Source organism: Nyctibius grandis, chromosome W, assembly GCF_013368605.1.
Source record: "Nyctibius grandis isolate bNycGra1 chromosome W, bNycGra1.pri, whole genome shotgun sequence".
Classification (NCBI taxonomy): domain Eukaryota; kingdom Metazoa; phylum Chordata; class Aves; order Nyctibiiformes; family Nyctibiidae; genus Nyctibius; species Nyctibius grandis.
Window position 1 is genome coordinate 23,571,776 of NC_090694.1, and position 72,089 is coordinate 23,643,864.

At 44.8% G+C, this 72,089-nt stretch overlaps 1 protein-coding gene across 9 annotated transcripts; it reads right to left on the reverse strand.

The window, feature by feature from the left end:
- Positions 1-4,467: 4,467 nt before the first annotated feature.
- On the reverse strand, positions 4,468-51,061 carry LOC137675699 (NAD-dependent malic enzyme, mitochondrial-like). Of its 9 annotated transcripts, none has more exons than XM_068421883.1 (16): positions 50,960-51,061; positions 41,297-41,423; positions 31,290-31,423; positions 26,237-26,386; positions 24,257-24,332; positions 22,823-22,984; positions 22,199-22,302; positions 21,751-21,860; positions 21,544-21,641; positions 20,380-20,493; positions 20,173-20,287; positions 18,856-18,998; positions 12,581-12,683; positions 9,050-9,120; positions 8,206-8,304; positions 4,468-6,984 (listed from the first exon to the last, which is right to left on the reverse strand). In XM_068421883.1, the coding sequence occupies exons 2-16, from the start codon at positions 41,402-41,404 to the stop codon at positions 6,835-6,837; spliced, it is 1,737 nt and encodes a 578-aa protein (XP_068277984.1). In that variant the 5' UTR covers positions 41,405-41,423; positions 50,960-51,061; the 3' UTR covers positions 4,468-6,834. The 9 variants fall into 9 exon arrangements, 5 of the variants coding, with proteins under 5 accessions (XP_068277984.1, XP_068277985.1, XP_068277989.1 ...); XM_068421884.1 differs by having other exon boundaries at positions 50,945-51,061; XM_068421885.1 differs by lacking the exon at positions 4,468-6,984 and adding an exon at positions 7,524-7,695.
- Positions 51,062-72,089: the final 21,028 nt, after the last annotated feature.

Below are 72,089 nucleotides of genomic sequence, written 5' to 3' on the forward strand. Positions count from 1 at the left end.
GTTTAAGATAGAAATAAATGTAAATTGACATTTTATTTCTTGACAAACTGGCCATCTTACTATGTTTGTGTAATCCTAAAAGTATTTTTATTTCCATTTTCATTAGAAAGGAACTACTTAAAGGATGGATAGGTCAAAGTCAAAGGTACTTGGAGAGTTCAGTTCAATCCAGTGCCCATTTTGTGTCGGGGGAATATAAGCGCACACCACAGGGTTCCTGCGCCTCAAGCACAATGTCTGATGTGAGACGGCTTTTTACATCAGCTGTAGCCATGGTCCACCATGCCACCAGGTACCGGATTCTTCACATACCGTCTAGCTGTTAACAGCACATGTTCCTCCGGAGGAGGCACGAGTAAGTTGCATCCTCACCAAGTGCTGCAATTCGGGAAGCGATGGCAGAAAGCAGAGGTCTAAAGCATGCTGATTTTTCCTCGCAGTTCACCCAGAACATCTGCAGGCTTTCCGATACCACAGTAATGTGTATTTCGGGAGTAGGTAGGTAGGTCAAGGTAGATCCGTACAGAATTAGATGTCCCTTCACCAGCGACAACTGAGTTACATGGCTCAAATTCAGCTGTCAAGTGGGTTCAATTAGAGCTTTGCTCTAGATTTTCTCCTTGCTCCAGTATTCAATGTAACACCAGTCCCTGCCTATTATGTATGGCTGTTATGAAACAGGATAGCAGTACGCATCATCTTAAAAAGAGTCCAAAAACGACAGTGGTTTTCTTAAAGTCAGGAATAGCACTTATAGCTGAGACAGAACAGGAGCCCAAACTGTACTGTTCTTACAGTCCCATCCGAGAGTCTTGTAGATACCTTTATCTGATGACAGAGGTGCTCAAATCTGCACCTCTGAAGTCAAGAAGACCCAGAGCAAATGAAAGAAGACAACTTTGATTTACTCAGGCCCGGAGCCAGCTGAACTAAAATTCAGTTGTAGCTGTCCAATAGTGATTCCCACTCCCCTACTAGAGTAGTCACTAAACAGGGCCGCTAATGAGAAACTAGAAGGTGTATCATTTATCTTTACAGTTACTAGAGGATTGTGACAAAGGGTTACTTTACCCCCTCCTGCAAAACAGTACAAAGTACAAACAGTACAAAGACACACACCTACCACAGGAAACCTATTAAACACCAATCTGCATGTGAAGTGTCGCTTCATTTTAGGCTTGAAAACAAACACAACATCATGAAACATCACCGCTCACAAACATAACCAAGAACTTATGTGAGAAGTCACATGTTAGCTTTAAAATCTATCAGGCGCAACATCTTCATAGAATCATAGAATGTTAGGGGTTGGAAGGAACCTCTGAGATCATCAAGTCCAACCCCTCTGCCAGAGCAGGACCAATCTAGGGCAGGTTACACAGGAACACATCCAGACGGGTCTTGAAAGTCTCCAGAGAAGGAGACTCCACAACCTCTCTGGGGAGCCTGTTCCAGTGCTCTGTAACCCTTACAGTAAAGAAGTTCTTCCTCATGTTGAGGTTGAATTTCCTGTGCTCGAGCTTGCATCCGTTGCCCCTTGTCCTATCGCAGGGCACAAATGAAAAGAGATTGCCCCTTTCCTCTTGACACCCAGCCCTCATATATTTATACACATTAATGAGATCCCCTCTCAGTCTTCTCTTCTCCAGACTAAAAAGCCCCAGGTCTCTCAACCTGTCCTCATAAGGCAGGTGTTCCAGTCCCTTAATCATCCTCATAGCCCTCTGTTGGACTCTCTCCAGTAGATCTCTGTCCCTCTTGAACTGGGGAGCCCAGAACTGAATGCAATACTCCAGGTGAGGTCTCACCAGGGTAGAGTAGAGGGGGAGGAGGACCTCCCTCGATCTGCTGGACACACTCTTCTTAATGCACCCCAGGATACCCTTGGCCTTGTTGGCCACAAGGGCACATTGCTGTCCCATGGATAACTTGTTGTCCACCAGGACTCCAAGGCCTTTCTCCACGGAGCTGCTCTCTAGCAGATCGCCTCCTCACCTGTACTGGTGCATTTTATTACTCCTTCCCAGGTGCAGGACTCTGCACTTATTCTTGTTGAACCTCATTAGGTTCCTCTTTGCCCAGCTCTCCAGTCTGTCCAAATCACGCTGAACAGCCGCACAGCCTTCAGGTGTATCAGCCAAACCTCCCAGCTTCGTATCATCAGCAAACTTGCTGAGAAGACACTCTGTCCCTTCATCAAGGTCGTTGATGAAGATGTTGAACAGGACTGGACCCAGCACTGATCCTTGGGGGACTCCACTAGTTACAGGTCTCCAGCTGGACTTGGCACCATTGATTACCACTCTTTGGACTCTATTGTGTAGCCAGTTCTTAATCCATCTCACTGTCTGTTCTTCTGCCTCACACTTCCTGAGCTTGCTCACGAGGATGTCATGGGAAACTGTGTCAAAAGCCTTGCTAAGGTCAAGGTAGACTACATCCACTGGTCTCCCTGCATCTACCCATTCAGTCACGACATCAGAGAATGCTATCAGGTTAGTCAAGCATGATTTCCCCTTGGTAAATCCATGCTGACTACTCCTGATAACCTTCTTCTCTTCCATGTGCTTAGAGATGACCTCCAGAATGAGCCGCTCCATCATTTTTCCAGGGATGGAGGTGAGGCTGACTGGTCTGTAGCTTGCTGGATCTTCCTTCTTGCCTTTTTTGAAGACTGGAGTGACATTGGCTTTCCTCCAGTCCTCAGGCACCTCTCCTGTTTGCCACGATCTTGTGAAAATGATGGAGAGCGGTAGAGCAACACCCTGAGCCAGTTCTCTCAACACTCTTGGGTGCATCTCATCAGAGCCCATGGACTTGTGTGTATTCAATTTCCGTAACTGATCACTAACCCAGTCTTCACTGACTAGTGGAGAGTCTTCCTCTCCTACATCCAAGGTCTGGAGATCACAAGGGCTAGTCTTAGGATTAAAGACCGAAGCAAAGAAGGTATGCAGCAGCTCTGCCTTCTCTGCATCCTCTGTTATCAGGGCTGCCACTCATTCAGCAGAGGGCCCACACTTTCCCTGTTCTTCCTTTTGCTACTGATAGATTTGAAGATGATCAGTCTTAATATCTTTCCTCTACATGTCAATTCTTGGCACGCGGTCACGCTCTTCGGGAACATACAAACCTTTGTAACATCTTTGAACGAGAACACACATTTAATAAAAAAAGCCTGCACTCCCTTAGCTACCTTTCTTCTCCTCCCCTAGATATTTCTATATATTGCTGCCAAGAGGCTCAGTCCTGCTCTTCTTGGTTTTAGGGAAGCAAGTCTCGGACCAGTCCTGGAAAAGACTGAGCTACTGACCTCAGTGGGAGTTTCTGATCCTCTCCAAAGTGTTCTGTACATCCAGAATAGTATCCTCACAGAAGAGACATGAAAGACAAGACTTCTACACCATTCAGAGGGCAAAAGTCACCAGGGCTGTGTAAAGAGCTAGAACACTAGTCATCCTTTAGGTCATATATTTTCTGTAAAGAACAGTGTAATCTTAACTTATGCTATGTAGCATACAAAATGCATCCTGGTGACAACTTTTTCCCTTTGCGTACGAGAATGGCGTTACGATAAAGATCAGTAAATGTTTTTGAATGAGCCAGCAAATAGAAAAAATCCGGTTAAGTAGAATACAAAAAAGGATACTGTGGTTCCTTACTAAAGCGGCAAGATTAGCAGTTATAATTAATTCAAAGATTAATTAGATCTGAATAATACACAAAACTGAGGATGAATCTGTATATTTTATAAAAAAAAAAGAATAACTGAAAAAGCTGAAAGGGAGAGTGAAATGCACTTAAAACTTTGTGAGCTGACATGTTACCTGTTGCTGATGGAAAACAATGGCTATACATTAAAATTCCGCCATGTCTATATTGCAAACTATAGATGATCCACAGAACCTGATTAAACAATGTCCATAGGTGCGTATGCATAGAAGTAGTCTAACTGGTACCGCTTAGCTGCCGTAACTGGGACAGGTTAGAGAGACACAGGCCTTCTCTACCCTAGAGCTCCGACACACCTGCAGCCCCATCATGGCAGGGCTGTATTGTAACTGGAGACTCCAAGTCCATTCAAGACTGGTTTTTCCTCACCTGTGTAGTGGTATTTCCAGAAAAATTAGGCAGGAACATTTGTATTTGGGAAAAACCCACCACTGGCCAGTTCTGAACAAATCCTCTTGGCATCTGCTTAAAGACAGCAGGGAACCCATGCCAGGAAGGGAAAGGACTGCACTTCACAAAACAGGCATCTTTCCTCGGCTCGACAGCAGCCACTGTGAATTCCCTGTGCGGGAGCTCCCTTTGGGAACCCAAACCACTCTTGCCCAAAGCAAGGCTCCTGCTACGCACAGGTAACGCTATTTTCCCCAGCGCCAGGTTTTCCTGAGTACTATCAATGCCCGCTGATTATGAACCATGACTGCACTTCTTGCCTGAAAAACAAATAATCAGGCTGAATAGATGAATGAAGATCTTTATTTTGTATGACAGAGTTATATTTACGGATCAATTGCCCTGCCTCCATGATCATTCTCAGCTGGGACACAAGATCAGTGCATGGGATATTTTAGTTAATCATCTGCCTAATTAGTATATTGGCAGAAGTGAGGAAGTGTGTTCCAAATATACTTGAATCCGACAATGCAGAACTCCACTGAGAACACTGCAACAGGCTTCAGCTAGAGCTGAATTTTCAGAAAGTAAAAATAATTTGTACACTAAATAAATAATTTCTCAGTAAGACCACAAATTTAAATACAATAAAAACCAGGCATAGCAAAAATAGATGAAAAAAGCATTCTTTGTAAAAACATCATAGGTGTGTGTTGGTCTTTTTTGTACATATACTTACATATACAAGTTGCAAACCAATGTACATCGCCCAACTTGGCAATGTAGCATTTCGAGCCCCGCCAGACAGCACTCTACCACAGTTTGAATATGCAGACTTTTCCCCACATCACTACTTTCTGTGTTTATATAGTCAGTCTTCTTTCCTCACTTAGGTAAAGCCTTCCCAAAGTTTACTCTTCTTTTTATCTAATACATGGACATAATTTTAAAATCAGATACTAGGTAGCAAGTGACAGAGACTATGTCTAAGGAGGTACAGAGGCTATTTTCCCTGTTCTGTTTTGGGCCAATTCTGCAGAGACGGCATTTTCCAGTATAAATGAGGATATGAGAGAGGTGCTTGCCATGGATAAATCCTGAGCAAGCTTTACTTCATCTCTTTGGATCCCTGCTTCAAGTTTGCCAGTATAGCCCTTTTACATCTATATATTTATCTATTTTTGTCCTTTTTCTGCCTTGATGCAGCAAAACTATGGAACAACACGTTATCTTTATTTGTTCCTGACATACCATTGTTCTTGTTACAGAGATCAGATTCAGAGACGTCAGACTGTAACTATCACTGTGTGTCCTTGCCTGCTATCACAAAGTAATGGAGGGCACTCAAACCCGATATGAACAAAAAGGAAAGGAATGCACATTGTGGTATCTGTATCAAATGTGCAGTACTGTTCATTGCAAGGAAAAATTCAACTCTCAATGTTTGTTTTCGCACAAAACCCCTGATAAATTAAATCTGTAAACGGAGTGAGGAAGATGAAGTGATCAACTTAAAGCTTCTAAGCATTAAATCTTTCGAGTCCCATATTCACTGTGTACAAACTGAACTGAGTATACTGGACTGAGACCACAAGAAATTCAGTCAAACTCCTGTAAATGTGTGCATCATTAGCTGCCTGTAACACTTTGTGTTTCAGCTTCAGCAGCTGCCCGGGGCGGGGTTTGTTCAAAGTGGCAAGTGAGTCCACTTAGGAGTTTTTGAGTCAGTGATGTCATGAAAACATCACACACAAGTCTTTTTGTGAGAACAAGGGGATGCAAGGGAGAAAACAATTCAGCTTCAAAGAAACAGAACGTTGAAAAAAATTAACAAATGAAACAAAAATCCTTTGGTACATCACCTTGGAGTCCACTGCAGAAAATCTTGTAAAAATCTCTCAAAGATTTCCGTAGATTACTGCAGATCCTGCCTTTATGTGATAGAATTTATTATGCAACAGCATAGTTTTGTTTTTAAAAGCTATTAAGTGATTAATATTATTATCAGGCTTTCCATGAACAATTTTAACTAGTTCACATTTTGCCTGATAACAGATTTCACACGATGAAAACACTGGATACAACCATTGCTGCAGATTCCACAGGTGCACACCATGCTGCTCCTCAAAGCACATTCAAAGAAACAGAGCAGCCGATGTCACAAGGAAGTCTGGACATGGGCATCTTTAAACATCAGACAGAACAGAAAGCCCATTAGACTGTTAAATTTGTCTTAAGCTGTCTTTTTTTTTTTTGACAAATGCTCTTTGGTGATGTCACAGATAATGCAGTGTGACAACACTAGGACAATCAGAAGACTGATTATTAAAAGCAGAAATTAATCATTCTGGAAATCAGCAGTGATGAGAGGGCTATAGTTTTTCATCAAACGCACGTAGCTAAAACATCATTAATGGAATTCTTTAGTGTGGTGCTGGCTCTAAGCTAGAAATACAATATCATTATTTAAATTAATTTTGGAGAGCTCTCTCATTCCTGTGACAGATGCCATCATCCATACAGTTTATCAGGTACTTGGGAGAGTGGGGAGAAATCTACATCAAGTGAAAAACAGGGTAGAAGGGGAAAAAAAAGACAACAAAATGAGAGAAAATAAATTACAGGACTCAAAGATCATGATTTAAATTTGTCTGAAAAAGGGATCCCTGCAGAGTAGAAGATACTGCCTGAGGAGTGCGATCTTCTGATGCATCAGTGAACCTTCGATTCAGGCCAGTCATACACATCTGGCATGAAGGATTCGTATTCGTAGGTCCAAACCTTTGATCGAATGTAACGGTTCTTGTCTGCAGGTTCAGGGTAATGGAAAGCCATGTTGTTTGCGTACAAAAATTCCATAACCTGAAAAGTTAAATCACCATGCAGTTTGTGCCTTTTACTACATTCACGTAACAGCCACGCTTCCACTGCAATATGTTTAGGACTCACAAACTGGACAAAGACAAACACCAAAATCTTTTCACAATTCCTGAATGCCTTACCAGGGAACTGAAAACTTCATTTCAGAAATCAAAGGAGCAGAATTTTGGCCCATCATCACTGCCAAACTGAAGTGTCCAACAAACTCAAAATTTTTATAAGTGGCTCTTATTAAAGGCACAAAGAACTGGGTATTTTGTGCCCAAGCATCTAGTGTTCAAGGGTCATACTGTGCAATTCAACAGGATTCGACTTATTCAAGGGATTCGACTTATCAGAGCAACCTGTCGGAGCTTCTCTCGAGCCCCACGTTGGGCGCCAATAAATCTGTCACGGTTTAAAGCTGGGCTGGCGATTAAACCTGCGGCAGATGCCCTCTGTTATCCCCCCCCCTCCCCCCAGAGGGAAAGGGAAAGGGAAAAGGGAGAGAGACTTCTGGGTTGGAAAATTAAAACAGTTTTAATAAACTATAATAATGAAAAAAAAGTATAATAATAATAATAAAAATAATCAAATATATACAAATATATATACAAAACCAAGATTGAGCTCCCCTGAAGTCAGCCACGTCACCACCGGCACTGCAGGGCAGGCTCCGGGAAGGCCCAGCCTGGGCCTAGCGATGGTCGAGAGCTGGATTCAGGAACGCACGGATCGGGATCGGGGGCAGCAGGAAAACAGACGGAGTCCTCCCTGGACACCGGCCATAGCAGAAAAGCGGCGAGACCCTCGTGATCCCCCCACTTTATACCGAGAATGACGTGTATGGGATGGAATACCCTCGTTGGTCAATTTTGGGTCACCTGCCCTGTCTGCTCCCCACTGCAGCTGCGACCCCCCCCTTCGGCTCTTCACTCGTAAGCAATGAGGAATTCAGCAGTGACCTTGGTTTCTCTCAAGAATAAGTACAGCAAGAGCCTTTCTGCACAACATCCCTACCAGTGCCTCAGTGATAACTACAAACTTCGAGCATTATCAGTCCTGGAAGCAGACACTGTCTGCAAAAACATGCAGTTAGTTAGAGGAGACTTAGCTGAAAGTAAAAATCACTGAAAGGAAAATCGGTCTGGTTTAGGCCAAACCAGGACATTAATGTACACATAAAACATTTTAGTAGAGTCCACTTTTATGCTTCATACTTACCTTGACAGCAATATAAATAGAAACTTCCCTGATATTAGACAGTGGAGGATAAAGTCTTCCTTGTGCAAGTTCTTCATCGGTCAACTGTTCTGCCAATGCCTGAGTTCGAAAACCAAACAAGTTCTATTATTTACTGCATCCCAAATAGGATCAACAACACACTAAAACACCCAAGAGAAACAAGTTGCAGGGTTCTTACAACTAGAGTGCTCCCAAAGCACTCGAATAAGACAGTCAAAATCTCAAAATCCTCAAAGATCAACTCTGCAATCTGTGCCCACTGCCCACATCAGCAAATTCTGCTTGTAAGCATTTAGCAAACTAAGATCTTTTTTTTTTTTTTTTTTGGAGGCTGAACTACCCATAACCATGGAAGTTCTAAGAGTGCAACATGCCTGCAGGACTGCCCATGTGTATGGCCATTGATTCAGTGGTTACTCCGATGTGGTAGGTGCTCCTGCTCCAGAGTGGAAAGGCAGGAGAGGATGGGAGCCCCAGGGCCATGTGCATCCCTGACCACACCACCAGCCGTGGAACCCACAGCGGGGCGGGAGGAGGAGGCAGGCCTGCTGCCAGACCTACAGGGCTGGGAGGCAATTTGCACATGGACAGATTTCCTATTTGGGTGTTTGGTTTCTAGATTAAAAAATTAACTTTGCAATGGAAACTGGTATTTTTCACAATTTTGTTTGATCAAAATCAATTTTTTTTTTCCATTGGGGAGGGATAAAACCAACAGAAAACAAACAGGAAACCATAGAGTTTCAGCAAGATTTGAGAAATTGCCCATCGTGTCACCCACCATCGTGTCAGAAGCCACAGCCTACTCTGCTTCCACACTTACCTTAGCAGCCTCCAGGAAAACCTTATCACTAATATGTCGAACACTGCTGAGGATTACAGCAAGAGCCACGCCTACAATAAAATTATTGCCAATTAGGGCCACATCATTTTAAAATACGCAGCCTGCTGATGAGAAGCTGCAAGTCATCTAGAATGCTATTTTTAAATATTCCCATCACTTTCTACACAAATTTGCGCAACTATTACCATGTGTGCTAGTCATATACCACAATAGGGGGCTTTTGACAAGGGGTTGGAGCTTAGCAGCTTGAGGAGGAGAGGGAGAGAAAGGGGAAGGCAGAGTATCACAGAATCACAGAATGTTAGGGATTGGAAGGGACCTCGAAAGATCATCTAGTCCAATCCCCCTGCCGGAGCAGGATTGCCTAGACCATATCACACAGGAACGCGTCCAGGCGGGTTTTGAATGTCTCCAGAGAAGGAGACTCCACAACCTCTCTGGGCAGCCTGTTCCAGTGTTCCGTCACCCTCACCGTAAAGACGTTTTTCCTCATATTTAAGTGGAACCTCCTGTGTTCCAGCTTGCACCTGTTGCCCCTTGTCCTGTCAAGGGATGTCACTGAGAAGAGCCTGGCTCCATCCTCATGACACTTGCCCTTTACATATTTATAAACATTAATGAGGTCACCCCTCAGTCTCCTCTTCTCTAAGCTAAAGAGACCCAGCTCCCTCAGCCTCTCCTCATAAGGGAGATGTTCCACTCCCTTAATCATCTTCGTGGCTCTGCGCTGGACTCTCTCTAGCAGTTCCCTGTCCTTCTTGAACTGAGGGGCCCAGAACTGGACACAATACTCCAGATGCGGCCTCACCAGGGCAGAGTAGAGGGGGAGGAGAACCTCTCTTGACCTGCTAACCACACCCCTTCTAATACACCCCAGGATGCCATTGGCCTTCTTGGCCACAAGGGCACACTGCTGGCTCATGGTCATCCTGCTGTCCACTAGGACCCCCAAGTCCCTTTCCCCTACGCTGGTCTCCAACAGGTCTGCCCCCAACTTGTACTGGTACATGGGGTTGTTCTTGCCCAGATGCAGGACTCTACACTTGCCCTTGTTATATTTCATTAAATTTCTCCCCGCCCAACTCTCCAGCCTGTCTAGGTCTCTCTGAATGGCTGCGCAGCCTTCCAGTGTGTCAGCCACTCCTCCCGGTTTTGTGTCATCAGCAAACTTGCTGACAGTGCACTCTATTCCCTCATCCAAGTCATTAATGAATATATTGAATAGTGCTGGTCCCAGTACCGACCCTTGAGGGACTCTGCTAGACACAGGCCTCCAACTGGACTCTGTCCCATTGACCACCACTCTCAGGCTTCTTTCCTTCAGCCAGTTCACAATCCACCTCACTACCCGATCATCCAGACCACACTTCCTCAGTTTAGCTGCGAGGATGCTGTGGGAGACCGTGTCAAACGCTTTACTGAAATCGAGATAGACCACATCCACAGCTTTACCATCATCTATCCACTGGGTTATGTCCTCATAAAAGGCTATCAAGTTGGTTAAGCATGACTTCCCCTTGGTGAAGCCATGTTGACTGCCCCTAATGATCCCCCTATCCTTGATGTGCCTAGAGACAGCACCAAGGACAAGTTGTTCCATCACCTTTCCAGGGATGGAGGTGAGGCTGACCGGTCTATAGTTACCCGGGTCCTCCTTCTTGCCCATTTTGAAGACTGGAGTGACATTTGCTTTCCTCCAGTCCTCAGGCACCTCTCCCGTTGCCCATGACTTAGCAAAGATGATGGAGAGTGGCCTAGCAATGACTTCCACCAGCTCCCTCAGCACCCGCAGGTGCATCCCATCAGGACCCATGGATTTATGGATGTCCAGATTGCTTAATTGGTCCCTGACCCAGCCCTCATCAACCAAGGCAGATTCCTCCTCTATCCTGACTTCTTCTGGGGCCTCAAGGGTCCGGGGCTCCTCAGGACAGCCTCCAGCAGTATAGACAGAGGCAAAGAAGGCATTCAGTAACTCCGCCTTCTTTTTATCCTCTGTCTCCAGGGCCCCCACCTCATTCATCAGTGGGCCTACATTGCCTCTAGTGTTGGTTTTACCTGCGATGTATTCGAAGAAGCCCTTTCTGTTGTCCTTGACCTCTCTTGCAAGGTTTAATTCCAAGGAGGCCTTAGCTTTCCTCATTGCCTCCCTACATCCTCTGACAACAGACTTATATTCCTCCCAAGTGGCCAGCCCCTCCTTCCATGATCTGTACACCCTCTTCTTCCACTTGAGTTTGCCCAGCAGTTCCCTGTTTAACCATGCAGGTCTCCTCGTACCCTTCCTTGACTTCCTACCTGCTGGGATGCTCTGATCTTGAGCTCGGAAGAAGCAGTCCTTGAATGCTAACCAACTATCTTGGGCCCCCTTACCTTCTAGTACCCTGTCCCATGGGATTTCCCCTAGCAATTGCTTGAAAAGGCCAAAGTTGGCCCTCTTGAAGTCCAGGGTTGTGATTCTGCTAGATATTCTGTTCCTGCCACATGAGATCCTGAACTCTACCATCTCATGGTCACTACAACCAAGGCTGCCCTCAACCTTCACCTCTTCAACCAGACCCTCCTTGTTAGTAAGGATAAGATCCAGCAGCGCTCCTCTCCTAGTTGGCTCATCCACCATTTGCATCAGAAAGTTATCATCAACGCACTGGAGGAACCTCCTGGACTGAGGATGGCTGGCTGAGTAGGCCTCCCAGCAAATATCAGGGTAGTTGAAATCCCCCATGACAACCAGGCCCTGTAATTGAGAGACTGCTCTCAGCTGCCTGTAGAAGGCCTCATCACCCTCCTCATCCTGATCTGGTGGCCTGTAATAGACACCCACAACAGTATCACCCCTGCCAGCCTGCCCCTTAATTCGCACCCACAAACTCTCAACTCGCTCCTGATCCGCCCCTGGACAGAACTCAATACATTCTAGCTGCTCACTCACATAAAGAGCAACTCCACCACCTCTCCTTAGTGGCCTGTCTTTCCTGAACAGGACATAGCCATCCATGACTACATTCCAGTCATGCGAGGTGTCCCACCAAGTCTCTGTAATTGCCACTAGATCATAACCCCCCGACCGAACACAGATTTCTAACTCCTCTAGTAATATCCCTAGTGCTTCTTTTGTACCCTCACTTGCGCAGACATAACTTCAAGAGGAGTGTATTTACACTTATTTTCTCTCCCCCCCCCCCCAACAAGCAGAAGAACCCCCAATGCAGCAGCTTTCAAAACCTTTAGTAACACCTTTTTGTTTCCTTAGAAATATCCAGGTGGGCGAGCTCCCTGTGTGCATGTGGCATATGTAGCTGCACATGCCTAACATCCATCCTTAACTGATTTTCTTTTGTTCATTCTTCTGATTGAGTTCTCACCTTTAAATACTGGTAACACCTCTTCACACTGCTTCACTAACTGTGCCTAGCTAAGCAAGGGAACCCCAGAAGAGGTGCTAATAGCCTAGTCTTAGTACCTAGCTAATAGTCTTAAAGATTAAAAGAAGACAATTTTATTTATTACCTGGAAATATATAAGCATTGTTTCCTTGACCTGGTTTGAAGGTTCTTCCATTTTTTAGAGTCACCAGCTCAAAGGGACTGCCACTGGCAAACAAGCAACAGCCCTGTTAAACAGAAGAATAATCACAGTCAGGCAGGTTCTAAAGAGCCAAGTATGGAGAAATACAGTCATTATGAAATACAGGGACACCAGAGTCCTACAGCTCCCAGTCAGCTCTAGGACTGAGTCAGCAAGGTACTTGAGCACACAGCCAAACGCAAAAAGGCAAACGGCCCTACTAAATGCAACTGGATTCAAGCACGTACTTAAATCCTTTGCTGACTCAATTCCTACAATCCCAGAATGACAACCAAACCCACCCTTTCCAGTAGGGCCTGGAAGAGATACAAGAATCAGTAAGCATCTGCATGTTTCTGCAGCAAGCATTTGGAAAACAAAAGAGGCAAGCGTACACATTGAATTGTGCAGCTTTCTAAGGAAAGGGAGCAATCTATTTGTTTCATCATTCATTGTTCTTTAAGAAAGCAAAGACTTAGAGGAACTACTCACACACAAAATGAAGTACTTGTGTGTTAACCATTATTATAACCATAACCATATATCAGGAACCATGGCCACAAGCCAGGACCCACCACCGTAGGGACTGTACAAAGACAGCTAAGTAATGGCCACTTCCAAAAGAAGACTGAAATGGAAGTACAGTAAAAAACTTACTGATGGGTGGGAGGGTGAAGGGACAGACTGCTGTATCATACTTTTATTGCTGAGAGCTCTGAGAGAAGTGAATAATGCAGTTTGCTTCTCCTTCCTTTGAAAAGGATTTTAATCAGCACAAAGTATTAAAACAAATCCAGAATTTGGAGTGTGAAATATACCCTCCAGATAAATGACCCTTTCCTCAAACAGTAAAACCCTTGTAAGCAAAAAATCTTTACTTTCTTTTGAGTAAAAGGTTTAATAACATTATTTTAAAATATTTAAGGCTTCCCAGCCACTACATTTGAGAACAAATTACCAAAGAAGCTAAAGACTCAGGAACTATGTCTGAATGTTAGGGTGTACCCATGACAAGAGCCGTTTTGTGCAGGGAGCAAAACATACGGCTGCATTTGAGGACAGGACCAAAAGACAATGAAAATTAAAACACAACAAAAGCCCACACAATACACAGTGGCAGAGGGCACTAAAGCATTGTCAGGCTTTTACAGGTGCCATCTAGCAGAAAAAGAATAAGGAATAAAAGTTTAGTGATGATATCTTCGTTTCCTTACTGACTTCCTAGTTGTCCTGGTTTGGCCTAAACCAGGCCAATTTTCCTTTCAGTGATTTTTACTTTCAGCTGAGTCTCTTCTAAGTAACTGCACTTTCTGAAACTTCCGAGCTCAAGATCAGAGCATCCCAGCAGGTAGGAAGTCAAGGAAGGGTACGAGGAGACCTGCATGGTTAAACAGGGAACTGCTGGGCAAACTCAAGTGGAAGAAGAGGGTGTACAGATCATGGAAGGAGGGGCTGGCCACTTGGGAGGAATATAAGTCTGTTGTCAGAGGATGTAGGGAGGCAACTAGGAAAGCTAAGGCCTCCTTGGAATTAAACCTTGCAAGAGAGGTCAAGGACAACAGAAAGGGCTTCTTCAAATACATTGCAGGTAAAGCCAACACTAGAGGCAATGTAGGCCCACTGATGAATGAGGTGGGGGCCCTGGAGACAGAGGATAAAAAGAAGGCAGAGTTACTGAATGCCACCTTTGCCTCTGTCTATACTGCTGGAAGCTGTCCTGAGGAGCCCTGGACCCCTGAGGCCCCAGAAGAAGTCAGGATAGAGGAGGAATCTGTCTTGGTAGATGAGGGCTGGGTCAGGGACCAATTAAGCAATCTGGACATCCATAAATCCATGGGCCCTGAGGGGATGCACCCGCGGGTGCTGAGGGAGCTGGCGGAGATCATTGCTAGGCCACTCTCCATCATCTTTGCTAAGTCGTGGGCAACGGGAGAGGTGCCTGAGGACTGGAGGAAAGCAAATGTCACTCCAGTCTTCAAAAAGGGCAAGAAGGAGGACCCGGGTAACTATAGACCGGTCAGCCTCACCTCCATCCCTGGAAAGGTGATGGAACAACTTGTCCTTGGTGCTGTCTCTAGGCACATCAAGGATAGGGGGATCATTAGGGGCAGTCAACATGGCTTCACCAAGGGGAAGTCATGCTTAACCAACTTGATAGCCTTTTATGAGGACATAACCCAGTGGATAGATGATGGTAAAGCTGTGGATGTGGTCTATCTCGATTTCAGTAAAGCGTTTGACACAGTCTCCCACAGCATCCTCACAGCTAAACTGAGGAAGTGTGGTCTGGATGATCGGGTAGTGAGGTGGATTGTGAACTGGCTGAAGGAAAGAAGCCAGAGAGTGGTGGTCAATGGGACAGAGTCCAGTTGGAGGCCTGTGTCTAGCAGAGTCCCTCAAGGGTCGGTACTGGGACCAGCACTATTCAATATATTCATTAATGACTTGGATGAGGGAATAGAGTGCACTGTCAGCAAGTTTGCTGATGACACAAAACCGGGAGGAGTGGCTGACACACTGGAAGGCTGCGCAGCCATTCAGAGAGACCTAGACAGGCTGGAGAGTTGGGCGGGGAGAAATTTAATGAAATATAACAAGGGCAAGTGTAGAGTCCTGCATCTGGGCAAGAACAACCCCATGTACCAGTACAAGTTGGGGGCAGACCTGTTGGAGACCAGCGTAGGGGAAAGGGACCTGGGGGTCCTAGTGGACAGCAGGATGACCATGAGCCAGCAGTGTGCCCTTGTGGCCAAGAAGGCCAATGGCATCCTGGGGTGTATTAGAAGGGGTGTGGTTAGCAGGTCAAGAGCGGTTCTCCTCCCCCTCTACTCTGCCCTGGTGAGGCCGCATCTGGAATATTGTGTCCAGTTCTGGGCCCCTCAGTTCAAGAAGGACAGGGAACTGCTAGAGAGAGTCCAGCGCAGAGCCACGAAGATGATTAAGGGAGTGGAACATCTCCCTTATGAGGAGAGGCTGAGGGAGCTGGGTCTCTTTAGCTTAGAGAAGAGGAGACTGAGGGGTGACCTCATTAATGTTTATAAATATGTAAAGGGCAAGTGTCATGAGGATGGAGCCAGGCTCTTCTCAGTGACATCCCTTGACAGGACAAGGGGCAACAGGTGCAAGCTGGAACACAGGAGGTTCCACATAAATATGAGGAAAAACGTCTTTACGGCGAGGGTAACTGAACACTGGAACAGGCTGCCCAGAGAGGTTGTGGAGTCTCCTTCTCTGGAGACATTCAAAACCCGCCTGGACGCGTTCCTGTGTGACATGATCTAGGTAATTCTGCTCCGGGAGGGGGATTGGACTAGATGATCTTTCGAGGTCCCTTCCAATCCCTAACATTCTGTGATTCTGTGAAACTAACTGCATGTTTTGCAGACAGTGTCTGCTTCCAGAACTGATAACGCTCGAAGTTTATAGTTATCACTGAGGCACCGGTAGGGATGTTATGCAGAAAGGCTCTTGCTGTACTTAGTCTTGGAGAAACCAAGGTTACTGCTAAATTCCTCACTGCTTACGAGTGAAGAGCCGAAGGGGGGTCACACCTGCAGGGAGGAGCAGACAGGGCAGGTGACCCAAAATTGACCAACGAAGGTATTCCATCCCATACACATCATTCTCAGTATAAAGCGGGGGGGATCACGAGGGTCTTGTCCTGCTTGAGCCTTTGGCCCTTTCTTCTCCCTTCGCGCCCTTCTGCTATGGCCGGTGTCCAAAGAGGACTCTATCCGTTTTCCTGCTGCCCCCGATCCCAGTCCGTGCATCCCTGAATCCAGCTCTCGACCATCACTGGGCCCAGCCTGGGCCTTCCCAGAGCCTGCCCTGCAGTGTCGGTGGGGATGTGGCCGACATTGGGGGAGCTCGATCTTGGTTTTGTGTATATATTTGATTATTCCAATATTATTATTATACTTTTTTTCATCATTATAGTTTATTAAAACTGTTTTAACTTTCCAACCCGTAAGTCTCTCTCCCTTTTCCCTTTCCCTTCTGGAGCGGGGGGGGAGGGTTAACAGAGAGCATCTGCCACAGGTTTAATAGGCGGCCCAGCTTTAAACCATGATACTAGTTTAGCCTAAGATTTCACACCAGCCAGGATTAGGCTGTTCCCAAAGCCAGGAGACACATGGGGCTGACAGCTCTGATCCCTAATGGCCTGACAAACTTTGTTTGTTGTTTTTAACTAAGTAAGTAAAGTCATAGAGGATTTTCTAGGTAATGACTGTATCTTGAAGGGAAAAATATACATTTTGAAGGGCAAGCTATGGGTAAAATGAGTACATTTCACAGAACTAAAGAGCATTATGAAACCAAACATTAGATATGGAGAAAAGAGCAAGAAACATTACAAAATTTATTAATAAGGACTGAAACAAAACTATACCTGTTCATTTACCAATCAGTAATATTTAATTGTCCAAATAACCAGTGTATATAAATAATAACTTATGAAAAATCATGAATAAAAGGACATATGGATCCAAGACAGGAAAAAAACAAAGATCCTCTCTCCATTTGGCACAAACTTTTTAAATAGCACTATGCTCACACAGCTACTTCAGTGAAGACGTTACCACATCTGAATCTAACCAGCACTGTTTTGCTTCTGCATCTGATAGTGACAACTACCCTGAGGTCCAACTCCTTGGGTCTCAACACACAGCCACGGGGAACAAGTGAGCCTCTTCCCTTAAAACATCTATCGCTCTGTTGATATTCTATACAAAGTGCAAGCAAAAATTAGGCTGATTCTCCCTCTAATAGTGCTGCTGGCCTCCTGCAGCCATCAGAGATGCCAGTAGTTTTTAGATTTACTTATGCCAGCTAAAGGCTTGGCTGTATAACTAACTCGTGTTTACTTTCTATCCAAGATATTTGAATTTAATTTTATCTACTGAAACACTGCCCAACTCACTATTTTGGCTAATGCAATATATCAGAGAGATATTAAACCATCTCCATTTAAAAGCATTCTCATTTACTAAAAGCTAAGTTTTAGATTTTGTCCAGAGGCTGTTATTCCTGTCTAGGGCTCACTCTGGATCTGCATATCTCTGTAGCAAGAGCTCCCTCCAAGCTGACGGGTCCAATAACACAGAAAAGAATTTGGGTGCCAACTGAAGATGTTGGAGTTCTACCCTTCCTGGTGTGAAGCTAACACCGCTGAGGCTGTAGCGCTGGAAACTGAGCCACACTAACAGTGGAAGGAAGGAGTTCATAGTTTTGCATCAAGAAACAAGGAAAAATCTCCACCCACTCATTTTCATGTATGGGTCACTTGATTTGGGATTGTAGCAAAAAAAAATAAAGAAAAGAAAGAAGACTTTTCACCGGTCTGCCTGATGCTCCCTTGTCCCCACCTCCTTCCCCTCAGGCTCTCTTCAAAGATTATTAGTTTTATATAAAAGTTGTGCAGAAAGATAAAAGACTTGCTTCATTAAAGGTAAAACCAAGGTCTGAGTGTGCTGGTGATAGTGTTATAAAAAAAAAAAAAAACACCACACACCACACAAAAACTCAACCTCCAACCCCCTCCAAGCACCCCACAGTGTAATGGCTTTGAGGTAACGGTGCAGAGCAAGGTGTGTTTATTCTCAGTTCACTCATTTCAACATTTGGTGGTGCCAGTGTACGAGGCAGAGATGTTGCAAGAGGGGAACACGAGGACAGAAGGCCACCATCGACTCCTGCACTGGAAGCACAGGTCTTCATGGGTCACTGTTAATGATATGAGTTCTGACCTGCAGACACTAGGATATGACTGAGTGCAAAGCAGAATTCCTGGATTGATGCAAGGACATTACCTGCTTTAAGGACTTTACTCACAACATGGCAGCCATTACATTTTAAAGGTTGCACCTAGTATCTATTATAATGTTAACATAAGACACTTCTTTAAAAAGAAAAATAATTTAAAAAGTGTGGTTGGGAACAGTTAATTGATCAAAGCTATGAAACAGTACCTAGCGGTCATTCTGTTAAAAAGTAATAACAAGATTTAGGCTATTTTAAGCTTTGCAAAATGTCATTATTTAAAAATCAAGACTTCTTTTCAAATCACCTCCATTTACTTTTGCCAGAAGACAAGAAAGATCTATATTATTATGTCAGTAAGTCCAATAATAAAATAATGTGAGTTCTTGCATTCTCACACTCAGTAAACAGTTCTATCATGAAGTGCCAACAGGTCAACATTTCTAAACATTACATACCTCTGTTAATGTATATGCTTCCTCTGCTGTGCATTCAGCTTTCACTGTAGGGTTACTTAGTGCAAATATTATGGGTCGCTCATTGATAGAGGCCATTGCTTTGATCACCTCCTGAGAGAAGAGCCGCCCAGCTCCTGCAACTCCTGAAGTAAATGGAAACACATAAAAATAGAATCAATATTTGACTGCCTCAGGGTAGATGACAGTGACTGTAGGTTAAGTTCATGTGACCCCTGAAGTCTCCCACTCAGAGCAAAGCATCGCAGGTTTTTCTAGCAGCAGGAGATGGAAACCAGGCACTGCTCTGTTAGTGGCTGCTTAAAATCCTCATTTTCACAGGAACATCTAATTAATGTGTTCCAAAAGCCTATTTTACATGATCTTTTTGTATTGATCTCTGTAAAGAACACTTATCACTGCCCTGGATAAGCAAGTGGGAACTCCAGGTTCTCCACAGATGATTCATCCTAGCTGGGTGTTAACTGTGCAATGCACATTCCCTTGATACTGGTACTTCTGACCACACTCACACAGGTACAAATACATAAAAACGGTGCACATTTATACACTGGCTACAAACTTCAGGGTAGCTACTCAGCCAAAAACCTTTTATTTTCCAAATAAATCACGTGCAAAGGAAATTGCAGAGTTGTACCAGGAAATACCTGTCATCCTATCTGACCTCTGCAGACAGCCACAGTTATAAATCAATACCTACATATGTCAGTGACCTAACAGGTATTGGTGATCTGCAGTATGGAACAGCTTCTTCAAGCCATGCTGCTGGCAGATTCTGACCAAAGAAGCTGACTGGGGGAAGAAAGTTCAGGGGAAAAAAAAAAAAAAAAAAAATTTACTCAAGTTAGGGAATTCCTGTAAAGCAAAAAAATCTGAAGTTTGTGACTGTTCTCTCCCTTGCTGCTGGTATAGGGAATGCATCTGGGAAAAAGGTTATATTTTTGTCTTCCTGACTCTTAGTGCCCTTCATTACAGTTTCAGTTCATTGTAGCCATGCAGTCCCTGAGAACATGCTCAGGGTTTTCAAAGAAAGGTCCAACACTAGCCAGAGAAGGACTAGAGAAAGCAGTTAACAAGGACACAAGATGCAGAAGGAGCACCACAGCTTCAATGGAGGATGCACTGAGAGAGAACCTGCACCTCAGTATATTTTCAAGCAGAAAATTGACCTCACATTTTCATCTTATTTACACCAGCAGAAATGCAGATCACTGTCACCAACCTCCTTGAAGCCATGTTAGCAAATTAAATGCAGCAAATAACCGAATGATGGAAACACGGAAACAGAAATAACCTTACCAATGATAGCTGAAGGCCGAAGTACATTCACTCCCTCTACAAATGTCTTTGGTATCTGCTCTGGAGCCTGATGCGTAAATGGTTCTTGATTGGAATCTACCTTTTGTTCTCGGCCCTATAGAGAGAAAGTTGATTCTTTTTGTGAGGAGGACATGGAAAGCACTGGCCATCTGTACTGTGGTATTTCAAGGCATGGTGTACCCCTACCTGAACCAGTAAACCATATTTGTCAAACATCCATATTCTCCTGTAGGCTTCCTCAGCAGAAACACCACTTTCCATCATAGCCATAACAATGAGGTTTGCAATTCCCAGGGCGGCCTTGTGGATAAAAGGATTTTGATTTTTAACAAGTCACAAAAGAGGTTTGTCATCACAAACACCACCCTGTTCAAGATCACCACAAAAATCATTTAGTAAGTCAGCTCTGAAACACAAGCAATGTTTGCCTAGGTGGGGGCAGACTCCTGGCACCAACAGTGTCACAACTTCAAGCAAAACAGAGAGGCAGCTCTTCTGGGTACTGTGCCCCCATAGTTGTACCAGTTCAGCAGCCACAATAAAGCAGCCCAATCAGACAGTAAGAACAAGTTAGTGCCACAGCCCTCCTGCCAAGAAACCACAGCCTAGTGTTTAGTGCCCAACTGCTTTATGAACCTTTCTGCTCCTGCTGCCTGTGATAAAGGCCTTGCAGACAGAGGGCAGAAAGCAGATGCTGACAGTGCTTCCCTCCACGTCCCTTCTCTTGGCTCGCTGCACATGCTGCTAAGTCTGGTGGAAGAAATAAGGTAGAGGGAAGCGTAGAGCAGATCTCATCACTCAGGCAACAACACAACACTAGCCAATTACTGCAATCTGGACTTTCCCCAGCTGGAGAAATTTTCAGTTAATTAAGTTATTTTGTCAGCACCATAGAAGCAATTTTGCTGATACACCAAGAAGCATGGTGCTGGTCCTGACACTGTGGCCCCAGTAACTAACTAGTGTCTGCTGCAAACAGCCACTGATTTAACTTGCTAAGAAAACCACCGCATACTTTTCTTCAATGCTATAAAAATTAACATATGTTCTTCCTCCCTTTCTTACTAAGTCATAATTTTACAGTAAATTCCCCTTCAACTACACACAAGTCCCTGATGCTTTTTTTAAGTCCATGTAAGAAAATGAAAAACTTGAGTCCTTGCCAATGTTAAACACCTTTCAAATAATCATCTTTAAGCAGGTAGTCCCTTCTGTTAATGTATTTCAGCTGGCTTTATATAAAAACGTTCTGCAACAGAATTCAGAGAACGTGAATCTCCACAAGTCCTGCAGAACCAGAAAATATACAGTTAAGTCTCTTGTTGCTCTAGAGCCCTGAAGAGAACTCACCTCTCCTGCTCCAAGGAAAAGCACTTTCTGCTCTGCAAGTGGTTTACCAGTGACTTTCTGTGCTGCCAGCAGTCCTGCCAAGGCCACTGAAGCTGTCCCTGTAAAAGCAGAACAAATCTAAGAAGAGCTGAACAGATCTACATGGCAGATTATGGTTTTAGGCAAGTTTTTTGCATGTACGTTAAGGAACATAAACAAAGGATATACCTTGAATATCGTCATTGAAGGTACAATATTTCTCTCTGTATTTTCTTAAAAAGCGAAAAGCATTGTGGTTTCCAAAGTCTTCAAATTGGATAAGTGTGTTCTGGCCGTACCTACAGAACATGGCAAATATTCCTATCACTACACACACAAAGAAATAAAATCATTTTAAAGCAAATCCTGCAAATAATTATCTTTGGAAAGAGGATGTCCCCAGGCCTTTCACTGTTTAAAACAGTCCCATCTCTGTTCTGTGCATATTTAACAGATAACTACAAGCAGCATGTTCCAGGTCACAGAGAAAATCACTACGGAGCCAGAAATACAGCCACGTCTCTTGACTTCTAGTCCTATCCTTCTTCCTTAAATGACTGTTTCAAGGACAGGGTGTTACAGAGTTTTTTGCCAACAGTTTTGGCCATACTTCTGTGCAGCATATTCAGTGTCATACCTGTCTGTAATGGCTTCCATAAATTCATCAATTAGGTCATCATAGACCTGTGAGCGATCCCTTTTTTGATACAGGCCCATATAAAATGGATCTTTTAAGAGTGTCTGAAAAAGAATAAATCAAAGATAGCAGCAGGATGAATCACTTCCTCAATATACACTTCCCAGAGTTCACAGTTAACACATTTCACACCAAAGATACTGCATTTATATAGCCACTGTAACTGCCTCCAGTCTATATCAATGTTCAGCTGGCACTTGAGGTCAGTGATGACTGCTTTTAAAATGGAACAAATCAATACTGTGAACAATAAACTGCTTTAATAAATCTGATTCACATTTCCAGCTTCTTCAAGTCAGGTCAACCTGACTGTCTATTTTACAGTGTTCCAGCATTCAAATTGCTTCCAAATGCACCATTTCACTGACAAATTAACTGGCATTTTCCAATCACTGACATGTAACTGTATAGTGAATTCCAAATCATTTGCCCTTACATAAAATACTTGGTTTTATCTTACATAAAAGTGCTCTAATAAAAATCTTCTCTTATAGTACTAAACACTCTTAAATAAATACTTTTCATAAGGATAACTTATGGCAGGCAAAGTTCAGTCATACTCACTGTATTATCAGTTCCAACATCGATGCACACAGGCAAGCATTTATCTGGATGTATTCCTGCACAGGCTGTATACAAACACAGTTTTCCTACTGGAATTCCCATCCCATACACACCTAGGTCTCCAAGACCCAATATTCTTTCTCCATCAGTGACAACAACAGCCTGAAAACAAAAGCAGGTTAAGTTATATATGATCACTGAAATTTATAAAGTTTAGAGCAATACTAGTTGTGTTTTTTTCCAGGCAAAAATTCAGGTATGCTTGCACAAAGAATGGATTACAAGGAATATTTTACTTGAAGCAATAATGCTTAATGTTAGGATTTGCTATGCTCCTTTTTCTTTCCTGAAATCCACTTGCCAAAGCCTTGAAAGCTAAGCAGGAAGGATTCCAGCTGCTGTGAGGAACAGCACCTTGCAACTCGGGTTTATGATTTCCACTTGTAAATTCAGACATCAAAAAGTTCACGTAAGTATCATTCACCTCATCTCCCCTTGTGGTTCTTGACCCAACTGGGTCATACAGGTTTTAATGGCAAAATTTGGGCCTTCCAACTACCACTTCTGCGTCCTAATCTGAGATCAAGATCACCTCTCCTACTGCTATGTAACACAGTAAGACCCAGAGGTGCATCCCCCAACAACTCCCCAAAAGCTGGAATAATGAAGTAAAACAAGAAGTTTGGCAAGTCTAATTCTCATCATCACTGTCTACTTGTGACGGACAGAGTTTGTATGCCTTAAACAACTTGTTTGACAACTCTGGCTGGAGGAGGGTATGTGTACTACAGGATGTTACCACCCTCTCCTATCTCGCATGCAAATGACCTAAAGTATTTAGACCTTCTCACTTGGGATGCTGGTGCATGCTCCAGCCCGCCACCTGAGGACCGATCCTGCAAGCGATTTACCTGAGGAGCAACTCTGCAAGCAACTTACCAACTCTACAGACAACTTACATCGCTGGATCCAAGGGTGGTGATCTCTCTTTTCCTCTCTCTCATAGCCTCTATCCTCTTTCTCTTTTCCCTTTTCCTTTTCTCAATGCCTTTAGAAACCCAAGACACGACCATGCCACTTTCCCTGGATTAATAACTTGTTCTTAATTTCATACCAGTTATTTGGTGTCGTTTCACCTTAATTTACTCCAAGGGATTTATGAACTAGTTGCGACCAGGTCGTAACACTACTCAAACCATAAATCTCTTATTTAGGATAAAACACTGCTCATATATATATATATATATATATATATATATATATATATATATATATATAGTCTTCTTTAGCTATATTTTGCCATCATTGTCAAATATCTGCCAAGGATGCATTATTTAGCATTTCCACCAAATTTCCATCAAATACCAACAAATCTTAAGAAGCTCAACTGAGATTAAATAACAACTAGAAAAAAAAATTATACAGTGGTAGTACCTTAACGTCATTCTCTGGCCAGTTGTTCACAATTGACCTTATATGGCCTCTGTCTGAGATAGAAATAAATAATCCTCTGAAAGAAAACAACAAAGCAGGAATATTTTACATGTGGCAATTAGAAATTTCACCTTGCTTTGTAAAACCAAGTGTCAAACAGTAAAATTGTCTTAAAATTGAAAGCGTTGCAATCACTGACATAAATCGCTCAAAGGACCATTTCTAATACACAAGTCTATTCAGCTACTTTGACACTCTAAAGTAAGAACACAGAGAAAATACTTTTCATGATGCTACCTAGATTTTACACTACTACAGGTATTCACCTTTAATACTCCTCCAGGGCAAAACACCTCTGGTGTTACTGTCAGACACTCCCCTGTAAGGATATGAGAAGGGAACACGATCCTAAGCCTGGCTTTACCTTTGTGAATCTCTGTTCACGACATTACACAAGGTGAGAGGAGGGAAAAGAAAGGAAAGAGAGGCACTGAGCATACTGTCTTCTCCAAGACCAGAAAGAGAACACTGCTTCCCACTGATGAGTGCTCCTCTGTGGGAGCATAGGAGGGGAGGGAAAGGAGCAGAGGTGAAGAGAAGGGTCTGTATTTCTTCTGCTTGAGCAAGCCCTCTGTTGTTAGGAAGAAAGGGGGCACGAAAGGCTTGGCAGAGGTGGTAACAGATAAATACTAACACTTGAAAAAGTGCTGGTTCTTGGAAAGAAAGGAGCACATCCTGACTTCCAGTCCATGCTGCTGTTTCTTGTACAGACAACTTCTAGAGGGGACAGTGTTCAAACTGGTCTATAACACATACAGAGACGTGGAATAGGAAAGGAAGTATGTGAGAACTAAGAGTACATCTCTCACATCTCCTGCCCTAGATCAGAAGCAAAACCATCAATTTGTTACTGTCTTTATCACAGCAGCTGCACTGTGCAGCCAAGTCCTCACGGCAGCAAAGGATCAGCCCTTCCTCCCCACAGCACTAAAGTCCTCAAGCGAGAGGGCTCTAGAAAAACACTTTGAATTGCAGTGAGAGTATCATGGAAATGAGCTGAAATGACTGCCAGTCTGAACTGGTTTGCTCAACGCAGAGCTAATGACCTGAACGGTTGTTTTGAAGTCACTGCTGAACCCAAACCAGATCCCAGCCAAACATATTTACTGTGTCAGAATAACTGAAAGCTGATACCTAGTAGCACAGCTTTAATACGGGGACTATCCACACCCAACGGAGTCTGCTGAGCTACCATGAGTGAAGCTTCTCCCTTCCTGCTTTGCCAACACCTCTCCTCACATACCACTCGCTGGCCTCTGCTCCTGCACCCAAGATGTCACGCTGTGCTGCTCTGCAAAGCATCGTGAGAACCTCTCCAGCAGGACCTTTGCCACCAGCAGGAACATGTTGGTCACAGCTTTGGTTCTGCCAGAGCTGTGGTTAGCCTGAGCTTCCTCCAGCAAATCTGCTGTATGGGCATGTGTGCACTCGTGTTTCTGCTTCTGTGCAGGCTGCGTGCAGGGTTGCACAAGGGAATATATCTAATGAATCTACCTGAAGTTACCCCTCTCTTGAACAGACAGTGAGACTGGATGACCTCCAGAAATCCCTTTCAATCTACACCTTCCTCTGAATGCTCTATCCTGATAGAGATCCTCAGACTCACAGATGTGATTTTGAGAGTTGAAAAAAGCCACAGCACCCTCCTCAGAATTAAAGAGCTGTATGGCATCTAGGAAGAGCTGGAAATGGGGCTGAAGCCCTGCACTTGTGGTATTTTTGTGACACATTACCACTTCTGTTTTCCAATATAAACTGGGTCTTGAGATACTATTTAATGAACTTCTACTGCCCTGAATTGGCGCAAGTCTTGTGTAGCTGAATCCAAATGAAAATAAAATAAAACATTTCCAAACATCAGGCAAGTATACAGAGAAAATGATAATAAATGTAGAAGCAATATATATCTATTGTTCTTACTTTGGTCTCCTGAAGATGTGTCCATACTGGGAGCAGGCAAGGCCTACTGTTGGTGTGTATACAATTGGCATTAACCGCTCAATATTGTCTTGTAATACCCTATAGAATAATTTTTCATTTCTCTCTTGGATTCCCATTATGTAGATATACCTGAAATTAAGCAAAAGAAAAAAACCACACTTATTGTTTCACATTTATGCTTGTTGAAAACAATGTGAAAAATGTCAAAGCAAAAACCAAACTTGCTTCATATTATTTCTTCATGAAATCCCTGCTTCCATTCAAGTCGGGCTTTGAGCACTAAACAAAACTTGGAAAAGGGAGAGCAGTAGTACTAAAAAGCTGAAATAAAAATACTGGAGATGACATACCACGCATGCTAACAAGTTAATGCACAAACATGCAGTGCGATAAAAGATAACCCATGGATTTATCACAGGATGCAGTTGGGAGTCTCAGTACCCTTAGAAAAAAAAGTTATCACTGAAAGAATTTTTCATCCAAAAAAAGTAATGTCCTGACAGTAAGGTCTTGTTAATCCTAACATTAACATAGCTGTAAAACAAATTAACTCCTAATTGTGACGGACAGAGTTTGTATGCCTTAAACAACTTGTTTGACAACTCTGGCTGGAGGAGGGTATGTGTACTACAGAGGCCTGCAAGTCTGGCAAGAGATAAGGGTCTTGGGAACAGAACAATACCCCTGCTGTGCCTTAATTGTTGTGATTTACAACTCTGTCTGGAGGAAGAGATAAGTCCTGTGGAGGCAGGATGGTATCTTTTCCTTGGGGCCAGCCTACATGTGCAACAACTTTGCAAGGCCTCAACCACGCTTGTGCAGAAGCGGGGTCATACAGCGGATACCACAACTAGGGGATCACGACCACCAGACACCCCTTGGGGGACCACCGACTCATTTCGAGAACAATCTAAGACTACAAAGCACAGGCGTCTCAATTAGCATGAGAAGCGAGGAGAGAAGGGAGATGTTACCACCCTCTCCTATCTCGCATGCAAATGACCTAAAGTATTTAGACCTTCTCACTTGGGATGCTGGTGCGCGCTCCCGCCCGCCACCTGAGGACCTATCCTGCAAGCGGTTTACCGAAGGAGCAACTCTGCAAGCAACTTACATCTCTGGATCCCAGGGTGGTGATATCTCTCTTTTCCTCTCTCATAGTCTCTATCCTCTTTCTCTTTTCCCTTTTCCTTTTCTCTCTTTTCTCAATGCCTTTAGAAACCCAAGACACTTACAACCATGCAACTTTCCCTGTAATAAATTGTTCTTATTTTCATACCAGGTATTTGGTGTCGTTTCACCTTAATTTACTCCAAGGGATTTATGAACTAGTTGCGACCAGGTCGTAACATTAAATTGGCGTAGTCGGCAGGATCCCTTGCTAAGAGTAAAGTAACTGGTGGTGCCCAGACTCAAGTAAGAGCGAGTTCTCTTCAATAGGGAGTCTGCTGGGGAGGAAGATATCATCCCTCTGAGGGATAATGATGAATTTAAGGACCCCCCTGGGGGAGTCCGATGTCTAGGATACAAAAAATGGGATCCCCCTGGGGGAATCTCAAGTGGAATGTAGTCTTCTAGAGAAACTGGAGAGCTATAATGCTCGTCCTTCCCCTCCCGGTATGACCTGGGCACATAATAATTGGCATGATCCCCAAAATGTAGTGGACTGGATTATGGTCTTGATGAAGGAACAAAAATTCAAGCTTGAAAAAGGGAAAGTGCTGGTCTGTGGTGTTTTGGGTGCTGCTCTGATGGCTGCCCAAAAGCAAAGGCAAACAAATCAGCAAAAAGAGCATGAAACAGTTAAATCCTTACAAGACCTGATCAAAGGCATACAAGAACAGCTAGACAGTGAAAGAGAGCAATTAGCTGCCGAAAGGGCAGTTAACCACCAGCTTCACACCACCTTAGCAGAATCCTTTGAACGAGAAAAAAGATTGGGAATCATCCTCCCGGAGGGAGCCAGAATTTACACAACTGACTCAAACTGATGCCCTAAGGGAAATACTATTTCGCCCCTTGATTAAAACTGTTACAATGAATGACGGGCAGGGGGGAGCACAAGTCACCGCTCGTATGATCCCCCACTCCCTTACAGATTTGGCACAGAGCGTATCTCTAAGGGAATTCCTAGAGAAATAATGGCATTTTCCCAGATAAGAAGCTAATCGGGGCCACCGATACCATGGCAAAGAGCACAAGATCAATATTCGGTGGATTGTTCCTTCTTTTTAACAACTGGCTCTGTATTGGGCCGAGTCCTGTTCTCTTTTCTCTTTCAGGAACTACCCAGAGGAAAAGGACCGGACGACAGAATGCTAAATGAATGCTGATACTAGACCTATTAATCATTTGTGCAATCATTTCTTTATGATCTTTATAACATGCATTTATCGTTATCGAACAAGGTGTTTTGGGAAGGGAACTTATGTATCTTGTTAATCTAATTAATCAGTTATGTTGATTGTGGAGAAAACAATTTTAATGCTTAAGACAAGGTTTTGTCAGAATGTGGGGGGGGGGGGGCAAGATCAAGGACCATAATTCAAGGCATGTGTACTTGCTGAGGATACCCCTCCAAAGGGCTGGAGAAACCAGGACCCTACCTGCAATATATCTCCTATACCTCAAATAACCATTTTAAATTTTACAGAACCTTAAGAGGCATCAATTTGTTTTGAAAAACATAACCTAGCAGATGCATGTCCTAAGCAATTGGACCAGATATGCTTTTGGAGATTTGAATCAGCAAGTGCAAGTCTTTAAAATGACCCTTCACAATAGATTAGCACTAAACATGTTATTGTTGAGGGAGTATGTGGAATGTTAAACCTCACCGAAGGAGAATGTTGTGTTACGATCCACAACACCTCTACCTCTATAGACAAAACTCGTGCAAAGATGAAGACGACTGCGGACCAAACGGCTGAATTATTCCAATCAATGCAACCAAAGGAATGGTTTGATGGACTGGCTCCTGGATCTTGGATCGCATCCATATTAAAATCTCTGGGACTCACAGGGTGGGGAAAATGGTTGACACAAATTGGAATCACTTTGTTGATTGAGATTGTATTGATGATGCTAGGCATAGCTATTGTGCCATGTATGATCACTCCATTACTGTCTTCTATCTCTTCTCTTTTCTCTCCCTCTATTCGCTATGTAAAGATCACCACTATCGACGAGGACCTGGAGCTACCAACCAACCCAGGTGACTTAGGGGACATACAAACAAGCCTTTAAGTCACGGGGTGGTGTAACGGACAGAGTTTGTATGCCTTAAACAACTTGTTTGACAACTCTGGCTGGAGAAGGGTATGTGTACTACAGAGGCCTGCAAGTCTGGCAAGAGATAAGGGTCTTGGGAACAGAACAATACCCCTGCTGTGCCTTAATTGTTGTGATTTACAACTCTGTCTGGAGGAAGAGATAAGTCCTGCGGAGGCAGGATGGTATCTTTTCCTTGGGGCCAGCCTACATGTGCAACAACTTTGCAAGGCCTCAACCACGCTTGTGCAGAAGCGGGGTCATACAGCGGATACCACAACTAGGGGATCACGACCACCAGACACCCCTTGGGGGACCACCGACTCATTTCGAGAACAATCTAAGACTACAAAGCGCAGGCGTCCCAATTAGCATGAGAAGCGAGCAGAGGGGGGGATGTTACCACCCTCTCCTATCTCGCATGCAAATGACCTAAAGTATTTAGACCTTCTCACTTGGGATGCTGGTGCGTGCTCCAGCCCGCCACCTGAGGACCGATCCTGCAAGCGATTTACCTGAGGAGCAACTCTGCAAGCAACTTACCAACTCTACAGACGACTTACATCGCTGGATCCAAGGGTGGTGATCTCTCTTTTCCTCTCTCTCATAGTCTCTATCCTCTTTCTCTTTTCCCTTTTCCTTTTCTCTCTTTTTTCAATGCCTTTAGAAACCCAAGACACTTACAACCATGCAACTTTCCCTGTATTAATAAGTTGTTCTTAATTTCATACCAGTTATTTGGTGTCGTTTCACCTTAATTTACTCCAAGGGATTTATGAACTAGTTGCGACCAGGTCGTAACACTAATAAAGAGTTCATTTTGAAGGAGTTACCTAGGTGTGTAAATTAAACCTGCATTTTTGCTAATTTACCTACCAATCTACCGTGTATCAATTCATATTCAGTCTTGCTGACCCGACAACATAAAGATAATGAATTAGCAATTATCTTTGCCAATACAGACATGACTGTTGCAGATCAGCAAGTGACATGAGGTGGATTTAAAAGTCATCTTTTTGGTTTTCATGAGAACAAAAGTGTTTTGATGTGGTCCAGTAAGCCTCAAACCATTCCAGTGCTCCTCTCGCCTTTAGGAGGCTGCATATTTTTACATGCAGATATACACAGGCTTATATGAAAACAGTAAGAGGATGCTAAAAACATGCCATTCTAAAAAAAAAAAAAAAAACACTACAAATCAAAATCCTTCACATTTTTTTCACCAAAGCAGTGGGTTAAACAAAGATTGATATAAAAATTACACATTATGAGACTCAAAATTCTAACCCTGTAATTCCTGTCTAGCAATAACTAATGTATATAATAAAGTTTTTCATACCTAATTATCAAACCCTCAATTTACCTTCATTCTCACATATTCTTCTAGCATGCACTAGCTGCCCCCTCCTCCCCCCCAAATAGTTCTGTGCTCTAACAACCTGCCACCCAAATCTTACACATTACAGAAATATATATTACATATTACAGCAAGGTTTGCAGCTTTGTAACTGGCTAATTTGTGTACATTCTTTTTTGTGACCTTATGACTATGGAATGGAAGAAAAAAAGCTCCCCAACCTCATTTAGCCACATAACAAACGCACGGTTGATGAAAGTAGTTTTCTGTGCAAAAGTGAAAATAACCTCCAACAACTGAAAAACCCAGTGGAGGCATAGAAACCTTGTTTGGTTATCCCCATGCAAAATTTTACAGCAATTTCCATTTACTTGCATGTCAAAACAAGGCCAGAGGAGTGCGTACTTTTCCAAGGGGTCAGTCATTTTTGCCAAATTCTTATGGAAGCGTAAGGCTTGAATGTCTTGCGTCTCTATTTTAGGAGGTAGAAGTCCTTGCAACCCAAGCATTTGTCGTTCATGTAATGTAAAGGCCATACCCTGAAAGCAAGAGAGGTGAGAAATAATTAGCAGGTCCTCTAGCATTTCTATTTATAATGTATTTCTGTTTGCCATTTCTGACTACCCACTGCATCCTTTTCTCACAACAGGTGCCACAGCAGGCAGGGTTTGGATATATTTGCCTCTGCTGGGGTTCTCCTCGCCCTTTGTGGGTATCCCTTTTGACCACAGCTTTTCCACATCTGAGTCCTCATGCCCTTTGCCAGATTTTCCTCTGTGAAAGTGGAGAACAACAACGAGATCCCATTGCAGACAGGCTAAGGTTTAAAAGTAAAATAACAGTTGTTTCTTGAATTGTTTCATAGGAACATAAGGTTGACCAGGAAGATGTTGGTCACCCAGTCTGGTCCCTACAAGCACAGTCCACAGCAGTTTATCTGAATTGCTCCGGTTGCTGCTTTTTTCTACACACTTTCAGTAATCCAGCCAGATCCCAAAGTTACTGAATTGCCCTAATGCTTCTACTGAGATCACAATTCAACCCAAATCCTTCAATTTTTCTTAGGGCTAGAACTAATCTATTCATCTTCAACTATAGTTGTCTCCTACCAAAAAGCCTCATTTGTAACAAATTAAGTTCCAGAAGAGTTAAACCACAAAATTATCCCACCATTTCCATTCTTCTCTGTTTCAAGGTGGATGAAGAGTTTAATTTATTATTTAAATACTAATTTGAATGGTTTAACAATAACATTCAATAAAACTGGCTTTTCACTTAGTAGACAAAAGAGGCTGCTGTGAGCTACCAGCTAGAGGAGACTGACAGGCATCTTCATGAGGCAGTTAACTCCTAGGCGTAACTTTGCAAAACACTAACTAATCCGAGTCTGGATTCACAGCCAACCTGTCTGAAAGCGCTGACCCCATTTCCAACAACAACTGACCCCACTTTAAGTTTGTCATTTCCAAAAGAGCAACAATAAACTTTCCTTATTTCAGTTTATCCAACTGGGTCAGTTCAGTGAAGGATTAAATCAATAGTTGTGAACACAGGAGCTGAAAACCCAGGAAAGCCTTTGCTGTGCGTCAATCTGTGAGCAAAAGCAGAATTGGAAAGGGAAAGGTCTGCTAGTTGTAATGTTTTGAAAGAGATGGAAACAAGAAATATCAGTTCTGCTCACAAACAACACTGCCTTTGTTGATGAAAGCAGCTAGATTAAAAAAACAAGAGCACATTTTCTCCAAACTTCCCCACGCTGGAAGCAACTTCTTACTGCCAAGTTAAAAAAAAAAAAAAGGTTTAAAGAGCTTTCTAAAGTTTCTTTTATGCCTTGTAATTACATTCCAAATTCCTTCTGCAATCGGAAAAATCACAAGAAAAGAAATTAATATTTTCCCACTTCGGAATAAAACCCCATAAATTAAGATTATATATTTTCACCTCTGCTTATGTTTGAATAAACTTTCACAGGTTTTTGTAGAAAGCATGCCCATTAACAAAAAACCTCTTGTTTAGAGGCTATACTTAGTGTAATTCAGCATACTTGAATGGTTTATAACAAATAAAACCAGTCCTTAGGAAAAAACATAATTAAAATGATGAGTAGTTTTTATATAATTTTTCTCTTTGCTTATTTAAATCACATTTAATATCAGTTGGTTTGACTACACTGATTTAAGCAGTCCACCTGCTTTTCCATCCTACTTCTATACTATGTTCTAAAGTAATAAAATATTCAGAGTTAAAAAGCAAGCTACTCTACTTCCAGAAAAAAAAAAGAATAAAAACCTTCCCTGTTTTGCAAAAACCACTTGAAAACACTTTTTTGCAAAAAACTTTTAAGTATTTAACCCTAAAATAGATCGATGCTTCGTATTTCTGACAACCTTCCATGTAGTATATTTGATATTAAATACTGAACTCAATTTATATCCTTTCTCTACTCTCTGCGAGTCATTCGCAAACCATTTTTTTCCTTCCTCGTGTAACTGTTATTCTCAAGCATTCTTCCAATATTGTCTGTAAATAAATTTCAGATGACAGCTTATTCCTGAACTTTTTACCCTTGCTGCTGGTCTTTTGCTGGGTGGAACAGTCACTTGAGCCACATGAGAATTTTCTTCTGAAAACTGATTTGAATAATCCAAAATTTCCACTGAGAACACAACCAAGTAAACAGCACCGACATGAGAAAAAATAACCACGAGGAACACACACTGAATGCTATTTTTTCTTATATTGCCAAGATTCTATTTCAGTTTCACTTCTATATACTTCACAAAAAATATTGAAAGATTCTCTGGGAATGTAAATGCATTTTCCAAAGTTGCATGGAAGCGAACCATGCAAACACACATCTCAGCTAGCTTCTCCTTTTCCTTAACTACCCCCTAAATTTGTGACCATCAGCAGTTTATGCCTTTTTAAAACAACAATTTCTCAACACAAACTGTACTTGCAGTGGAAGTGATTTAGGATACAAAGCCCAGTACAGCTGGTAAACTTCTGTAATATTTTGACTGTTACTTTCTCAACCTGCCCAGTTGCTCCCACAATGTTAACATTATGTTTGCTTATTGACAATAAGGTCTGATTCAATACTGAAAAAGGTGGCCCCTGTATCTACTAGAAATTCTACAGTTTTCTCTCCTTTCCCTAGATGCATTTTTACCCAGGGTTCTGCTAGGGAAGATTCCCCTGGTTCCAGTCAGTCAGCTCCTATACCAGAAACCATTACCGATTTCAGTTTCGGACAATCCTTTTTCCAATGCCCCATCTGCTTACAATACACACACTGATCTTTCAGAAGGGGTTGATTTCCCCTCGGTGGGACACTTGCACCTCATCTCACAGCGTTAGTGTTATTTCCCGGTAAGTTCTGAGAGGGTCTCTGGCCCCCTGCGGTGCGCAGAGCAGCCGCTGCAGCACCGGCAGCTGCTCCGCCCGTCACTCCCCCTCCGAGTCTCCCTATTCCGATATGCCTGCCATGCAGTCTCCAGCAACCTCTCTAAATCTCTCGCATCCATTCCTTGCACTTTCTGTAGCTTTCTCCTAATCTGCCGATTGTCCCAAAAACAGGGATCCACTGTTCCCGCAGAATTCCAGCCAGAATCAGAGCCTGCCCCTGGGCTCTGGCCACTTTCACAAACACTGCATTCCCAGCAGCATCTCCTTCTCTATCCCCTCCTCTAATCTTTCCTTCTGTGCACCAACCTTTAAACACTTTTGTACAATGCTACAAGCCAAGCAACATCCTTTTAACCTCCTTTTTTTTTTCTCCCCTATCACCAGGACCATAGGGTCCTGGGGTGCTAAATTAATTCCACATTCCTTTTGCCACTCTGGGTGATTCCACAGAGTAAAGAACATATCTGCATAACCTGCTTCATCCCATTTTCTTTCACTTCTTAAAAATAAGATAAGTTGTAACAAAGTATTGTAATCTAAAGTTCTGTTAACAGGCCATTTTTCTCTGTCATATAACTTGTATAAAGGCCACCACTGATTGCAATATTTTACCAAAATCTTACAGCTCACACTTCCTCCAGGTGGTCCCCCAATCTTTCCAGTGAGTCAGAATGCAGCCCAAAGGGCTCTTTTTCAAAACTCCACCCTGTTGGTTTCCCATTCAAAAATTTATAACACACAAAGACAGGGACTGGGGCCCGAACACTTACACACACAGAGACAACGATTAACAATTACTACAGCCACAGTATTTCAGGTTCCCACATTTATCAATCACTTTGTCCTTCTCTGGCTGTTTCCCTCGCAGGATAACAGAACCGCGGATCCGGACTCCGCACTCGCTTCGTACGTATTTGTACGTCTCACTCACACAATCATACAAATTCAGATACAAAGTCAAGATACAATAAACAAATTTTCCTCCGAACATTCACTCGCCCCCCCGCCAAAACCTCGGGGAGACAAACAAAGGTACAGAGATTATAAAGTTAACAACAGCAGCTGCTACTCCCCAGATGACAAATGTCAACATAGGTTATTCAAAGATTTTCAAATACACGTATACCAAACATATACGTATTACTACGCATATGTAAACCAAATGCCACCCGGCAGGGTTCTTACGAACCGCGACTTATGAGTAGCTCCAAATGACCGGTCCCAAAAACAGAAACAAAAACAAAACAAACACAGAAAGAATGCCTTTTCTTACCAGTGGTCCTTGTCTGTCCCTGCATGGATCCGCCGAATCGGAGAGTCCCTCCAGAGAAGTCTCCGGGGCCGGCCAAGGGAGTCTCCGACCCAGGGGTCCTGCAGCCGGACAGAGAGTGTCCCGCCTGGGTCGCCAAAACTGATACAAAAATCTTAGATCTCCAAACCCCCTTGCTTTCTAACTTTCCTCACCGAAGTGGGAAGCTCGGTGCAGCTGGGTAAGGAGTCCAAAAGAAAACTCAGTAACACCAGAGGGTGTTATTAAGCAGGCATTCTTTATTGCAGCGCTGGGCAGCACTGGGGATTATCCGCCATGAGTGCTCCACTGGTTATGGTATATAGTCTCTGAAAATTTACCAAAAGTTATACATAGTCATAGGATTTCCGAGAACTCATTTACATAGCCAAGAGATATGCAAATGTCCATTCGCGTGCGCAGTCGTTTTCCCTGGTGGTCTTCGGGGGGGGGGGGGGGGGGGGGGGGGGGGGTGTCTTCAGATGAAGGCCGGTAGTCTTCCTCACTGTGTTTGCTGACTGACCCCTGCTTCTGCGCGCACTCAGTCTAGGGATCAGGTAGGCCACGTCCTTTGAGGTTGCAAATTCCCTTATCTCTGTCTTCCTGTGCATCCGCTCATCCCAAGGCCCAGCCATCTGAAGCGAGACTATCCTGGAGCCTCCTTATCTTACAGCCATTACCACTCTTCAAATTGTAAAAGCTTCCCTTTGTTTTGTATATCTATGTTAATCGAGTGTCTAAGGTATTTTCAACATCCCTTGCTCTGGGGACCCCAACTGTTTCACTACCTAATTTCTAAATTTCCACTATTAGCATGACACTGGGACATGGCTTCTCCTTAATTTCCCTGTACAGTGAAACCAGTTACCTTAAACTATCTGGGTCTTTCATAATATCAAACGAGCCCTGAGGTTAGTACTAAGCAGAACAGCTACCCATCTTTATTCAGTTTATTCACATTTTTACCAATCTATAAGCAACCTGGATTTTCGGTGTATCTGGAGTTACAATAGCATTAAACACAGTGAATTTTTCAGTGGTACTAAGTACTTCCAGCTCTTTATTTACGTGACAATTAGATTTTACCACATTAAAAGACACTTTAATTTCTGCCCAGGACTAACTCAGGAATCTGAATGCCATCAGCCTCCCTACAGAAATTCAATCCTTGTCCCAACTAGAACAGAACAAGTTCAGTCCAGAGCATCACTATAAAAAACCCAGAGCCCTTCCAACACTTGCTGTATTCCCATTCATTATCTTTGTCCATGACCATCAGCTGCCCCTTGTTTTGCATTTAGGATTGCAGCTTCTTCCCTGTACAGCACCTTGCAGGACAGAGATTTCCCTTAAACTCGTGTGCCTAGGAGCTGCAGGATTACAAATTTCCTGGCCTCTTCTCTCATTTTATAAAACCCAGCGCAGTCTGACAGAATCAGCCATCAATTCCCAGGGAATCAGGAGGCATTCAGCAATTTGCAGCACTGGGACTGATGTTCTCAGAGGCACTTAAAATCCCAGCACCTACTTAAGGGCCAATTTCCCTCTGGTTTTCACTGGGATTAAATACCTAAATACTGTAATGATTTGAGCTTAAGTCACAGGGATCACTTTTTGGTTTCCTTTGACCCACAGTGCTAGGTGTCCTTTATCTGAGTGGTATCCACTGACTTTCGCTTAGATTAGTTTCCTTAATCCTCTTTCCAGCTCAGCAAAAAACAGGTGTCCTTTCTAAGATAGTACAGACAAAGCAGGAAGCGCATCTAGGAAAAAACCCAGCACACTTCAAAGACCACAAATGAATTAATACACATGGACAAATTTATTGCAACAAAATCAACGTACTGCATCGGGGAAAAAAAAAAAGGCAAGTAAAATAAAGTGTTGACAATTTTTTAGTTAAGACAAGCTCGCATTGAATCACCACGTACTGTGCCTTTAATCCACAAACTATCTGGCACCAGGACCTCACTTTAGCCCTAACAACTGGGCTCTACTACACAAAGCGAGCAGTGCTATAAATACCAGCATATAAAAATTCTCGTTGCCCACTTTGCATGAAGGTGAACAGGAGATCTGAATCCTGCAAGCGTGATTTTTATAGCGCCACTGAGTAAGTAATACTGAGGGGTTTCTAAGCAGAGAAGTACTAGCGGTGATAATTTTTTCCCCACCTGCAAAGTCTTGCAGGCATATATATAGAAGGGGATACTTTTACCCAACACCATAAATACGCTCAAGCATTCTGAAAACTTGTACAGTTTATAACAAATAACCCATTCAAAGCCCCTGATAAAGATGTAAATGCAGAATATATCCAAACATGTTTGGAAAATGAGAGTTAGCCTACTTCACAGGGAAGATTTAATCAAATGGTTTTCATGTAACTTCTAATCATTGTTATACCATACTCAGCAGTATATTGTAGGCTTTGAAGTAGCATCATAAACATTTTTAAAATGAAGTAGATTTTACATTGGATTGTGAGATGCTGCTTCTCTTAACTCTGCTTCCTTTTGCTAAATCACAAAGTTCACTATTGCACAACATGTCTCCACTGCAAATTAATGAAGTTCACTCGTATGAATCAAAGGTGTATTTGCTATCTCAACCATAGATTCAAAGTTTCTGTGTTTATGAGAACAGTATAGAATATGGAAATTTCCTTTGATTTTTTTTCCTCCTTCATTTTTTAAACTTAATTTCCTATCTTTATTCTTCTAGAAACAGCATAGTATATATACTGGAGGGTATGGCTGACCCAGCACAGCGATCTACCCCCTGATGAACTGTGAAATGACCTAGACTTTCCCCAGGTTATTAAGCCTTTAAAGACCTTAGTCTCTCTGCAGGCAAAGATGCCACCAGTTCTTGTACCACCTCTGTACATCTGGAACCAGATGTAAATCCCTTTGGCTGCTGAATCAGACATCAGACTTAGCTAACCCCCAGTAGCTCTCATTTGTTAATGATGTGGCTTCAACTAATAGCACTCCCCTGCAGAATATAGGAAAAAGTCAGAAACAGAAAGCCTTTACACACTAGCAAGAAAGTCATCCAGCCTCTCTAGGGTTTGTTTCCAAGCACCGATGGTTATGGTAAAGCTGTACATTGCAAATCGTAAGCATGATGACTGAAACAGTTCATCTACACCATAGAGCATCACTGAACACCTCAGAGACATTTCATTAAACTGCTATTTTTCCAACTGAGCAGATGCCATTGCTTTTGTTCTCCTTTAATGGCATTAATCCTACAATAAAGAAACTGAAAAAATTAAAAAACAAGACAGCTTCCTTCCTTTCTCCACCCACCATCCCAGCAGCTCATGAGTCCTGAGCAGAACAGCTGATCTAAGTTAAATGAGGTGCAATGCTACCCACCACCTTTGGCACTTACAGCACCTTTTCAGGCAGATAAAAGCTGGTTACAGATTAAACAGTTCCATCTTTCCACATTTAATTGCCTTTAAAAGCATGAAAATCTCAAAGAAGCTGATAAAAGCTGCAGAAGCACAGCCATGCAACCTCCATCCAACAATCTCTCCATCTCCAAACCAGTTGGGCAGGACACAAAACCTGTGGTGGGATTTTACGGCTAGGCATGTGCGTGCGCAAGGAAAATAGCAGTTTCTATTAGTTTCCTGCCTTCTAGGATCTTCAATCAGAAACTGCTGGTAGTATTTCAAGCACTGCATTTCTTAACAACATGACAATTACCATTTGCAGTACATCTCCACATCCTGTTTATTTTGGTTTCCCCACGAAGGCAGACGGGCATTGCATATTCTACACCCTGGCTGCTCAACCCAACTGACACAGTCTAAAAATTATTAAAATAAATCAAATGTGTCAAAAAAACAGCATGGTGAGAAAGGGCAGTGGAAAGGGAAAAGGAGCATCTGCTTTTAGATCTTCAAGTTCATACAATCTTTCTTCACATTCTCTTGTCCTATCCTATTTATTTTGTCCAACTAACTTTAACTTCAGGTTGGTGTGTTTTTTTTTTTGTTTGGTTGGGTTTTATTCCGAATTGGAAACACACTGTTTGGGTATTTGCCAGAAGTCAGTGAGGTCACGTACACCTTTGTTAAGAAAAATGATTCTTTAAACAAAGGTAATCTATCAAGAGTTTCTGGAAGTATTCAGTAGGGCATAGATGAAAATAAATTGGGCTGAAAAAGCTGGGAACAAATGCAGATGAAACTGTGATTAATGGTCTAGCTAAATACAAACTATGAGAAGGTGACCACCCATGTGGAAGGTAGACACTGGGACAGTTCCTCAGGAATTAGTCTGGGATTAAACTGCCACTTGTGACACCATCAGCAAATTATTTTTTAAAATTTACCATGTACTCCCATACACATATGCCCAGGCATATACATACAAATATGTCTGCATACATGTGTGTGTTTAATGCAATGTCCTAAAGATATTTTAGCTGAAGCTAAAAATTTAAGAGGCATTTTCAGTACAGGAGAACAGTATTAAAGAATGAAATAACCAAACAATATTGAGGAACAGAGTAATAGAGAAAGGGGTAATGGAATCAACTGTACAAAATACAGTCACGCACTTAGAGAGTAACAAGAAGAATTGATGCCACAAGGTAGAAAAATCATCAACTAAAATACAGAAAGCATCACAAATTATTCAGAATCACAAATCTGCTGCAAGCACACAGAAAGCAAACATACAAGTAATCTTACAGGTCACGTATTTCCAGTGAAGATAAAGACATATTGATGCCACTCTATGTGGCAGAATGGACATCACCAAGGTCAGGGATCATCTACTCATGCATCCTCTGTTCTGTGCTGGAAGAAGAAATCCGGGCCCTGGAGTGAGAATCTGAAGCATTACCACAATATAAATAACAATTTAATGGCCAGCACTAAACAAATGAGATTGTCCTAACAGTGTTCTAAGCACCCAACAAGCTTAAAATGCTGCCTTGGCACAGCAGGGATCTCCAGCAGAATAAAAGGTCCTGAAGCCAATTAACTGTAATTTGAATCCCTGTCACAGAGCAGAAATCAAACATCAGGGAAGATCGTAAATATACATGGATGCCAGCAATGCAGTTACAGTATGTTCTGCAATTGTTTGGCTGCAACAGCAAGGGCATTACCGATATAGCTCATGACCTTTTCTGAGACACCCTGACAATAAGCACTTGAAAGCTGGCCTTCAAACATAAAAACCCAAACCAGTTGATGAAGGTGTAAGTATGCACCTGCAAAAGACAGGTAAGGATGGGAAAGGAAAGAAAAAAAACAAATGGTAAGAGAAAAACCTACTAATACTTACTACCACTAGCAAGATTGAATTCAGAATTAACTTTTGCAAACTATGAAATAAGACTGTTTATCTGCTAAAGCTTTACGTCAATTCAACCAGCCCAAAAACTAAGCCAGTTATCAGCAAGGATCAGCAACTCTTCATTTGGCACAAGGAAGCAGCAGTATCGATTGTGTAAACCACAGCAAACCAGGGGAAGCGCAGGCCGACAGAAGTGGAAGGTGTTATTGGAAGTCCTTGTACTGTAGGTGTCTATGTAATAAACTTGAAATGATCACTGACTCCTCCATCTTCTGTACCCTTTTTTTGGCTGTGGCCCAGTCCACCTCCTGGAGGCGGTTTAACCCTGGAACAAGGTCCAGTGGACAATTACAGGATGCAGATAAGATATTTGATAATAACACACTACCAACCTTGTTTGTTCGTGGGTTTAACATCAGTGGCTTGCCTTTTTCTTTTGTATGTGCGCTGCGACATGCCATTGCACAGGGAGTGGCAGCTACTCTGAGTCGGGAGAACATTTTTTTTAATATACTGCACCTGGGAAAAGGAAAAGAAAATCATTCAGGCAGTGGAACTAACGTTCATATTTGTAGGCCATCTGTTGCAAAAAGAAATAGGTACATGCTAGATAAGGCTCTTTGCTCTAACACTGATAATAACCCAAAATTGCCTTGAGGCAGTCAGGAGGAAGAAAAAGAAGGAAGGCTTTAGAATGACAAAAGCACATGAGAGAGTGGAGAGAACATACTAATGTGAGCTAGCATTACACCGTGGGCTGCAGTCAGCCAGCATTCACTAGGTATTGTCTTATAGCTGCACCATAAACCCAGAGCGGAATCGCCATGAGCAAATATTAACCTTTGTGGTGACCCACGCAACTGGCACTGGTGCAAATACCAAGGAGGACAGAATGACTTGGGCTAGTGCAGCAAGAAAATTTAAGCTGAGTTTCTCCAATAGCTTTCTGACAATGAAATCTTGTGGCCTGGACAACAGAAAGGAAAGAAAGAATGTCTATTAGCATATTAAAACTAGATTAGAAGAAAATGTAGAGTTAAAATGGTCAAAAATTCACTGAACTCTGGATTGTATGCTTAGATTTTTAAAATTCCAAACCTTAAAAAAAAAAAGGTTATTTTCAGAGAGAATATATCATTTTCAATAAAGGATATGTTTCCCTAACAAAAATTTGTTAGCACCGCTCAAAAGCTTAGTTCTTAGTCTTGCCAGGTGATAACCGTTCTCAAACCCATTTTATTCAACTATTAATTGCAAGCTCTTTGGAGCAGAAATTAGCATTTATTACATGCTTGTATAATGCAGTACCACCAGGAAACGCGTACTGGACTCATCTCTAAACATTATTTCACCAACACAGAGAGACAATCACAGCAAGACCGCACACAGGACCATGGTGTGTGTGAAGACACGTTACGATGGCAGGTCAGAAAGGACACACGTACATAGCTCAGATGCAATATAGTGCAGAATCCTGACATTGGGAGAGGAAAAAAATAGATCCCTTTAGCAATAGGCGTATACAGTTGTAGTAAAGGGAAAACCAGGGGAGGCGCGCTCGCGGGTGCTGGGGAACGGTCCAGAGTAAGCTACGTAATCTCAATGTGAGTATGGAAGCTTCTCATTTATTAACAAAGAAAGCAGTGGTTATATAGACTATGCATATGTTAATCACGCGCCCCGATCGCACTTGTGATTGGTCCATAGGTTTACATATTCAGAGCCGTGACCGCCCCCCCCGGTTTTCCCCTTACTACAACTGGTAGCAGAGGATGGTTGTAGCCCTGGGAGAGTTCCCCCTTTTTGTTTTGCCACTGACAAATGACACCACAAACCATATTTTCACTGTTAATTACAAGCAGAGACACAGGTAGTTCACGAATGCGTCGCGACGACCATGCAGTTTGTAATTTGGCGATGATTGACCGCAACGCGCTTTGTTGAGTCTCAGACAGCTGTATGGTGTCAGCAGGGTGTGATCGTCGCAGCAGTTCGGTGAGGGGGGCAATCTCGGTGTTTGAGATACCGACACAGTTACGGACCCACTGAATATCTTCGAGAAGTGTTTGTACATACTTCAGGTTCTTCAAATCTGTATGTAGCTCCACCTTTTGATACAGTCAGTAGAGGAAGGCAGAGAACCAGGGTCAGCATGGCAGGGAACCCCTCTCCATTGCAGCTGGCATGGGTGAGGGACACCTGCGGCCGGTGCTCCAGCATCCCCTGGCCCAATTATATGTTCACATCCAAGACACACACAAGGCTAGTAAAGCAGGTATGAGACATTTATAAAGAATGAAATGATGCATGGTTTGGATTTTTAATTTCTTCCAGACAGTAGCCAAAAATCAGATTAAAGAACAAAACTTCATTATCTTCAATATAGCCTGAATACTTTAGAAGACCTTTCTATAATCAAATTTACACATAATCAACTTTTAAGATGGCAGACTGATCTTACAAGTTACAATCTGAGAATTTTCTTCAAAATCCTTCCAAGCATTAACAGAATATGCAAATATTTAATATTTTTCATCATCGGTTATATCCAAGTTTCTCTTCTACCCATTATAAAGCATAGAGGAAAGCAGCACTGACATTCAGCATGATCCCTTTCTCTCATCCTTCCTTTGTTTGTTTAGGCCTTGCAATTGAAAAAAGTTCCACTCAAAATCCGTGTGTTTAGTTGTTTCGTGGTAAAGAACATAAATTTACTGTGTGAAGACAGTACAAATGAAAGCCTTGTCAGCACTACAAGCAAATGTTGCTTTTAACATGATAATTCCTCGCTAAACCAGCTAGCAGTGAACTAAACACAGCTGCTCTGCCAGAACTCAGGGCAGCTGAAAATCAGGATCAGATAAGCAAAATTAAATTTGTGCTACAAAACAACCAGCCTTTAGGAATGGCAAATTCAGTCTGAACTGTTTTTAATTCTGACTGCTCGTTTGCCATTGTTACACAATTATGAGTCCATCTCCTCATGCACGGGAGGCTAAAAATGATGTGTGATCACAGTGTCTGAGCAAACCTCAGCCTGCATCCCATCAGGCTGCTGTTAGGGTGGCTTCAATCTGTCATAAGCAAATACTTTAAACAAGGAATTAAAAAGCAGGCCAAACACCACACCTTATCTTACTCTAATTAAATTTAAATTAGTTTGTTGCAATTAATGAGCATTTAAGAACCAAACAAGATCCTGGCCTGGATTTCTCCTAACTTGATCAATTAACTCTCTAATCAATGAGAGAGAAAGAGACTTTTCAAGGGTGTGATTCAAATCGTACAAATCTTACTTTCTTTTCTCCTCTGTGAGAGGGGAGACTTGCTCCTCTCCTCTGAGGTGCCGCACCAGCGCCTAAAAATGATTCTCTTGGTGAAGGTATCTCAGATGCATAAAGCAAGTGGGAGAATCAGGCTTCATTCTCCACTCAGTCCCCCTGTTGAGATCCAAGAGATACGATCCCAGTTAATTTACATCCAGCACAAAACCTGACTGGTTACTCAGTCCTGAGCTTTCCTTCCCTGGCTTTTCTGTTTCCTATTTCTGTTTCATCTCCCATCTTGCACATCTCCTCTAACTCCTTTTGTCGCAGACTTTTAAACATGTTTTAGCAAGAATCTGTCTCCAAAATTCACCTTAATGTGCCTTACCCTGAAACCACAAAGCAAGCATCATTCCCTGGTCCACGCTGCTCTGCAGGAGTGCCCAGAGCTCTGTGCTTTGCTGGCATGGCCGTGGCCCTCTGTGACTCACTGTCACAGTTTAAAGCTGGGCTGGCTATTAAACCTGTGGCAGACGCTCTCTGTTACCCCCCCCCCCCCGAAGGGAAAGGGAAAAGGGAGAGAGACTTACAGGTTGGAAAGTTAAAACAGCTTTAATAAACTATAATAATGAAAAAGAGTATAATAATAATATTGGAATAATCAAATATATACAAATATATATACAAAACCAAGATCGAGCTCCCCCAATGTCGGCCACGTCCCCACCGACAGCACTGCAGGGCAGGCTCTGGGAATATCTTTCAATATCTTTATAGATGATCTAGACGTAGGAATTGAGTGCACCCTCAGCAAATTTGCAGATGACACCAAGCTGGGTGGGAGTGTCGATCTGCTGGAGGGTAGGAAGGCCCTACAGAGGGATTTGGACAGGTTAGATAGATGGGCCGAGACCAACGGCATGAGGTTCAACAAGAACAAGTGCTGGGTCTTACACTTTGGCCACAACAACCCCATGCAGCACTACAGGCTGCGGGAAGAGTGGTTAGAAAGCGGCCTGGTGGAAAGAGACCTGGGGGTGCTGATCGACAGCCGGCTAAACATGAGCCAGCAGTGTGCCCAGGTGGCCAAGAAGGCCAATGGCATCCTGGCCTCTATTAGGAATAGAGTAGCCAGCCGGTCTAGGGAAGTGATTGTCCCTCTCTACTCGGCACTGGTGAGGCTGCACCTTGAGTACTGTGTCCAGTTCTGGGCCCCGCACTTCAAGAAAGATGTTGAGGTGTTGGAGCGAGTCCAGAGGAGGGCGACCAAGCTGGTGAAGGGTCTGGAGGGTCTGACCTACGAGGAACGGCTGAGGGAGATGGGGTTGTTTAGCCTGGAGAAGAGGAGGCTCAGGGGTGACCTTATTGCAGTCTACAACTACCTGAAGGGAGGTTGTAGTGAAGTGGGAGTCGGCCTCTTCTCCCAGGCAACTAGCAATAGGACAAGAGGGCACAGCCTCAAGCTTCGCCAGGGGAGGTTCAGGTTGTACATCAGTAAGAATTTCTTCTCAGAAAGGGTTATTAGACATTGGAATGGGCTGCCCAGGGAGGTGGTGGAGTCACCATCTCTGGATGTGTTTAAGAAAAGACTGGACATGGCACTTAGTGCCATGGTCTAGTTGACAGGGTGGTGTAAGGGCAATGGTTGGACTCGATGATCCCTGAGGTCTCTTCCAACCTGGTTGATTCTGTGATTCTGTGGAAGGCCCAGGCTGGGCCCAGCGACGGATGGGAACTGGATTCAGGGATGCATGGATTGGGATCGGGGGCAGCAGGAAAACAGACAGGGTCCTCTTTGGACACCGGCCATAGCAGAAGGGCGAGAAGGGAGAAGAAAGGGCCGAAGGCTCAAGCAGCAGAAGCCATCCAAGACCCTTGTGATCCCCCCGCTTTATACTGAGAATGACGTGTATGGGATGGAATACCTTCGTTGGTCAATTTTGGGTCACCTGCCCTGTCCGCTCCCCCCTGCAGCTGCGACCCCCCTTCAGCTCTTCACTCATAAGCAGTGAGGAATTCAGCAGTGACCTTGGTTTCTCTAAGACTAAGTACAGCAAGAGCCTTTCTGCATAACATCCCTACCGGTGCTCTCAGTGATAACTACAAACTTCGAGCGTTATCAGTCCTGGAAGCAGACGCTGTCTGCAAAACATGCAGTTAGTTTCAGAAAGTGCAGTTACTTAGAGGAGACTTAGCTGAAAGTAAAAATCACTGAAAGGAAAATTGGCCTGGTTTAGGCCAAACCAGGACACCCCCCTTCGGCTCTTCACTCGTAAGCAGTGAGGAATTTAGCAGTGACCTTGGTTTCTCTAAGAACAAGTACAGCAAGAGCTTTTCTTCATAACATCCCTACCGGTACCTCAGTGATAACTACAAACTTTGAGCGTTATCAGTCCTGGAAGCAGACACTGTCTGCAAAACATGCAGTTAGTTTCAGAAAGTGCAGTTACTTAGAGGAGACTTAGCTGAAAGTAAAAATCACTGAAAGGAAAATTGGCCTGGTTTAGGCCAAACCAGGACTCACCTACCCTCTCCTCCCAGCTCTGCTCAGCCACCAACCTGGCAAGAACAAGCCACCCATCTGCCCAGGTCTTTCTGCTTTAGAAGTCCTAATTCCTCCTCAAGAATACACATACAGGACAATCCAGGTCAGGCTTGAGATGGTGGTACTTTAACCATAAGAAAAGGGATAGATGATTTTGGCAGTAAGGGCTGATAGAGAAGGGAGAAGGATGTCAACTGAGGGAAAGATTGGGGGATTGCAATGATGTGAGAACAGATACAGAGAGGACTAAGGTTGTGCAACGTCCTGTGAGGAAGAATTATGAAGAAAGGAGAGGAATTGAAAGAGGAATAACATTCCTGCTAAAACATGTGTCAGCATAACCAGAACAAGGATTTCTTTTCTTCTTTCAGCACTTGACAATGATACAGACTAAACAAGACTGTGGTGCACCACTAGATTTAAGCCAATACAACCAGTAATTTTTGCCTTATTACCACATACATGTTGGGTCAGAACTGAAGAGAATTAAATTCTTCAGCATAGCAGATGACAGCTCTCTGCTGTGCCTTATCAGGAGGCATCTGGCCAGGTCAAAGTAATTACCAATACTGCACGAGTGCACTTATCTAGGAGCAAATGTTGTGCTGCTGCAATTATGGATTTGTTAAATTGCAAAAGCTACTTTTAAGGGAAAGGTTCATCGTACTTTTAAAAGGTACAATTACATTGCTCAGAGAGTCAGGAAGCTCAGTGTCAATTAAAGCGAGGTCTGCTTCAATTACTGCACAGGCTGCCTGACTTGTGGATTAGACCTTAACACTAAGGAGTATCTCTCAGTGGACAGCAACTCACACTTGATGGCTTTGAAGTTGGAAGGATGGCTAAACATGAATATATTTCAAGCATCCCTGAAATCCTGTGTAAATGAACAGTTCCAGTCTTTCATGTGCAGAAATTATCAAGACTTGCGTGTTAACAGGAGCTTGTTCTTGATAACACAAGCTAGAATTACTAATTCAGTTTCCAATCTTTCTGGCCTGAAATGGTTTTGTTTTTTTAAGTACCACTGCTCTACAGTGCAAATATTTTCTCTTATGCACCCACAGCAATCTATCCAGGGAGTCTGCACCATCCCGAGGTCTGGTGTAGATGCACCACTGCACTCTAGTCTTCTTTTTAAATAAACAGACAAGCCTTGCCTCCCCAAGCATGACACAAACCAGGCACACGCTAGCTGGCTTCACCACTTCAGTACTGATAAAGCAGTCTAAAATCATTACATTAGGCAAGTACCAGCTATAAATGTGTCTCTCAATGAGACTTTTACTTAAAGCAAGCTGTCCCTGCGGGTGTCCCTGCAAGCTGTCAAAGCGGGTGCTTTGCAGATCAAGGGGGAAGGAGGGCACTTCCATTTTTCATTGGGAGCACCCCAGTGCATCCATCTGCAGAGGAAGGAGCAGAGAGACGAGGCTGGGTGATGCAGTTCTGCACAGCAGCTCAGCACCTCTGACTCCCTGAGCTGACCAGGTGCTGTTGGGAGAAGTTAGCAGAAAATGGTGGTAATAATATTTCAGGTTCCTTCCAGCAAAGTCCTGAGCTGTCATTTTAAAGGACATTTCTAAAGTACCTTGAGATCTGCAGATTAAAAGGAACAATCATATGGGGAGGTGTTATTAATAACATGTTTGGCAGTGGTAAGCAGGTCATTTTGGAAGCAGATCTTTAACATATTGAAATTGCCTCAGAGTAAGAGGGAAGAAAAGTAATCAGTTCAACAAGGAGAAAAGTTAGATGTAAAGTACTTAAGCAGAGTAAGTAACTTCACAACTTGAGGCTTGAAACATTCAGCAAATAAAGCACGCTTAGGTGAGCTCAAATGAGTCTAAATTCAGAACACCTTTGTAAACAAAGCATATGTTGTCTGAATTACTTTAACTTACAGTATTAGCAAACTTCTCACAGCACAACTAGGAAGCAGGACTAAATTGTTTGGTATTGAAGTCTTGGTTCATAAAAGCTCTTACTACACAAGATCAGAGAGCTATTTTTCTTATAAATTAATGGATCTGACCTAAATATTTTTCTTAAGCATCAAAAAGTCCGTTATCTTGTACTGTGGAAACTGCAGCAGCAGTATTTTTGGCCTACTCTGACAAGATGTATTCACATGCTTGATTTTATTCCATTTGTCTTCTTGGGATGGCTGCCAGTGATAAAGGTAAGTGCATCTACATATGTGGGACAAAGGCCTTATCCCACAGAATCCCCAGAAAAATCGCAGAAATAAACAGACAGCCACTGTTGCTTTATTCTGGAGAACTGGTACACAGCTGTATTAGAGCTGTTCTCTTCAGTTCAAAAACACAGATTTTTTGGATATAAGTTGAGAGAGAAACAAGGATGTTCTCAACAACTGCTGCACACTTACAAAAGGGAATCCTTCCTGGGAGGACAGCTCAGCAATAAGCACGGAGAAAGCGAGCTGCTTGCTAATTCAGAATTACCTTTAGTGAAGATCATGCAAAGTATAAGCCTGTCAACCACTTATAAACCTTCACATGCACTAAAGTTTGGACTTCTAAAAAAATAATTCCTGCTTAAATCACAGAGGAATCTGAAAAACTACCAACACACAATTAGTTACCAGACGCAGTAACAGCAAAGTGTTCCTTCTGTTGCAACGAAGGTGCTGCCACCAGTAGTGAAGATGAACATTCAATTACTACTCACTCCAGCACAGCACACTACCACGCATTTTGACAGCTTCTTTCTTAGTTAGCAGGAGAAAAAGCTTCAAATCTTGTCTGCGATCACGCTGCTGACTCATAACGCTACCTAATGCACAGGATTATCAGAAGTTTTGTCCTGGGACTGTAATACACACTTTCTCTTAAAATACATGCTCAGACTAAATTTCTACGGACCTTAGCACGTCTAATAGAGCCAAACATCACATTAGATGCTGCTGGCTGCACATGCAGATGGGTTACTTACAGTTTCATATTCTGCCTAGCTCTTCGTACTACCCATGCGTATATACACATATATAGAAAATTTCCCTTTGCTATTCACTACTAACTTTTTGGAATTAAGAACACAAAGATACCAAATAATTAATAGATTGCTCGGCTACAAGATAGTCCTTTTTTTATCAGCCCTTTATCAACATTGCTGTATGGGTTTGGGTTTCTTCAAGTAGCGAGAGAATCGTGCCATGACACAACACACCAAGTTGCTCAGCACTTATCTAGCACCATTTCACGTTACGGCGCAGCGAGGCCAAGATGAACGCGGGACCTGTGACAGGGGCATTTCATACAGCCGCTTCTTTTAATAGCGAAGAGGCAAAACCCAAGGACTGCAGAGACCAGCTCTAAAAACAACAGGCAGCCTGACCGCGTTTCCTCTTCCAACGCCACACCAGCAGCTCTGCTACTTCCCAACTTTTACTTTCTAGCTTTTAGGGCCGCGCCATAAAAGTTGGCAGGTTCAAAGTCGGCATGGGGACCGTCAGCCAACACTGAGGAGCTGCAGAACCAGCTGCGCCCTGAATGTGAGGAATTTGGGAGAGCGTCCAGCCAGCCTTGACCCCAGGAGCTGCTACCAAGGAGGGAGGCTGTTCTGAGAGGGAGGCAGCTGAATTTGTCACCCATTTTGACAGCTGGTAAACACGGCGCCCTGCACGGCTCAGGCAGCGCACGCCCTGGTTCCTCCGAAGCAAAACACCCACGCTTGGTGTTTTCCACATGCCGCCGGGGCCAGCCGGGCCCAGGGCAGTGGGCCGCGGCGGGCAGGCGGCCCCCGCTGCCCCCGGGGGGTTCCCCGCAGCAGGCCGAGCCTCGGGGCCTCCCAACAAACGGGGGGAGGGGGGCCGAGCTGCTGGTTTGGTGCGACTTCAGTCGGCCCCAGGGGACCGGACCGAGGGACACGGAGCTTCTGCCATCCCCCTCGCCGCTGCCGGGCGGGCCGCTTGTCCCCTCACGGCAGGACGGGTCTGGACCCACACCCGTGCCCTCCCGGCCCCGGTGCCGCCCCGATCCTGCCCACCGCACATCTCCGTGCTACACTCGGCCAGGGCACGAAGAGAACGCCCTCTCCTCACCCTGGCAACACGCAGGCGGCAGGGCTGGGGGAGAGATTTGAAGGGGGGGAGGCACTGGAAGAAGAAAGGCAGCAAGAGTCGAGGCTCTGGAGAAAACGCCCCCGAGGTACTGGTTTGTAAAGAGACAGAGGCCTTTCGTAAGCCATTGCAACTGTAAAATTGTTACCAGAACGGGATCTACCTCCTCCTGCGGCTGCTGCCCTCTGAGTGATGCTGGCCGATGACCCGTTTCTATTGTGCAACAGCAGCTCCCATCCGCCGGAGATCCGTCCACCTTGAAACCCACCACTGAATGGAGCAAAGAAGGAGGCACCAGGGAGGGACACCCCGGAGGACGGGGCGTTCCCCATGACTGACAATCCGAGGAAGCCAATGAAAAGGAAGGCTCCTCGCCGGCCGGCGGCAGCGGTCGGCCAATGAGCCTTCTTCCCCGCGGCTCCCCGCCCTGACGGGGGGAAAGTAGGCCAGGCGCGGCAGTGCGCGGCCTGTTATATGTTAATTAGGCCAGGCGCGACGGCGAATCAGCGTGGAGGGGCGGGGCGCCGAGAGCGGCGTTCCACAAAGAGGGTGGGGCTACGGGTTGCGTGGGGGGACTGGGGGCTGTGAGGGGATGGGGATGGTGAGGGGACAGGGGCTGTGAGGGCTACCATGTGGCACCTGGAATGGCGGCACACTGGGGAGGAGGGCGAGGCAGGAAAGGCAAAGCGGGAGGCAGGTAGCAGAGAGGTGGGCTCTTGGTGGCAGGGAAACAGGATTCCACCTGGGTATAGTTACTTGAAGCATGATGGATGCTGCTTCCCAACGGCCAGGGCCGCCGTGCTGGGTGCCCTACACCGATTAGCACTCCTCAAAACATGCAGAACAAAAGCACTGAGGAGTTAACCTCTGTCTCATGTGTTGCCATACGGAGCCTGAAGGGCTGAAATCCCTGTGATGTACAGAATGTTGGATTAAAACAGAAGACTTGGCAGAAGATGGCGAGGCAGCTAACGCTGCAGGTCAGCACTAAAATTGCCAGGCCTAGAAAAGAATCGTGGTCTGAAAAAGCATTGCTTTTCATAATAACATAGGGCTGTTTAATGTCCTAATGCTGTTCCTGCCTTGAAATGGTGCTCTTCCCCAGCTAAGCTTTCAGTGTTTGGACAGGGAAGGTACAACGGCATGAAATGTGGCCGCTCAGCTCATCTGAGTCTTCGTCCGTCTCCTCTACAGCCCGAACGCTGAGATGTTTCCCAGTGTCGCAAATTATGAGGCTGTTAATTCTCTGCTGGTACTTAATGGGATTTAAATTTTTAGATGTACAAATGAGCACTGTGCAGTTAAAAGAAGCAGAGTTGCTATAGTAACTGTTAACAATAAATATATAAACCCACTTAATCAAAACCTCCTCTTTTAATCATGATTTTGAGGCCTGTCATGAAGTGTGTATTCTGCTGCTTCCCCCTGCCCCGTCAGCATGACTGTGGTGGCTTTGAAATGTTACTGAATAATGTGGTGCTGCACCTATAAACAAAGGAGATGACTGCTAAAATAACATGCAAGGTCATGACTTTGTGCCTGGCTAAAAATAGCCCAAATTAAAGGCATTTAAAAATGCCAGACTTCATACTTGAAGAGCATAAATCAGTATTGCTGTAAACCCAACGTCATTTTAGACTGGCTGAGGATTTCGCCTGATATATCTAATGAACAGTTAACACCTTGCTGAAATACACTGCATAACGCTGCCTTGTGAAAGAACGACTGTCTTGAAAGCTGTGTTGTAATTAGTCCCAGAAGAGAAAAACCTCCACCCCAGGGAATGGGATGTGACAGGGCTGCAGGGTCTGAAACTCCCAGCAACAATTTTTAATGGGAGGGAGAGCTTTCACTTCTAGACTTCCCACCCACTACTACTTTCGCACTGGCTTTTTCTCCCAGCAGCTCTTTGGTATCATTTAAATTCATTCTCAAATCCAGACTCCACCAAAGCTTTTCCAAGCGACGGGTCATTGTGGAGAGGAGGTCTGGACCATGCTTCGTGCCTTAACACAACCCCAGCCTTGTACAGGTGGGCAGCAGCAGCAGCACGGAATGATGCCTGCTACCTGATAACCCAAACCTGGCTTGTCCTAAGACAACGAAAGGAGCTTTACATCTGATCTATACGTGTATGAGCCTGCTTTCTCAAGCTTGTTCTTCATCTCATGCTACTACACAGCCACCGAGTGACTGTTACATTTACAGCTAATTCATGCAACCGCCTGGGCTGTAGAACAAGAGAAGCAGTCGTTCCTTCTTTCTCTCGAAAACTTTTATCACCATATTTGGTGCTCAACGCAGAAGAGTTTCTTTTGACACACGTGATGTTGTTGCTTTGCTGTTGCCAAGAGAACAACTGGGAGCCCTGGGCATTCCGCAGCTCTGTAAAGTCAACTGTCACAGCTCTGCTCTCCCTGGGCTGTGCAGGAGCAGTGTCACAGCTCGCTCGCTACAGGGCACGAATTCATTCAGGAATTTTTAATACAACAGGAGACTATTCAATTATCATAGCAGATTTCCCACACATTCCCCTTCGGAGGAAGCCAGCGGTTTGTGCTGAAGTAAAACGCATCTCCCAAAAGTCATCTGATCGTAGTTTGAAGGTATACATCAAGGTGGTTTTATTAAATCACTTCCACTGTCCTACAACTGTGCTGTGTTTCCCATCTGGACTTTGGATCATTTGCTGCTTGTTCTGTCTCTCTTTGCTAAATCACAGTCTCGGATACTTCCTGTTTCATTTTTCTCATGATAAACATTACTGATTTTAACTAAGTCTGTCTGATAAATCAAACAGAAGACTTTTGTTTCCAATCCTTGAGATAATTTTGTCTCTCCTTTCTGTAACATTTCTAGTTTTTCAAATAGTCTATTTAAAGCCACATCACCAGAGCTGGACTTGATGTTCTTGTTTTTTATATCACTGATTCCTAATGTGAATTTAAAAAAAAAAAAATCACTTCTCTGTTCTACTCACCTAGATCCAGGGATCTTTTCCTTCCCTCCAACACCTACACTAATACACTGATGTTGTAGCTTTATATATACAGCTACTGAACAAATAATTATTTAAGCAGTCATGTTAGTTTTTATCTACCACCAATCTCAGAATTTTTTACAGTACAGCCTGGCAGACAAGCTACTTTCTTCTCTCAGGAAGAAAGTTTCTGCAGCTTGATAAAAACTGGCATCTTCACCTTCCACTCTTTATTTCTGTTAAAAAACTCTGAGAGTTAACTATATGGTTAGACTAATCCTCATAGAGAGAGATGACCCTACTGACTCTTCTCGTTTACATGATGAGACTATAGCAGGAACTAGGCAGTAAAGACGATCGTTACCTCGAGGCAAGGTTTGTGAAGAAAAATAGTATATTTTATTAGACCAATTCCACTAAAAGATAGTACTTCTCTCCACAAACCTTGCCTCTTCTACAGCTTTAGAGCAACAACTCTGCTAATTACCTTTACACTGTTTCCACTATTTTGATTCTACTCCTGCCTAGTAATTTTGTTCTATCTTTTAAAGTGATTCTACTTACAATTTCTCATGTAGCATTTTTGCAATCATCAAATGCATACAGACTATTCTCTGGCTCTGTGACCAACTCGCATGAGAACAGCCCACATCCACACTATTAAAGTGTTTTACCATCCAAACCAACATTCACATGTGGACTGGATTTTGGGAAGAGTGTTTCCCATGTTAATTCCCACACTGTCTCCAGCAATTGTTTGGGAAAATGCTAGCTGGCCTGATCTAGAACCATGCCTGGGATTGTGCTAATGATTTAGCAGTGTAGATGATAAAGCTCCAGCTCCCGGGGACTGTTAAATCTGTCTTGATTAGGGATGATGTTGTTTAAACATAGATCCATACAGGTCTGTAAGTCTTCCTAGTTAGGGAGCTTTGGGGTGCATGGATACAGGTCCCTCCCCTCCCTACTTCTGCTGAGTTCCTTTGTCAGTGGCTCATAGAACTGTCATTGTATGTTAACAGGTCTGATATTTGCTGCTTTTTGATTTATGTTTTACTTTCTCTGCATTTGATCTGGAGCCTCTTTTTTTTAGCCTGGTGGCCCATTTGACCTCAGATCAGCAGTTGCTTCTACTCTGCTGAGCTCCTGAACAGCCAGGGACGTGGTTACAAAACCTGAGATGGTCTAACCAGGTGGTATTTCATCTTGCTTGGCTCTTCCTTCAGTCCACCTTCAACACCACCCCATGCTACTTTACTTATCCTGACTGATGACCATCTCCTCCCTCCTCATTTTTGCTCCATTCATACAGCCACACAGCAAGTAGAAGATAACGGTTGCAGTTTGCACAAACTTACCTGTACTGGAGCTAATCTGGCCACCATGGTGGGGCCAGAAGCAAGTGCCCTGTAAAGAAAAGGCTGCCCAGTTCCTGCCGTACCATCTGGGGCAGAGACCACAGGTACCACACGAAGTGGCCTTCACAGGGGGAGGCCACAGTCTTTTTGGGGCCTTCATCCCCCAATAAATCTATTTTTCTGCTGGGAATCAGGGTAAACCCCTTCCTCTTCTCCACTGCTGGCAGTTGTATTCGTTGCATTCAAACCAGGTATATTTATATGTGCTGTGGTCACAGCTCTCAGCTCTGGTGCAGATACATACTGACCTTTTCCTATACCATCCTCATAATTGGGAGCTTTCTTCCAGAGATCACCTACAGCACCCTACCTCTGCCCTTCTGAATCATCTTCCTTGACATCATGTTTCTTCTATTTCTTCTCAAGTGGCTGAGCTCCTTAACTGTCTTCATGGAAGGACAGAAGGACACAGGGCCTGAACTGAGGCTGGCAACTTAGGCTCAGGAGAGAAACCTTGTTTCTTTAATGTATCTATCTCCTTTAACCGCAGAAGTAACCAATTAATTTTCATCATGAAGCTCAAATGGTTTATCGCTCCATCTCCCTTTTGTGGGATTACCCAGGAGGGGGCTGAGGACCAACGTAATCCTCCCAGATACTCTGTACTTGGCAGCTCCGCGGTGAAAGTAGCAAGTAAGGTGAAAATGCAGTTTTGTTGATAGAATCATGTTGGTGCTGGGCCCTACTCCAGGGCAGCAATGTCATTCAGGGGTTGCATCTATCCACATCCCTGACCAGATATCAGCACAAGTCTGCAGCATCCACTTGTGGCTTTGAGACTGTTATTTCAAGCATGAAGCACAGCAAGTAGAGAGGGGAAGGACTGCCCTCTTCTGATGGCTCAGTATATATCAAGTTGGGATTGTCCTGCCTTTATTTGACCAAGGTGGGTATAAAAAGCACCAAAAACTTGACACTGAAATCACAATGAGTTTAGAAGTCCTAAAGTCCCACCGACTTCTGTTAAACTGGAAAGAGGTGTTACTCAGACACCTCAGGGGAGAGTCTAACCCCACCAGTAAGGGTTTGGTGACATTGCATCTGAGTTTAAGATCTTGAAAGCAGCATACAGCGCTTTTCCGTCTCTCTGTCATCTAATACGGTGTGTATGTGTGCTGCAGGATGAGAATGGACCTCACAGGGAGTGATCAGAGCCAGTGGTGAGACCTGAAAGGAATGAGTGACAGGATGAGTCCCATCAGCCCTCTGCATATGCACACTCAATGACTCTTGCTTCTGCTTTTAAACTGATGGACACCAAGCTCTCAGCCTGGGCTCCCAGACAATTACACTGGTGTCTCAGCCTTGAAACTAATGAGAACAGCGTGCTTTTGTCTCTGTATGGCAGCGACAGACAAAAATAATGGCTAGATCTGCCAAAAAATATCCATTAACCTTCACAGGTCTCCGAATTGTACTGGCTTGAGAGGCCAAAAAGTGAATATTCTGTATTTGTTAGCACAATATAATCACCTCCACCCTGACTTCTTGTAAGGCTAGCGACGGATAGCATCCTAACCAGTGCAAATCAGCTTAGTTTCCTATGAAAGAAGTGAGAAAAGAGACTGCGAGCTGATAAGCAGAGCACCAGCTTGGCACTAAAGAGAAACAGCTTTTGCTTTCAGAGCTACCATTTGCCTGCTAAAGGCAAAGCAATCCATGGGACTCTGCTAAAATGGTGTCACAGCTGCTGACCCACGGTGTTACGTCTATGTCCTGCTTGGACTCCTTTGCATTTTAAAGTCATCTGGCATGTCCTCTCACTGGCCACATATTGCTAGCCGAATCATAACATCTAACTCCTCCTGCAGAAGAAGGTTGATATTAAAAATGTGATCAAGGAGAAGCAATTACATGATGAGGTTTTATATCTCAAATAAACAAGAAAAGCCATAAATCCTCTACATCGATTATGCGTCGTATCACTTCCCAGAATGTGCAGACATCTGGATTTGGAACAGTGTCAGACGTCTTAGTTATGAGATATCTGGATAGAGAGTTACGAGCCAGCTACAAAACCTCTGCTATAAAGCAAGCTTTGGCACTTATTCAGAAGCTCTTCTGTAGTTTAAATTACAGAGAACCTAACTCCATCAAGATTTCATCAGCACTGCTGTGAATGGGAGTCTCTGATTCTTGACAGCTTCCACAAACAAGATTTTTCCGAGAGCGAGGGAACTCGAGTCTCTTGAAAATACAGACCTATTTAGATAGCAAGGTTATCTCCAGTTTAGGCTTATTTTCCTCAATCCGAGGATCAGGTGGGCTGAGGCTGAATGAAGCCACTTGCCAAAAGGTACTTGAGGATAAAAGATGGTGTGACATGGAGCTGCAGAAGCCACGGATCTTACCTCTGCTCTGAGCCGGCTGGCCAGAGGTCTAAAGGCAGCGTGCTGCAAGAAGAAAGCCATCAGGCAGCCATCACAGAAAGCTCTTAGGAACAATTTACCCTCAGTACATCTATGCTGCTTTTTCCCAACCACCTTTCTCCCCTTCATGTGCTTGGAAATGCCTTCCAGAAGGGTTTGCTCCCTTTTCTTTGCAGGACCTGAGCTTAGGCTGCGTGATCCACAGGCTCGAGCAATCCCTTCTGTCCTGAGGAGGGTTTGGGGGTCCCTTTGCACCCCCGCTGTTATTTAATGGCCTCATTTAATGCGCTCCTGGGGCTGCTCCTGCGCTGCTCTGGGACTCAGTTGAAGACAAAATGTGCTGGCAGTCCCTAATCAGGGAACTGCCACCAGAAGCTGTTAGACGCTGCCAGAAGCAAAAGCCTCCAGATGCCAACCCTCACCGCAGCCGTCCCCAGGGATAGCGCGCGGCCAGGCCTGGAAGCAGGCACGTGGGACTGCGGTCAGTGTGTATTTTCTGCATGATTGAGCCCAGGAGATTCAGTTAATTCCTCTCCCTCAGTCACAGTCGTTCCCCACAGCTCCTGTAGACTGCAAACTGCAGCCACTGGAGAATACTCACAGGGACAGCAGCTATACAGGTTGCTTTTTGGGTATTTTCCTTTCCAGCACTGCATACAAAGGCCTGAACAACAAGCCATTGTATTTTTTCAACTGCTGATAAACGCGTGTGAATGTGAGCTGAATGTTATCCCTGTCCCAAATACCTGGGGGGGTGCAGAGTTCACGGGCAAACTGGTGGCAGCACCAGGTTACTGTTCAGAAAGATTTGGATGTCTTACTTTGAGTTCCCCCAATAGATCACATGCTTCTCTCAATGAGTGAAAAAGCAGTCTCCAATATAATTTTTAAAATATTGCTACAAAGCATGAGCCTCTTGGGTTTTAAAAGCCACGTAATTTAGCAGAGTTTTTAAAAGCCACCTAATTTAACAGGTACACCTATCAGTTCAGTCCCACATGGGAAGGTTTCCTCCCTTCTGCCTTCTCTGTCAGAGGGTGCAGTGACTGTACTGTCAAAGCTGAAGATGGGCATTTATATTTTTTAGACACATGGATACAATCCCGGTGGCCTCAGTGCCTGCACAGTGTGGGCTCAGGTCACCAGAAACAGCATAATCATAGAATCATGGAATGGTTTGGGTTGGAAGGGACCTTAAAGATCATCTAGTTCCACCCCCCTTGCAATGGGCACGGACACCTTCCACTAGACCAGGTTGTTCCAAGCCTCATCCAACCTGGCCTTAAACACGGCCAGAGAGGGGGCATCCACAGCTTCTCTGGGCGACCTGTGCCAGTGTCTCACCACCCTCACAGGAAAGAATACCCTCCTAATATAACCTAATAACCCTGGACTTCAGTAGGGCCAACTTTGGCCTTTTCAAGCAATTGCTAGGGGAAATCCCATGGACAGGGTACTAGAAGGTAAGGGGGCCCAAAATAGTTGGTTAGCATTCAAGGACTGCTTCTTCCGAGCTCAAGATCAGAGCATCCCAACAGGTAGGAAGTCAAGGAAGGGTACCAGGAGACCTGCCTGGTTAAACAGGGAACTGCTGGGCAAACTCAAGTGGAAGAAGAGAGTGTACAGATCATGGAAGGAGGGGCTGGCCATTTGGGAGGAATATAAGTCTGTTGTCAGAGGATGTAGGGAGGCAACTAGGAAAGCTAAGGCCTCCTTGGAATTAAACCTTGCAAGAGAGGTCAAGGACAACAGAAAGGGCTTCTTCAAATACATTGCAGGTAAAACCAACACTAGAGGCAATGTAGGCCCACTGATGAATGAGGTGGGGGCCCTGGAGACAGAGGATAAAAAGAAGGCGGAGTTACTGAATGCCGCCTTTGCCTCTGTCTATACTGCTGGAGGCTGTCCTGAGGAGCCCCGGACCCCTGAGGCCCCAGAGGAAGTCAGGATAGAGGAGGAATCTGCCTTGGTTGATGAGGGCTGGGTCAGGGACCAATTAAGCAATCTGGACATCCATAAATCCATGGGTCCTGATGGGATGCACCCGCGGGTGCTGAGGGAGCTGGCGGAAGTCATTGCTAGGCCACTCTCCATCATCTTTGCTAAGTCGTGGGCAACGGGAGAGGTGCCTGAGGACTGGAGGAAAGCGAATGTCACTCCAGTCTTCAAAAAGGGCAAGAAGGAGGACCCGGGTAACTATAGACCGGTCAGCCTCACCTCCATCCCTGGAAAGGTAATGGAACAACTTGTCCTTGGTGCTGTCTCTAGGCACATCAAGGATAGGAGGATCATTAGGGGCAGTCAACATGGCTTCACCAAGGGGAAGTCATGCTTAACCAACTTGATAGCCTTTTATGAGGACATAACCCAGTGGATAGATGATGGTAAAGCTGTGGATGTGGTCTATCTCGATTTCAGTAAAGCGTTTGACACGGTCTCCCACAGCATCCTCGCAGCTAAACTGAGGAAGTGTGGTCTGGATGATCGGGTAGTGAGGTGGATTGTGAACTGGCTGAAGGAAAGAAGCCAGAGAGTGGTGGTCAATGGGACAGAGTCCAGTTGGAGGCCTGTGTCTAGCAGAGTCCCTCAAGGGTCGGTACTGGGACCAGCACTATTCAATATATTCATTAATGACTTGGATGAGGGAATAGAGTGCACTGTCAGCAAGTTTGCTGATGACACAAAACTGGGAGGAGTGGCTGACACACTGGAAGGCTGTGCTGCCATTCAGAGAGACCTAGACAGGCTGGAGAGTTGGGCGGGGAGAAATTTAATGAAATATAACAAGGGCAAGTGTAGAGTCCTGCATCTGGGCAAGAACAACCCCATGTACCAGTACAAGTTGGGGGCAGACCTGTTGGAGACCAGCGTAGGGGAAAGGGACCTGGGGGTCCTAGTGGACAGCAGGATGACCATGAGCCAGCAGTGTGCCCTTGTGGCCAAGAAGGCCAATGGCATCCTGGGGTGTATTAGAAGGGGTGTGGTTAGCAGGTCAAGAGAGGTTCTCCTCCCCCTCTACTCTGCCCTGGTGAGGCCGCATCTGGAATATTGTGTGCAGTTCTGGGCCCCTCAGTTCAAGAAGGACAGGGAACTGCTAGAGAGAGTCCAGCGCAGAGCCACAAAGATGATTAAGGGAGTGGAACATCTCTCCCCGTTCTGGAGGGGGGAAGGGTTAACAGAGAGTGTCTGCCACCAGTTTAATAGCCGGCCCAGCTTTAAACTGTGACAGATTTATTGGCACCCAACATGGGGCACGAGAGAAGCTCCAACAGGTTGCTCTGATAAGTCAAATCCCAGCTCCGGCAGGAGGAAACCCAGAGAGCTCAGCTGGGGGAGTATCAGATTTCTTCCTTTGAGATTTACGAGGGGTTGGAAATTAAAACAGATAGCTAAGATGGTAATGTTGCTTTTGAACACTGTGTTATCTTGTCTCTTTATAGAGTTTCTTTCACAGTTGAGTATTGCAATGCTGCCTTACCTGCCGTGGGCACTGTGCTATTGCTTGCTTCTTAATGTTTACATGCGGTTTAGCAGTGGGCGCTGGTTGAAATGCATCATTTTGGTATGGGGTCTGATACTGATTTATGCCGTGATAAACTGGGCTGTTACTATTCCGATCTCTTATCTCTATGACATAATGATCGGCAACTTTAATCGCAAATCGGTAGCAGCAACTTCATCTGCGCACTCCGGGCGTCCTTTAGCTGATTTTGTTAGTGATTACATTTTCAGTTTTACTTCAGGAAATAGTACCTTCCCCTTTTCTGCCAAGCTGATTCCACTAGATTCTGAGAAATTTGGATGGGACTATCTAAATAGCATGTTTTTATTATCGGTTGACCTGAATGGGTTTCAGGTGTGGTATAAGGTTAAATATCAGTGCAGGTGCAGGTGTTATGCATCCACCTCAGCTCCTACAGCACGTGCTGCCGCTACAGCCACTAAGTCCACTCAAACCCCGGCAGCCTATGCCGCAGCTGCTGCATGCCTCAAGATGGCCACTGCAGCTACTCAGACTACACCCAACATGGCCACTGCAGCTACTCAGACCCTAGCGAGTCTCAGCACTCCCAAGACAGCCACTGCATCTACTCAAACCCCAGCATCTACCCGATCTGTGCCGGTACCAATCACCCCTGTAACCAGGAAGAAATACCAAAAGAAATCAGCTCGTGAAGAAAAGGATGATGACTCAGAGCCTTCTAAGGCAGAGCCATCACCTGACACAGGTGAGGGCCCTTCTCAGGCAGAGTCAGGGCCCAATGCAGATGAGGGTATCCTTGAGTGTCTTTTTAAAGCAGATCCATCATACAAGAAAGGTCCTTCTAAAGCAGAACTATCACAGGAGGAGGACTCGGACGTAGAGGTAACCTACCACTCCTTATCCCTGAAGGACCTGCGAAATATAAGGAAAGACTTCAGCCATCATAAAGGTGAGCCAATTATTATCTAGTTGCTCCGATGCTGGGATAATGGGGCAGATAGCATGCAATTAGATGGCAGAGAAGCCAGACAGTTGGGATCCCTGTCCAGAGACGGTGGTATTGATAAGGCACTCGCAAGAAGGTCAAACACTATCAGTCTCTGGAGGCGACTCTTGTCAGCTGTAAAGAGCAGGTATAAAGATGATGTTATGAGCCACCTAAGCAAATGGACCACTATAGAAAAAGGTATTAACTACCTTAGAGAACTGGCTGTGCAAGAGATCATTTATAGATACCCACGGGAAATTGTAGATCCTGTAAATCCTGATGAAGTGGAATGCAACCGATCCATGTTCCGGAAGGTTGTGAAGAGTGCTCCACCGACACATACCCATACGTTGTCAATATTGGACTGGGGAGAAGATGATATGGCACAATCTACTATGGGTAAAATGGCTAACTGTATGCGACAATATGAAGATAGTATTTCTTCCCCACTGCAGGCCCGTGTCTCAGCTGTGGAAAAACTAAGGAAAAGAAGGACTCATTTAAACAACTGTCAGACAAACTGTCCAGGACTGAGAATAAACTTGACTCTCTACCTACACAGGCCCACGTTGCAGCCGTTAGGAGAAAACGCTCTCCTGCAGGACCGGTTCAAAGGAAATGGAACACGTCACGAGGTATCCTGTGGTTTACCCTGCATGATTATGGGGAGGACATGAGCAGATGGCATGGACAACCTACCAGTACCCTACAGGCACGAATACATGAGTTGCAAGCTAAAAGAAATACCAGAGAAAATTTTCCTAGGAGGATGGCTGCTCCAGTTACCAGTGAGCAGGACTCCAGTCAGGGTAGATGGGCCTCAGATCCCTATTTCCCAAATGTGAATAAGGGAAATGAAGGTCCAATCCCCATAAGCAGCACGAACCCATACCTTAAAATTCCTGAAGTCCCTGTGAGCAGCACGAATCCATTCGTTAATTAGGGGGGCTCTGCCTCCAGCCACATGAATGAGAGGGACAACCGAGTTCATTGGACTGTGTGGATTCGATGGCCTGGCACATTAAAACCACAAAGGTATCGAGCCCTGGTAGACACTGGTGCACAGTGCACCCTAATGCCATCGAATCATAAAGGGACAGAATCTATCAGTATTTCGGGAGTAACAGGGGGATCTCAAGAGTTCTGTATTGGAGGCCGAAGTGAGCCTGACAAAAAATGAATGGAAAAAGCACCCCATTGTGACTGGCCCAGATGCTCCATGCATCCTTGGCATGGACTACCTCAAGAAATAGTATTTTAAGGACCCAAAAGGGTATAGATGGGCCTTTGGTATAGCAGCTGTAGAGACTGAGGACATTCAACAGCTGTCTACCTTGCCTGGCCTCTCAGAGGATCCTTCTGTTGTGGGGTTGCTAAAGGTTGAAGAACAACAGCTGCCAATTGCTACTACCATGGTGCACCGACAACAATATCACACCAATCAAGACTCCCTGATCCCCATTCATAAACTGATTAGACAATTGGAAAATCAAGGAGTGATTAGCAAGACTCGCTCACCCTTTAATAGTCCTATATGGCCAGTGCAAAAGTCTGATGGAGAATGGAGATTAACTGTGGACTATCGTGGCCTAAATGAAGTTACGCCACCATTGAGTGCTGCCATGCCAGACATGCTAGAACTTCACTACGAATTGGAGTCAAAAGCAGCCAAGTGGTATGCCACCATAGACATTGCTAATGCATTTTTCTCTATTCCTTTGGCACCAAAGTGCAGGCCACAGTTTGCTTTTACCTGAAGAGGTATCCAGTGCACCTGGAATCGACTGCCCCAGGGGTGGAAACACAGTCCTACTATTTGCCATGGACTGATCCAGACTGCACTGGAAAAGGGTGAAGCTCCAGAACATTTGCAATACATGGATGACATCATTGTGTGGGGTGATACAGCAGCAGAAGTTTTTGACAAAGGGGAGAAAATCATCCAAATTCTTCTGAAAGCTGGTTTTGCCATTGTCTTCATTTAGCCCACACCCAGGGCTAAACAAGGGCAGTTTTTCTCTCACCCCATGTCCCTTCCCCAAATGACAAAGGAAATTGGGAAAAAGAGAGGGAGACTCGTGGGACAAAGTTAACCAGATTTAATGAAATGAAGAAAATCAATATAAATGACAACACAAAACAGACAGAAATATACTCATCCACAAATCACTGGCAAGTTGCTCCAGCAATCACAACAACAGACAGGGAGAAAGAAGGAAAGGCAAAGAGAGCAAGAAAAGCCCACACCTCTTCCCAGCAAACCCTCTCTTTTATAGTGAGCTTGATGTCAATGATATAGAATACACCTATGGGCCAGCCTGGATCAGCTGCCCTGGATTTAACTGCTGAGGGCCTTGATCACCATGGCTGGCCACAAACTGAAACCAAATCCCAGTGAAGCCAGGACAGGATTCCACCCCTTATTCTATATCAGTTACATCAAGTCACTACTGTTTTCCCCATCCCTCAACATAAATACACAGACACTCTCTCCATTTCATTGAATCAATTCAGTCCAAATCCGTGGGTTCCATTTCTCATAGTATTTCTCAGGGCAAGAAAACACATTGGTACGGGATCCACTCAGTTAGGAGCTCAGGACCAGGCCTCCATATGGTGTTACGGACTGCTGAAGTTGGGCACAGCAGGATGGTGTATTGCATCTTGATCTTGCAGTGCATGTATCTGCTGCAGCCCATGTTCAGGGTCTGGGGTGATTCTTACTATAAGAAATGACACTTCACACCATACAGTTATTGACTATTCTCGCCCAGAATTAAATCTCCTTGGGTTATACATTTTACACATTTTACTTCCCCATCCTCCTGCATCATCTGCCACGTGCACCCAGGTCCTTGAGCAAAAGGAATTCCATGCATAGGTTTGCCTTTGCTCAAGGCAGGAGTAATCCAAACTGTCTTTCCCAACATATTTCTTGCATGAACCACAGGGACTTTATCCCCCTCTACAGTGCGCAACAGCTCGGATTGAGCAGGACCAGCCCGGTTGATAGATCCCCTGGTATTAACTTACCAGGTGGCCTTTGCTAAGTGTTCATCCCAATTTTTGAAAGTCCCATCACCCATTGCTTTCAGTGTTGTATTCAACAGTCCATTACATCGTTCCACTTTCCCAGCAGCTGGTGCATGGTAGGGGATGGGATATATCCATTCAATACCATGCTCTTTAGCCCAGGTGTCTATGAGGCTATTTCAGAAATGAGTCCCATTGTCTAACTCGATTCTTTCTGGAGTGCCATGTCACCACAAAATCTGCTTCTCAAGGCCCACAGTAGTGTTACAGGCAGTGGCATAAGGCACGGGGTATGTTTCCAACCAGCCGGTACTTGCTTCCATCATCGTGAGCACGTAGCGCTTGCCTTGGCAGGTTCGTGGAAGCGAGATGTAATCAATCTGCCAGGCCTCTCCATACTTATATTTCAGCCATTGTCCTCCATACCACAGGGGTTTCAGCTGTTTGGCTTGTTTAATTGCAGCGCATGTTTCACATTCGTGGATGACCTTTGCGATGGTGTCCATGGTCAAATCCACCCCTCGGTCACAGGCCCATCTATATGTAGCATCTCTGCCTTGATGGCCTGATGTATTATGGGCCCACCGAGCTAAAAATAGTTCACCTTTATGCTGCCAGTCCAGATCTACTTGGGACACTTTCATCTTAGCAGCTTGATCCACCTGCTGGTTGTTTTGCTGTTCCTCAGTGGCTCTGCTCTTTGGTACATGAGCATCTACATGACGTACCTTCACAACCAGCTTCTCTCATCGGGTAGCAATATCCTGCCATAATTCAGCTGCCCAGATGGGTTTGCCTCTGCGCTGCCAGTTGTTTTCCACACAGCAGCTTTCCACTTTCACTGCTTGCCTACAATACGACAAGGTCCATCAGTGAACAAGGCATGATGCTTCTCATTCTCTGATAGTCTATTGTATGGTGGGGCTTCTTCAGCACACATGACCTCCTCCTCTGGCACCATTCCAAAAATATTTCCTTTCAGGCCAGTCCATGATTACTTCCAGAATTCCTGGGAGATTAAGGTTCCCTATTCGGGCCTGCTGAGTAATCAATGCAACCCACTTACTCCATGTAGCATCAGTTGCATGATGGGTAGAGGGGGGTCTGTCCTTTAAACATCCAGTTCAACACTGGCAATCTGGGTGTCAGGAAGAGATGTGCCTCAGTGCCAATTACTCCTGAGGCAGCTCAAACTCCTTCATAGGCTGCCAGTATCTCTTTTTCTGTTGGAGTATAACAGTCCTCTGATCCTCTGTATCCCTGACTCCAAAACCCCAGGGGTCGACCTCGAGTCTCCCCTGGTGCCTTTTGCCAGAGGCTCCAGGTAGGACAATTCTCTCCAGCTGCAGTATAGAGGACATGCTTTACTTCTGGTCCCATCCAGACTGGTCCAGGGGCCACTGCATGGACTATCTCTTGTTTGATTTGCTCAAAAGCCTGTTGTTGCTCAGGGCCCCATTTAAAGTCATTCTTCTTCCAAGTTACTTCATAGAGAGGGCTCACAATCTGACTGTAATGGGGAATGTGCATCCTCCAGAAGCCTACTATGCCTAGGAAAGCCTGTGTCTCCTTTTTGTTAGTTGGCGGAGACATGGCTGTTATTTTGTTGATCACATCCTTTGGGATCTGACAGCAGCCATCTTGCCACTTGATCCCTAAAAACTGGATCTCTTTTGCAGGTCCCTTGACCTTTCCGCGTTTGATGGCAAAACCAGCCTCTAGAAGGATTCAAATTACTTTTTCCCCCCCTTTTCAAACACTTCTCCTGCTGTATCACCCCATACAATGATGTCATCAATGTATTGCAGGTGTTTTGGAGCTCCACCCTTCTCCAGTGCAGTCTGGACCAGTCCATGGCAAATGGTGGGGCTATGTTTCCACCCCTGGGGCAGTCAATTCCACATGTACTGGATGCCCCTCCAGGTGAAGGCAAACTGTTGCCTACACTCCACTGCCAAAGGGATGGAGAAAAACACATTTGCAGTGTCAGTCATGGCATAGCACTTGGCTGCCTTTGACTCCAGCTCATAATGGAGTTCTAACATGTCTGGTATGGCAGCACTCAGGGGTGGTGTTACTTCGTTCAGGCCACAGAATCACACAGAATCAATCAGGTTGGAAGAGACCTCAGGGATCATCGAGTCCAACTGTTGCCCTGACACCACCCTGTCAACTAGACCATGGCACTAAGTGCCATGTCCAGTCTTTTCTTAAACACATCCAGAGATGGTGACTCCACCACCTCCCTGGGCAGCCCATTCCAATGTCTAATAACTCTTTCTGAAAAGAAATGCTTCCTAATGTCCAACCTGAACCTCCCCTGGCGAAGCTTGAGGCTATGTCCTCTTGTCCTATCGCTAGTTGCCTGGGAGAAGAGGCCGACTCCCACTCCACTACAACCTCCCTTCAGGTAGTTGTAGACTGCAATAAGGTCACCTCTGAACCTCCTCTTCTCCAGGCTAAACAACCCCAGCTCCCTCAGCCGTTCCTCATAGGTCAGACCCTCCAGACCCTTCACCAGCTTGGTCGCCCTCCTCTGGACTCGCTCCAACACCTCAACATCTTTCTTGAAGTGCGGGGCCCAGAACTGAACACAGTATTCAAGATGCGGCCTCACCAGTGCCGAGTAGAGAGGGACGATCACTTCCCTAGACCGGCTAGCTACACTGTTCCTAATAGAGGCCAGGATGCCATTGGCCTTCTTGGCCACCTGGGCACACTGCTGGCTCATGTTTAGCCAGCTGTCGATCAGCACCCCCAGGTCTCTTTCCACCAGGCCGCTTTCTAACCACTCTTCCCCCAGCCTGTAGAGCTGCATGGGGTTGTTGTGGCCAAAGTGTAAGACCCGGCACTTGTTCTTGTTGAACCTCATGCCGTTGGTCTCGGCCCATCTATCTAACCTGTCCAAATCCCTCTGTAGGGCCTTCCTACCCTCCAGCAGATCGACACTCCCACCCAGCTTGGTGTCATCTGCAACTTTGCTGAGGGTGCACTCAATCCCTACGTCTAGATCATCTATAAAGATATTGAACAGCACCGGCCCCGATAGTCCACAGGTAGTCTCCATTCCCCATTGGACTTTCACACTGGCCATATGGGACTGTTGAAGGGGGAGCACGTTTTGCTGATCACATCTTGGCTCTCCAGTTGACAGATCAGCTCGTGGATGGGGATCAGGGAGTCTCTGTTAGTACGATACTGCCGTCGGTGGACCGTTCTAGTAGCAATAGGCACCTTTTGCTCCTCAACCCTCAGCAGCCCCACAATAGAAGTGTCCTCTGATAGACCGGGCAGGGTAGACAGCTGTCTCATTTCTTCCATGTCCACAGCCACCACACCAAATGCCCACCGGTATCCCCTCGGGTCCTTGAAATACCCTCTTCTCAGGTAATCTATACCAAGAATGCATGGGGCATCTGGGCCAGTCACAATAGGGTGCCTCTTCCACTCAGTCCCAGTCAGACTCACTTCAGCTTCCAGTACAGTCAGCTCTTGGGAGTCCCCTGTCATACCAGAGATAGAAATCGATTTGGTCCCTTTATAGTTTGACGGCATTAGGGTGCATTATGCACCAGTGTCCACTAAAGCCCTATACTGCTTTATCTCTGATGTGCCAGGCCATCGAACCCACAGTCGAAAACACACGGCTGTCCCTATCCTCCACCTGGCTGGAGGCAGGGCCCCTCTAATCCTGAACATTGTGTTCGTTATCGGCATCCCTGTTCGAGTGGCTCACGTAGATTTGATCCCCATTATTCACATCTGGTAAATAGGGATCCGAAGACCATCTACGCTCTCTGGAGAGCTTCCCATTGGAAATTGGAGCAACAAATCTCCTGGAAGAAGCCCCATTCCTAATCGTTTCACCTTGTAACTCATGTATGTGTTTCTGCAAAGCCGAGGTAGGTTTTCCATCCCATTTCCTCATGTCTTCTCCATGGTCGCGCAGGAAAAACCACAGGGCGCCTCGTGATGTGTACCATCTCTCCTGAGCAGGTCTTGCAGGGGAAGGGTGTCTCCTGATGGCTGAGACATTCTTTGGTGCAGGTGGGGAGCGGGGTCTGTCCTCCATCTGGGACAATTTGTCCAACACCTTACCGAGCAGCTCTGTGGATTTGTCAGACGGTTTTTCCACAGCGGAGACACTGGCCCATGTGGAGGAAACGAGACTGTCTGCATATTGCCGCATCTGATTATCTATGTCACCCACTGGTGGTGCATCAGCATCCACCCAGTTAAATAACGCTAATGAGTTGCCATATGATGGTGGCACGGTCTGTACCCACTTGCACCACATGGGTCCGGTAACCTTGAGTGCATCTGGATCTAGTGGTGTCTCTGGGTCCTCTAGGTCAGCAAAAATCAGCTCCCACACAGCTATTTCCCTGAGGTTCTTAACACCTCTCTCAATGGTTGTCCACTTGCCTGGGGGGTATACGACATGATCCCTAAAGGGATACCTGTTCCTTACACTTCATAGGAGTCGCCACCAGAGAGTGAGGGGCTCTGCACCACTTGCAAGACCCCTATCAATACCTGCTTCTCTAGCCATTGGTCCCAGCTGCTTGGCTTCACTATCATCTAACTTGAGACCATCAGCTCCATTATCCCAGCAGTGGAGCAGCCAAGTAACAAGCTGCTCACCTTTATGATGGCTGTAATCTCTACGTATGTCCCACAGCTCACTCAGGGATAGTGATCGAGTAGTCACCTCTGGCTCGGCCTCCTGTGATGTCCCTGGTTGGCCATCACGACTTGCCCTTTTCGTGGTTTTCATCTTCTGTACAGGGGTGACCAATACTGGCACTGGTTGAGTCCCTAGGTTAGCTGCATCACCCATCACTGGGGGCTGATGAGCTGCAGCCCTGGTTGCCAAGGTCTGGGTCATCGCAGCAAGTGCTTCCTGTAGTTGGGTAATCGCAGTGCCCAGTGCAGAGATCTGAATAGCCAGGGTGTCTGCTGTAGGGACTGGCAGGGTCCAAGTATCTGCAATTCCAGTTGTGGGGACCAGGGCAGCTGCAGTGATTGCAGCAGCTGTGCCATATCTGCCCTTATACCAATGCTGAAGCGAGAGCAAGAACGGCAAAACATTCAAAAGGCCTGACAACATGACCATGGTGGTCAAAACATCCCACGGGTATTCTAAATTTCCAAAAGCCAGTGAGATCTGCTTCAAAGGAAAGAGAACATACAGGTCACTCATTCCCATTCTGTAGAAATCAGAAATGGGCACAGTTCCAAATAAATTTATAATACCATAAACCAATGCCAAACCACATAACAGAGTGATACCTCTAAGTCCATGCCCAGAAGTGACAAACCACACAAAAACAGTAACAAACAATAGCCAAACCACACACTTGATTAGCCATCCCAAAAGCAACTGTAAAACCACACACCAGAGAATGCCACCCAGTGGCCCTGCTATTGACACCAACACAACGAAGACTCATACCAAAAAAGGTCAAATCTGTGAAAACTTGAACTCTCAAAGGCTCTTAAACCAAAAGTCTATGGTTCTCCCAGGTGATCTATTTACATTGGGCACCAAATAAACTGTCTTCATTTAGCCCACACCCAGGGCTAAACAACAGCAGTTTTTCTCTCACCCCATGTCCCTTCCCCAAATGAGAAAGGGAATTGGGAAAAAGATAGGGAAACTCATAGGATGAAGTTAACCAGATTTAATGAAATGAAGAAAATCAATATAAATGACAACAGAAACCAGACAAAAAAATATACTCATCCACAAATCACTGGCAAGTTGCTCCAGCAATCATAACAAGAAATGAGAAGAACAGAAGAGAGGCAAAGAAAACAGAAAAACCCTCCCACTCTTATTAGCAAACCCTCTCTTTTATAGTGAGCTTGATGTCAATGATATAGAATACACCTGTGGGCCAGCCAGGGTCAGCTGCCCTGGATTTAACTGCTGAGGGCCTTGATCACCATGGCTGGCCACAAACTGAAACCAAATCCCAGGGAAACCAGGAGAGTCATAAAAAGCGGCAAGGTCAAGGGACCTGCCCGGGAGATCCAGTTTTTAGGGATTAAATGGCAAGATGGACGTCTTCAGATCCCGATAGAGGTGATCAACAAAATAACAGCCATGTCCCCACCAACTAACAAAAAGGAAACACAAGCCTTCTTAGGCGTTGTGGGTTTCTGGAGAATGCATATTCCAGATTACAGCCAGATTGTACGCCCTCTTTATCAAGTGACCAAAAAGAAAAATAATTTTCAGGGGGGCCCTGAACAACGACAGGCTTTTGAACAGATTAAACAAGAGATTGTGCATGCAGTAGCCCTTGGACCAGTCCGTACGGGACAAGATGTTAAAAATGTGCTCTACACTGCAGCTGGGGACAATGGTCCTACCTGGAGCCTCTGGCAGAAAGTACCAGGGGAGACTCGAGGTCGACCCCTAGGATTTTGGAGTCGAGGATAGAAGGGCTCCGAGGCCAATTACACTCCAACTGAAAAAGAGATACTGGCAGCATATGAGATACTGGCAGCATTGAGCTGACAGCGGCGGCAGCAGTGACAGCGGCAACAGCGGCGGCAGCGACTTGAGGTTAGTGCGGGGGCGAGGGCGACATCGGGCTGTAACTGGGCGGGTTTCGTACTCTGGGCCCCCCCCCGAGGCCCCCCTGAGCAGCAGCCCCAAGCTGCTTCCCCCCCGACCCCGGACCCGGAGGTTCCCGGCAACGAATCAGGAGAAGAAGGGGCGTAGCCGGAGGCACCGCGGGCGATTTAAACGCGGTGAAACCGGAACAAAGAGCTGACAGCGGCGGCAACAGCAGCGACAGCGGCGGCAGCGACTTGAGGTTAGTGCGGGGGCGAGGGCGACATCGGGCTGTAACCAGGCGGTTTTCGTACTCTGGGCCCCCCCCCAAGCAGCAGCCCCGAGCTGCTTCCCCCCGGACCCGAAGGCTCCCAGCAACGAATCAGGAGAGGAGGGGGCATAGCCGGAGGCACCGCAGGCGATTTAAACGCACCACCCCCTGTTGATTGGGTGATA

What these genes read in the sequence shown, in the direction of transcription:
- LOC137675699 (XM_068421883.1), bottom strand. Translation starts at nt 41,404, where the DNA reads ATGTTCTCCCGACTCAGAGTAGCTGCCACTCCCTGTGCAATGGCATGT. An exon ending in CAATGCTTATATATTTCCAG is followed by an intron (nt 9,121 to 12,580) that starts GTAATAAATAAA and finishes ATTTTATTGTAG; the next exon opens with GCGTGGCTCTTGCTGTAATC. An exon ending in TTTTCCTGGAGGCTGCTAAG is followed by an intron (nt 8,305 to 9,049) that starts GTAAGTGTGGAA and finishes TTTCGAACTCAG; the next exon opens with GCATTGGCAGAACAGTTGAC.